The 71,819-nt window shown below is 37.7% G+C and overlaps 6 protein-coding genes and 1 non-coding gene across 8 annotated transcripts; 2 read left to right on the top strand and 5 right to left on the bottom strand.

The window, feature by feature from the left end:
- The first annotated feature begins 20,617 nt into the window (after positions 1-20,617).
- On the top strand, positions 20,618-26,854 carry ATM1 (myosin 1). The gene is made up of 22 exons (XM_078989635.1): positions 20,618-21,666; positions 21,776-21,877; positions 21,956-22,099; positions 22,180-22,330; positions 22,441-22,468; positions 22,563-22,728; positions 22,820-22,883; positions 22,969-23,067; positions 23,150-23,253; positions 23,348-23,486; positions 23,558-23,676; positions 23,762-23,914; positions 23,999-24,088; positions 24,170-24,247; positions 24,340-24,498; positions 24,578-24,784; positions 24,869-25,074; positions 25,159-25,294; positions 25,377-25,506; positions 25,589-25,735; positions 25,820-25,887; positions 25,977-26,854. Exons 1-22 carry the CDS (start codon positions 21,355-21,357, stop codon positions 26,667-26,669), a joined length of 3,495 nt encoding a protein of 1,164 aa, XP_078845761.1. The 5' UTR covers positions 20,618-21,354; the 3' UTR covers positions 26,670-26,854.
- A 968-nt stretch (positions 26,855-27,822) lies between these two features.
- Positions 27,823-29,395, top strand: LOC145041522 (uncharacterized). Its single transcript, XM_078989634.1, has one exon. The coding sequence runs from the start codon at positions 27,824-27,826 to the stop codon at positions 29,186-29,188; it is 1,365 nt and encodes a 454-aa protein (XP_078845760.1). The 5' UTR covers position 27,823; the 3' UTR covers positions 29,189-29,395.
- A 25,633-nt stretch (positions 29,396-55,028) lies between these two features.
- LOC145041521 (craniofacial development-like protein) lies at positions 55,029-57,014 on the bottom strand. Its single transcript, XM_078989633.1, has 3 exons — positions 56,652-57,014; positions 55,911-56,050; positions 55,029-55,830 (listed from the first exon to the last, which is right to left on the bottom strand). The coding sequence occupies exons 1-3, from the start codon at positions 56,773-56,775 to the stop codon at positions 55,279-55,281; spliced, it is 816 nt and encodes a 271-aa protein (XP_078845759.1). The 5' UTR covers positions 56,776-57,014; the 3' UTR covers positions 55,029-55,278.
- Positions 57,015-57,059: 45 nt separating this feature from the next.
- Positions 57,060-57,131, bottom strand: TRNAG-UCC (transfer RNA glycine (anticodon UCC)). Its single transcript has one exon. It is a non-coding gene; the product is annotated as a tRNA-Gly (tRNA).
- Positions 57,132-57,807: 676 nt separating this feature from the next.
- On the bottom strand, positions 57,808-59,780 carry LOC145039450 (cytochrome P450 CYP72A219-like). The gene is made up of 5 exons (XM_078987512.1): positions 59,501-59,780; positions 59,161-59,381; positions 58,806-59,050; positions 58,350-58,713; positions 57,808-58,242 (listed from the first exon to the last, which is right to left on the bottom strand). Exons 1-5 carry the CDS (start codon positions 59,778-59,780, stop codon positions 57,808-57,810), a joined length of 1,545 nt encoding a protein of 514 aa, XP_078843638.1.
- A 1,550-nt stretch (positions 59,781-61,330) lies between these two features.
- On the bottom strand, positions 61,331-61,820 carry LOC145038407 (signaling peptide TAXIMIN 1). The gene is made up of 2 exons (XM_078986779.1): positions 61,639-61,820; positions 61,331-61,519 (listed from the first exon to the last, which is right to left on the bottom strand). Exons 1-2 carry the CDS (start codon positions 61,746-61,748, stop codon positions 61,396-61,398), a joined length of 234 nt encoding a protein of 77 aa, XP_078842905.1. The 5' UTR covers positions 61,749-61,820; the 3' UTR covers positions 61,331-61,395.
- Positions 61,821-64,137: 2,317 nt separating this feature from the next.
- GTE4 (global transcription factor group E4) lies at positions 64,138-66,902 on the bottom strand. 2 transcript variants are annotated; one of them, XM_078989632.1, is made up of 5 exons: positions 66,601-66,900; positions 65,128-66,394; positions 64,895-65,045; positions 64,606-64,680; positions 64,138-64,501 (listed from the first exon to the last, which is right to left on the bottom strand). In XM_078989632.1, the coding sequence occupies exons 2-4, from the start codon at positions 66,286-66,288 to the stop codon at positions 64,619-64,621; spliced, it is 1,374 nt and encodes a 457-aa protein (XP_078845758.1). In that variant the 5' UTR covers positions 66,289-66,394; positions 66,601-66,900; the 3' UTR covers positions 64,138-64,501; positions 64,606-64,618. The 2 variants fall into 2 exon arrangements, with proteins under 2 accessions (XP_078845758.1, XP_078845757.1); XM_078989631.1 differs by having other exon boundaries at positions 65,128-66,902.
- Between the last annotated feature and the right edge of the window lie 4,917 nt (positions 66,903-71,819).

The raw sequence follows: 71,819 nt of genomic DNA, 5'->3' as shown, positions 1-71,819 counted from the left end.
ATAAATGTTATGCTTATATGATAATCATCATGATAGTGGGAGCATAAGTGTTATGCTTGTATGATTGTTATGGCGAGTATTGCAAGTTAGCAATATTAATTATAGAAAAACAAAGATTCCATTTGCAAAGTTGCATGGGTTGAAAAGTTGTTTTGCTATAATTAAGGGAGAGAATATTATACTCCGTTTCAAAATCTAAAGCTTAGATTAAGAAATTTTAATATTTTCAGTCAAAGGATACATTGTGTGTTCTTAAAATTCGATTATGATTACGGCATCCCTCTTCATAGTTCGAATTGTGAGAACATGACACATAAAATATTATGGCAAAAGATTGGTAAAGTATCATATCTTTATGTAAGACATTATGCATCGTGTCCCATACGCTTCGGGTATAGGATCGATTGTAAATGCTATAGTATTATACCATTCTAAAATTTTCCAAATGTCTAGCGCATTAAGAGAGAAAAAGGACTAGAATTGGTTTTGACTGAAAGAATTTAACAACTATCAAAGGACGATCCAAAGTTTGCTGAGGATTGATCGCTTGTAAGTAGTTGGAAGTATGGTATTGGATGGACCATATCGACATTATTATGAATAGATAAGATTCTATTAAGAATGAGTTGTCATATGGAAAATGTGGAAATGTTTCCATATTGGGAGTTGGATATTGAGAGTCTATGCCTAGATTAGAAACTTTTATGCAAGAAGGATGTTCAAAGGAATGTACTTTGAATGTGAGACTTCACATCTATGGAATTGTCTTGTAACAATTTCTAAGAAAGTACTTTGTAATTTCATTAGCTACGTCTTGGTGATTTTTGTGCTATGATTTTGCAAAGGTATCGTTGCATAAAATGTTAGAATCTAGCATATTCTAGTAGTGGCAAGAACCTTGTGTTCTTACACTAATAATTAGGATTAAGGAATTGTGAAATGAGCGTCATTGGAAAAGTTTTCAGGTGATCTATTTCACAAAGCATGGACCATAGGAAACACAGTGTGCATGCTTAGAGCATGGGACAATTGTTGTTGTAATTCAAGCAATGAGTTGATTATCCGAAACATTAAATGATAAATAATGAGTAATCAATATGGTGGATAAATAGAAGGGTTTTATTTACTCTCACAAGTTTGGGGCCATATAGGATTAAGTATTGTTGTCATGTTTCAATTTGCATGTTTTGACTTCCAGAATAACTAGGTTATTCAAACATCCACAGTTGGTCATACGTTGGGAGTAGGTATGAATAAAGACTGTCATGAATCTGTCTGTAGATTGTCTGAAGTGTTTAGACATGGCACAAGTTTGCTGCAGAGTTCGTGAGTGCTTTGATAAGATTAAAGTATTGGATTAAACCCACGCTCACTTGGATCACTTCACGGTTTTATCACGAGTGATTAGTGAGACGATAATATTGTATATTCTTGAAACCGAGACGTGTGAGTTGTTATTTGTTGGTCAGTTACACATTGATAATAAGTAAACGCACCAGTAACTTGGTGTTATAAAACTTATTGTTGTGTGTGATTCGATCAGTAAATGCAAGCGAGATTTGAGTCGAAGTTTATCCATTCCTTTTACCCAAAGTGGGATAAAAGCGATATATGTGGGCCTCTCGATGATTTAGTGATGACACCTAAGCGCTTGGCCAAGCCGGGACTAAGTTGATGTGTTCAATTGTAGTCTATTATCAATCGTCATGAATCGGAAGTCGGGAAATAGTATAGAGAGAATGATTGAAATTCATGTCTTTTGTCTATACGATATCTTGAGAATGGAGGAATATAGAATCCCTTATCTAGAGGACACGCTATCTGATAAGATCAGAGTTGACAGCGGCTTTTGAAAGCTACGATTGCTGATCAGGTTCTGAAGTCATACGGAAAATAGTTATTAGACTTATCCAAGTGGGAGACTGTTGGATTAGTGTCTAAGTCCATAACTGTTTTGGTATGTACTTGACCCGATTATGAGCATGGTCCTTTTGGGTTGCCTTCACCATAGCAATATGTAGGATGATTTAAGAAGAGAAAGGTTTAAATATGATTTATTAATATATTATGAGAATAATATATTAAAGGAGAAATCATATTGTTTAATTAATATTGGTCAAGAATTAATTAAGAATTAATTTTGTGGCTAAAAGAGATTAATTAAACTTAGGGGACTGAAGTTGTAATTATAAGATAATTATAATTGGGCTATGGATCACCTAATAATATATAGGTTGAACGAATTCTATGGGAAGCCCATTAGAAATCGTCCAAGGGATATGTTTAAGGAGTCCATGGGCTGCTTAGGGCCTAAGCAGTCAGATTAGGGTTTCCTAGTTGTAAACCCTAATAGCCTACATGTATAAAAGGGACCCTTAAGCCCCAAAAACGTGGACAACACTTCCATTAGGGTTTCCAGCCGTTTTTGGTGCCTCCTTTTCTTCTCCTCTTCATCCAAGTTGAATATGGTGTTTGTGACTCCATTAGAGGTACTACACTTGTGGTACTTGCTTTCAAGAGTTAAGGAAATTCAAGGAACTAGTTGTTATTGCTATATAACAACAAAAGGTATGTATTCTAGCTTTATATATGAATTTCGAAAATTATAGTAGCATGCCAGGTTTCTTTTTGTGTTCATAAAGTTGTATAACTAATAGTGAAAACATAGATCCAATACTAGGGTTGCATGCACACATAGGATTGTTTGTATAAAACCCATTACCTCCACCATACAAGAAAGCGGTGGGTATGAATGGATACCCAATGACGGTCATTTTACAGGCCGCTTCCTATAACTCCCCTTATAGTATGGCTTTGTGAATGAGGTCTTCTAGCGGTTCGACTGGCTCATCTTTTATATATATATATATATATATATATATATATATATATATATATATATATATATATATATATATATATATATAGTAAACCTTTAATGTTACATATAATATAAGGGTGTATTTTAAAATTTTAAAATTCTATGGTTCTTTAATTTAAGATTTCAAAATTAATTTATTTAATTAAATTTTAAATTATAAAACCAAATGGTGTGTTTTTAAATTTTTTCAAAAAATACTAGGTTAAAATTTTAATAATTAAATTAACCATTAATTTTATCTTTATAAAAAAATAAACCAAATCATTAGATTTGATAAGGATATACAATTACCTTTGATAAAAATTCAATTTTAGGCACAAAAACGAATTAAGGTAATAATCTTAATCAAGCCAAGATTATCAAAATCGAAAAATCAGGGATCCGACGGGCTAACTCATCGAGTTTGTGCAATGCACTTGTCGAGTTGGGCCAACTCGTCGAGTTCCACATAGGAAGTCGTCGAGTTCTAATAATAGTATGATGATTCTGCTCCATTCTCCTTTGAACGATTCACAATTGCATCAAGTTCAACTAAAAAATATCATAGGCTTTGATAGTACTAGTGGGTTATGAGCATAACTACAAATCCTTTGTGTTCATGCAACCCTAATTGCTTTGGATCTAGGTTTTCACTACTTGAACATACAAAATTTAATACAAAGGATAAACCCTAGAAAACTACTATATAATTCAAAATCTATACAAAATAGGGTTTAGATGTGTGCCTTGCATGTTATGTAGTAATAACAAGGAAACCTTGTAGATCATTAACTCTTAAAAGCAGGTGCCTCAAATGTGACACATCTAATGGCTTACAAACTCTCTTTGCAAGAGGATGAGAAGGAAATGAAAGGAGGCACACTATCATTTCGGCTCTACTAGGGTTAGGGTGTAGTAGCCGAAAATCCAAGGAGTTACCATCCTTATATACTTGTGGTTGCTTGGTCCCAAAGTTAGGGTTTGCAGATGGAAACCCTAATTCCCTGCTTAAGGCCTAAGCCGCCGATGGACTCCCCATTAGATGGCCTTAGATAAAAGCTTATAGGGCTACCCTATAATTTTCGTTTGTTCCTATCCAAGGAGTCCAAGTGCCCAATTTCACAACAATCAATGATTTGTAAAACAGACCATGTATTTTTAATTAATTCCTTTAATCCCAAAATTAATTCCAAATTAATTTCTAATTAAATCTTAATTAAACAACATGATTTCCAATTAATATATTATTTTCATAACACATTAATAAATCATTTATATGAATTTATTATTCCAAACAGTTATTTCAACTTCTCTCCAAAAGTCATTCTGTCAAGTTGCAAGAGTGAAGGCAACCCAAAATGACTTGTACTTCTATCAATTCAAGTATATACCATTTATAGTTATGGGCTTAGTGTTGGATTAGATGTCTAAGCTCATAACTATAATTGGTATGTACTTGACCCGATAATAGCATGGTTCTTTTGGGTCGTCTTCACCATAGCAACTTGACTGGATGAATTATGGAGAAAGAGGTTAATTATGATTTATTAATATATTATAGGAATAATATATTAATTGAGAAATCATATTATTTAATTAGTATTGATCAGGAATTAATTTGGTGATCAAAAGAGACTAATTATATTACGGGGACTGATATTGCAGTTATATGATAGTTACAAGTTGGGCTTGTGGATCCCTATGAAGGGATGGATGAAATTCTATGTGTAGCCCACATATAATTCGTCCAAATGGGGGGGGGGTTTCTGGAAGGATCTAATGGTTTGCTTAAGGCCTAAGCAGAGAATTAGAGTTCCAGTCATAAACCCCAGCAGCTCAGCTATATAAGGAACCCTTAGGAATCCCAAAATCGGCCACTTGCTTCCAATAAAATACCCTAGCCGATTTTGAGCCTCATAACCTTTCTTACATTCTTCCAACTTGCCATTTAGTGTTTGTGACTCACCAACAATTGAGGCACTAAGTTCTTGAAGGTCAAGATCTACAAGCTACAAAGGAAAATGTATTCTTCTAACTTTGATTTGGGTTATGATTTCCGAAAATTGTATAATAGTTAAGGTTCATGTTGTGGATAACTTGATTTGCATGTATAACTTGAGAAAAACATAGATTCGAAGCATTAGGGTTGCATATACACCATAAGAATGTTGTAGTGCTTTAAACCCATCACTTAGACACCTAATCGAACAACAAGCACATACAAGTATCACACAAACAACGAGTATACCAACATAATCAACAAGGTTCGGTATTGGTTCCTTAGACCCACTAAACCCGGTGAGGAAAATTCACCTCAAAAAGCTGAATGAAACGAATGATCCCAAACTGCTGGTCCTACAGCTCCCCGAGCTATCAATTACCAAATAAAAGCTAATTAACATTGGGATATACATCATTAACCACAAATCCATACTTGGTGTAAAAATACTATTTTATCCCTAACATAACTTGGTCCAAGAATGAAACCCTAAATCACAATCTAATGGCCCAAAAGAGATACACAATCCAACAAGGTCCAACATATGGCCCAATTTCCAATTGGGCCTAATCCCTTCGCATGTTCCTTAGCCTAAGGCCCAATAATGCTTCCCTAGCCCAAAAGGTTCGATTCCAAGTTGCCCACTAAGGCCCAAGACACAAAGTCCATGAAAGTGGTCCGATCTAAGGTCCAATGATCCAAATCCCAAATCCAATGAGTATGTGGGGCGTGCTTAACTATACACTAAGTGTACACGCTGTATGGCTTGTACGCTACACATACGAGCTTGTACGGCCAACGTACTTACCCATTAAGTGACATTCCCATAAAGTACTTAAATCCTTAAGACCCGGGGCTTTAATCACAGATCCGAGTCATATAAAGTGTCTTAAACCATAAAGTCGACAACTTGATGGCTTGCATGCCCCAAAATGAACCCATACTTGAAATATGACAATCAACTTCCATAAAAATGACCAATACTCATGAATGGATGATCTAAAGCCCCAAATATGGCAACTTTATAACTTCGGGACCTAAATAATACCAAGAGTGGCAACTCTAAGCTTCAGAAATGACATGGGCTCACAAGATCTCATTAATGGGACCAAAAGGTTCCAAAAATCAAGCAAAAGAGATCTAGGCTATGAAGTATCAAGTTCAAGACTTTATACCTTTCACAAGCTTGAAATGAAGCAAACAACTCATATCTATAAGCTTATCCTTGAACCGCCACCTTGCTCCAACCTTCTCTTCTTTGGAAATGGAATAAAAACACCAAAAATGCACTCAAGGGACCTTCCAAGCTCAAGAACACACAACAATGGGGGTTTGGTTTTGTGGAGGCTAATAAGGGACAATAAGAAGGCTAATAAAATAGGTCCTTAAGGCATACTGTTCTTTAAATAATGCTCAAACCCTAAAATATAGGGTTTTGGTTTGGACACGTACATAACACATACTCCTTTATACGCAGTGCGTACGTGCATGACACCTGCGTCCAATCTCCATTAGTACGCCCAACGTACGTAGGGTGGTATGCCCCGTGTACGACACCCTCTTAAGCCCAAAATGAAATATAAAGCCCACATACTTGAAAGCCCAAACGGAAAAAACTTAAGCAACCAAAACTTTGAAATAAATACCTTGGGAATCGAGCGTTACATGTTTTGAGTTTTAAATTCCTTCTATATGCAATTTTTACAGAGTATGTTTCATTATAGATATTCCCACAACTGGCAATGGAAAAGTCTTCAAGTTCAAGACCTGGATGTCAAGTGGTTGTGGAAGAGTATAAATTAATGGCTTGTCATGGTTTAGAAACCTTACAAGTTTATTCTATTCACTAAATGTGAAGGTTATAATCGTAAATTCCATTCATCTTCCTCTAAACTTTTCCATCTATTTTCATAAGTAAGCTATAAGAAATTAAGTATCATAACATTTTATGCCAAAAAGTCACCATTGTGTATTGATTTCATTGCATGACTAACATGATTTAAAGATGCAGTAAAGGAAGTGATCATATTGGTGCTTGAAGTTTAGATACCTTCCTTGCCTCGCACCCACAACCCAAGCTGTTGCCAGTAGTTTTAATTTTATTTTTACATAATATATTAATTTTTTAGGTCATATTTGTGATGAGATTATTGTGGATAAAATATATAAATATTAACATGGGGTTCTGATTTGATGTGATGTGAGGGGTATATTTCTACTTGAATAACCAAAATATAACGACGTGAAAATTTAAAATAATTTTTCATTTTTCAACATAACATTTCTCATATAAATCATCTCAAAACACAAGTGTATCAAATGTTATCACGATGAAACATATCCCAGAATCTCAAATACAAAATCCACTGTCAATGTGTACAAATCATGCCGACATCTTCCCGCGATCCTTGCTGGTACCTGAAACACATATCACATAACACGGTAAGCATAAATGCTTAGTGAGTTCCCCAAAATACTACATACAACACATAAGCCACTCGAGGCTATATCTCTACGACACCTTCCGGTCCCATAATCTGAGTAGACCTTCCGGTCCTACTCTGTTGACCTTCTGGTCCATACCATATTGACCTTCCGGTCCCTCCATTGCTGACCTTACGGTCCATACCCTGTTGACCTTCCAACCCATACCATACTACTCATAACATGCATAACATGTACACATCACATAGAAACATATAACACATATTTGTCATAACACATAAGACCTTCCGATCACACATAATTACCTCCCTAGGTAAGGTATAGTGAGAAGACTCACCTCGTATGATGTCTAGTAACTCACGTGCTCGAATCCCCAAACTCGAAACAATGACCTAACCCCCACCTAACTACATAAAGTAATTATCTTAAATCAATAACGACTCTCATGGCTAGACCAATCCCTCCCTATGTTCTTTCAGAAGGCTAAGAGATCATTTTACCCCTCTAATGGTCCAAAAGTCCACACATTTACCAAACCCTAAAAGTTAACTGCATGGAGTTACGTTGCGCGTACCAGCTCTGTACGCGGGGCGTACTCCGTGGTCATCCAGAATCGGGGTACTCGATCCCCTACGCGGCGCGTATTAGGATTACGCCCAACGTAATGCCCAGTTTCATGCTTTCATGATTTTTGGTCTGAATAAATTAAGACATAAGGTCATATCTTAAATCCAGACACTCTACTGTCTCCTAAGCCATAAAGTCGAAGCCTTTAAGCCTTTGCATGGTTGTAAAGGTCACAAATCACTTCAAACACATATCCTCTTTCTCCATTAAGCCCTAATCTCATGCATGACTTAATCTTAACGTCTAAGATTGGATTTTTATGGATCTATAACACAAAATACACTGAAATGGGGTAGATCCAGGTCCATGGAGTCCCTTTGCCCAAAAAGTCTCCACCTTTAGGACTTAAACCCTAAAAATGCTCATATATGGTGTTCATAACAAAAGAGTGGTAAAGTTTGAAGCTTTTTACCTTTGTAAGAAGCTCCCCACTCATTTAAGCTCAGATCTAAAAGCTTGGACTCCAATCCTTCCTCTTCAAGGCCCTATCTTCTTCTTCATAAGCACACAAATATACTTTCAAGCTCAAACACGCACACACAACTTTAGAATGAAGGTTTAGCTCCTTTAGGGTTTCACTCACTGGAAATGGTGGTTAGGATGGAGGCCATATCATTCCTTGTATAGCACACAAGTCTCATTTAGGGTTTCATGACCGGGCCCAATACGCCCAACGTACACTATGGTACGCCCAACATAAACTATGGTACGCCCAACGTACTGGGTAACACCCGCGTCAAGATCACGCTCACGAGTATGCGCAGCGCACTCTTCAATACACCCATCATACTCTTTTGCTACCATTTCCCTTCATGGAATAGTTTTGACAACTTGGAAAAGAATATGGATTAAATAGTTATACCTGATTTCTGGATGTTACACAAAATAATTATTTCCCCCTTCCAGTAAGAAAGCATGTAACAGTCATTTTCCATATTATATAAATAAAAGGCATAAAGGAATCAAAGACATGGTTTTTGGGAAAAATTACGTGTCACAACGTGACCATAGGGTGGTCACAACGTGAAGAGCCAAAATAAGAACGCGTACCCGGAAGAATGCCACGACGTGGCAAAGGTTGCGTGATCTTTTAGGGTTTTCCTTCATATTTAAACACATAATATCAGATTTAGGGTTTCATTTTTAGCATCCATCACTCTTAAACCTCTGAAACCCTATCCTCTTGGTGTTCTAGTGTGTTGATCTAGCAAGGAAACCTCATCATCATCCTCTCATGTATATTATAGACCTTTGTAAGTGTTAAGGATTCAAGCTTTTTGGTTGCATATTTCTAGATATAAGTTCGTTGTATCTTTTCTTCGTGTGGTGGATGTTTGGATGAATGGATCTCATAAAGTTGGCAACTTTGTGGATCCTCAAGATCCTTTTAGTGTTATATGTCGTAGATATATACTTTGTTGGAGTTTTTGGTCCCATGAATAAGTTTGAGCTCATTTCTTCATTATTTTGACCTAGTTTGGGAAGAGACATGCATTGGCATGCATGTCCATAAAGCAATGATTTTTATGGTAGTTTAGGAGTAGGAAACCCTTCTGGAAATTATGGTCTTGAGATTTTAAGGATTAAGTGCTCAATGGTTGACTATATGCATTAAGTTGCCATTAAGGACCTATGTTTAAAGATCTTAGCTTATTAGATGTATTAGTAGATAAAGTTGGAAACTTTATCCATCAAAACCCTGGGGAGAATCAAATTTGAGCTTTGGAGCTCTTAATGTTGAAGAAAAACAGCTTAACCCATTAAGCTATTTAGGGCCAATTCTCACAACGTGGCCTTTTGGCTACCACGACGTGGCAACTTGGGATCAGCTTGACTATTTTGGCGTTTTTGACTGCGACATGACCACAAGGAGACCACGACGTGGAGGCTTGTTGATAATAATTATTAACCTTGACTTTGACTTTGACTGTCGACTTTTGGCTTGGTTTGACTTTTGGACAAATTTATATTTTTAGAATGTAGACATAAGGTTTACCTTGTGTGGTTTATTAAGAGGTGTTTATCACTCATTCGTTGGTTGTAAGAGTTGTTAGCTATGGACTGCGTCGACGATGCGAGTCTTCTCACTATACTATGTAGGATGCTAGCTGTCTTTTTTACTATTGCATTTGTATGTTGGGCTGGACCCATTTGTATGTTGGGTTGTGGCCATTTGGATGTTAGTTTGGGCCCCTTGATATGCTGGGTTGGACCCATTGGTATATTGAGCTGGGCCCATTGTACGTTGGGTTGGCCCCCTTGCTTTTTCCCTCAAAAAATCATGCTCATTTCATCATTTCACCAAGGAGTTACCATCCTTATATACTTGTGGTTGCTTGGTCCCAAAGTTAGGGTTTGCAGATGGAAACCCTAATTCCCTGCTTAAGGCCTAAGCCGCCGATGGACTCCCCATTAGATGGCCTTAGACAAAAGCTTATAGGGCTACCCTATAATTTCCGTTTGTTCCTATCCAAGGAGTCCAAGAGCCCAATTTCACAACAATCAATGATTTGTAAAACAGACCATGTATTTTTAATTAATTCCTTTAATCCCAAAATTAATTCCAAATTAATTCCAAATTAATTTCTAATTAAATATTAATTAAACAACATGATTTCCAATTAATATATTATTTTCATAACACATTAATAAATCATTTATATGAATTTATTATTCCAAACAGTTATTTCAACTTCTCTCCAAAAGTCATTCTGTCAAGTTGCAAGAGTGAAGGCAACCCAAAATGACTTGTACTTCTATCAATTCAAGTATATACCATTTATAGTTATGGGCTTAGTGTTGGATTAGATGTCTAAGCTCATAACTATAATTGGTATGTACTTGACCCGATAATAGCATGGTTCTTTTGGGTCGTCTTCACCATAGCAACTTGACTGGATGAATTATGGAGAAAGAGGTTAATTATGATTTATTAATATATTATAGGAATAATATATTAATTGAGAAATCATATTATTTAATTAGTATTGATCAGGAATTAATTTGGTGATCAAAAGAGACTAATTATATTACGGGGACTGATATTGCAGTTATATGATAGTTACAAGTTGGGCTTGTGGATCCCTATGAAGGGATGGATGAAATTCTATGTGTAGCCCACATATAATTCGTCCAAATGGGGGGGGGGGGGGGGTTTCTGGAAGGATCTAATGGTTTGCTTAAGGCCTAAGCAGAGAATTAGAGTTCCAGTCATAAACCCCAGCAGCTCAGCTATATAAGGAACCCTTAGGAATCCCAAAATCGGCCACTTGCTTCCAATAAAATACCCTAGCCGATTTTGAGCCTCATAACCTTTCTTACATTCTTCCAACTTTCCATTTAGTGTGTGTGACTCACCAACAATTGAGGCACTAAGTTCTTGAAGGTCAAGATCTACAAGCTACAAAGGAAAATGTATTCTTCTAACTTTGATTTGGGTTATGATTTCCGAAAATTGTATAATAGTTAAGGTTCATGTTGTGGATAACTTGATTTGCATGTATAACTTGAGAAAAACATAGATTCGAAGCATTAGGGTTGCATATACACCATAAGAATGTTGTAGTGCTTTAAACCCATCACTTAGACACCTAATCGAACAACAAGCACATACAAGTATCACACAAACAACGAGTATACCAACATAATCAACAAGGTTCGGTATTGGTTCCTTAGACCCACTAAACCCGGTGAGGAAAATTCACCTCAAAAAGCTGAATGAAACGAATGATCCCAAACTGCTGGTCCTACAGCTCCCCGAGCTATCAATTACCAAATAAAAGCTAATTAACATTGGGATATACATCATTAACCACAAATCCATACTTGGTGTAAAAATACTATTTTATCCCTAACATAACTTGGTCCAAGAATGAAACCCTAAATCACAATCTAATGGCCCAAAAGAGATACACAATCCAACAAGGTCCAACATATGGCCCAATTTCCAATTGGGCCTAATCCCTTCGCATGTTCCTTAGCCTAAGGCCCAATAATGCTTCCCTAGCCCAAAAGGTTCGATTCCAAGTTGCCCACTAAGGCCCAAGACACAAAGTCCATGAAAGTGGTCCGATCTAAGGTCCAATGATCCAAATCCCAAATCCAATGAGTATGTGGGGCGTGCTCAACTATACACTAAGTGTACAGGCTGTATGGCTTGTACGCTACACATACGAGCTTGTACGGCCAACGTACTTACCCATTAAGTGACATTCCCATAAAGTACTTAAATCCTTAAGACCCGGGGCTTTAATCACAGATCCGAGTCATATAAAGTGTCTTAAACCATAAAGTCGACAACTTGATGGCTTGCATGCCCCAAAATGAACCCATACTTGAAATATGACAATCAACTTCCATAAAAATGACCAATACTCATGAATGGATGATCTAAAGCCCCAAATATGGCAACTTTATAACTTCGGGACCTAAATAATACCAAGAGTGGCAACTCTAAGCTTCAGAAATGACATGGGCTCACAAGATCTCATTAATGGGACCAAAAGGTTCCAAAAATCAAGCAAAAGAGATCTAGGCTATGAAGTATCAAGTTCAAGACTTTATACCTTTCACAAGCTTGAAATGAAGCAAACAACTCATATCTATAAGCTTATCCTTGAACCGCCACCTTGCTCCAACCTTCTCTTCTTTGGAAATGGAATAAAAACACCAAAAATGCACTCAAGGGACCTTCCAAGCTCAAGAACACACAACAATGGGGGTTTGGTTTTGTGGAGGCTAATAAGGGACAATAAGAAGGCTAATAAAATAGGTCCTTAAGGCATACTGTTCTTTAAATAATGCTCAAACCCTAAAATATAGGGTTTTGGTTTGGACACGTACATAACACATACTCCTTTATACGCAGTGCGTACGTGCATGACACCTGCGTCCAATCTCCATTAGTACGCCCAACGTACGTAGGGTGGTATGCCCCGTGTACGACACCCTCTTAAGCCCAAAATGAAATATAAAGCCCACATACTTGAAAGCCCAAACGGAAAAAACTTAAGCAACCAAAACTTTGAAATAAATACCTTGGGAATCGAGCGTTACATGTTTTGAGTTTTAAATTCCTTCTATATGCAATTTTTACAGAGTATGTTTCATTATAGATATTCCCACAACTGGCAATGGAAAAGTCTTCAAGTTCAAGACCTGGATGTCAAGTGGTTGTGGAAGAGTATAAATTAATGGCTTGTCATGGTTTAGAAACCTTACAAGTTTATTCTATTCACTAAATGTGAAGGTTATAATCGTAAATTCCATTCATCTTCCTCTAAACTTTTCCATCTATTTTCATAAGTAAGCTATAAGAAATTAAGTATCATAACATTTTATGCCAAAAAGTCACCATTGTGTATTGATTTCATTGCATGACTAACATGATTTAAAGATGCAGTAAAGGAAGTGATCATATTGGTGCTTGAAGTTTAGATACCTTCCTTGCCTCGCACCCACAACCCAAGCTGTTGCCAGTAGTTTTAATTTTATTTTTACATAATATATTAATTTTTTAGGTCATATTTGTGATGAGATTATTGTGGATAAAATATATAAATATTAACATGGGGTTCTGATTTGATGTGATGTGAGGGGTATATTTCTACTTGAATAACCAAAATATAACGACGTGAAAATTTAAAATAATTTTTCATTTTTCAACATAACATTTCTCATATAAATCATCTCAAAACACAAGTGTATCAAATGTTATCACGATGAAACATATCCCAGAATCTCAAATACAAAATCCACTGTCAATGTGTACAAATCATGCCGACATCTTCCCGCGATCCTTGCTGGTACCTGAAACACATATTACATAACACGGTAAGCATAAATGCTTAGTGAGTTCCCCAAAATACTACATACAACACATAAGCCACTCGAGGCTATATCTCTACGACACCTTCCGGTCCCATAATCTGAGTAGACCTTCCGGTCCTACTCTGTTGACCTTCTGGTCCATACCATATTGACCTTCCGGTCCCTCCATTGCTGACCTTACGGTCCATACCCTGTTGACCTTCCAACCCATACCATACTACTCATAACATGCATAACATGTACACATCACATAGAAACATATAACACATATTTGTCATAACACATAAGACCTTCCGATCACACATAATTACCTCCCTAGGTAAGGTATAGTGAGAAGACTCACCTCGTATGATGTCTAGTAACTCACGTGCTCGAATCCCCAAACTCGAAACAATGACCTAACCCCCACCTAACTACATAAAGTAATTATCTTAAATCAATAACGACTCTCATGGCTAGACCAATCCCTCCCTATGTTCTTTCAGAAGGCTAAGAGATCATTTTACCCCTCTAATGGTCCAAAAGTCCACACATTTACCAAACCCTAAAAGTTAACTGCATGGAGTTACGTTGCGCGTACCAGCTCTGTACGCGGGGCGTACTCCGTGGTCATCCAGAATCGGGGTACTCGATCCCCTACGCGGCGCGTATTAGGATTACGCCCAACGTAATGCCCAGTTTCATGCTTTCATGATTTTTGGTCTGAATAAATTAAGACATAAGGTCATATCTTAAATCCAGACACTCTACTGTCTCCTAAGCCATAAAGTCGAAGCCTTTAAGCCTTTGCATGGTTGTAAAGGTCACAAATCACTTCAAACACATATCCTCTTTCTCCATTAAGCCCTAATCTCATGCATGACTTAATCTTAACGTCTAAGATTGGATTTTTATGGATCTATAACACAAAATACACTGAAATGGGGTAGATCCAGGTCCATGGAGTCCCTTTGCCCAAAAAGTCTCCACCTTTAGGACTTAAACCCTAAAAATGCTCATATATGGTGTTCATAACAAAAGAGTGGTAAAGTTTGAAGCTTTTTACCTTTGTAAGAAGCTCCCCACTCATTTAAGCTCAGATCTAAAAGCTTGGACTCCAATCCTTCCTCTTCAAGGCCCTATCTTCTTCTTCATAAGCACACAAATATACTTTCAAGCTCAAACACGCACACACAACTTTAGAATGAAGGTTTAGCTCCTTTAGGGTTTCACTCACTGGAAATGGTGGTTGGGATGGAGGCCATATCATTCCTTGTATAGCACACAAGTCTCATTTAGGGTTTCATGACCGGGCCCAATACGCCCAACGTACACTATGGTACGCCCAACATAAACTATGGTACGCCCAACGTACTGGGTAACACCCGCGTCAAGATCACGCTCACGAGTATGCGCAGCGCACTCTTCAATACACCCATCATACTCTTTTGCTACCATTTCCCTTCATGGAATAGTTTTGACAACTTGGAAAAGAATATGGATTAAATAGTTATACCTGATTTCTGGATGTTACACAAAATAATTATTTCCCCCTTCCAGTAAGAAAGCATGTAACAGTCATTTTCCATATTATATAAATAAAAGGCATAAAGGAATCAAAGACATGGTTTTTGGGAAAAATTACGTGTCACAACGTGACCATAGGGTGGTCACAACGTGAAGAGCCAAAATAAGAACGCGTACCCGGAAGAATGCCACGACGTGGCAAAGGTTGCGTGATCTTTTAGGGTTTTCCTTCATATTTAAACACATAATATCAGATTTAGGGTTTCATTTTTAGCATCCATCACTCTCAAACCTCTGAAACCCTATCCTCTTGGTGTTCTAGTGTGTTGATCTAGCAAGGAAACCTCATCATCATCCTCTCATGTATATTATAGACCTTTGTAAGTGTTAAGGATTCAAGCTTTTTGGTTGCATATTTCTAGATATAAGTTCGTTGTATCTTTTCTTCGTGTGGTGGATGTTTGGATGAATGGATCTCATAAAGTTGGCAACTTTGTGGATCCTCAAGATCCTTTTAGTGTTATATGTCGTAGATATATACTTTGTTGGAGTTTTTGGTCCCATGAATAAGTTTGAGCTCATTTCTTCATTATTTTGACCTAGTTTGGGAAGAGACATGCATTGGCATGCATGTCCATAAAGCAATGATTTTTATGGTAGTTTAGGAGTAGGAAACCCTTCTGGAAATTATGGTCTTGAGATTTTAAGGATTAAGTGCTCAATGGTTGACTATATGCATTAAGTTGCCATTAAGGACCTATGTTTAAAGATCTTAGCTTATTAGATGTATTAGTAGATAAAGTTGGAAACTTTATCCATCAAAACCCTGGGGAGAATCAAATTTGAGCTTTGGAGCTCTTAATGTTGAAGAAAAACAGCTTAACCCATTAAGCTATTTAGGGCCAATTCTCACAACGTGGCCTTTTGGCTACCACGACGTGGCAACTTGGGATCAGCTTGACTATTTTGGCGTTTTTGACTGCGACATGACCACAAGGAGACCACGACGTGGAGGCTTGTTGATAATAATTATTAACCTTGACTTTGACTTTGACTGTCGACTTTTGGCTTGGTTTGACTTTTGGACAAATTTATATTTTTAGAATGTAGACATAAGGTTTACCTTGTGTGGTTTATTAAGAGGTGTTTATCACTCATTCGTTGGTTGTAAGAGTTGTTAGCTATGGACTGCGTCGACGATGCGAGTCTTCTCACTATACTATGTAGGATGCTAGCTGTCTTTTTTACTATTGCATTTGTATGTTGGGCTGGACCCATTTGTATGTTGGGTTGTGGCCATTTGGATGTTAGTTTGGGCCCCTTGATATGCTGGGTTGGACCCATTGGTATATTGAGCTGGGCCCATTGTACGTTGGGTTGGCCCCCTTGCTTTTTCCCTCAAAAAATCATGCTCATTTCATCATTTAATGTGCAAATGTTATAATAGGTTACCAGAATCCACAAGTAAAAACTTTAAAGAAGAATTACCTCAAAATTCTCTAGATTCATCATCCTTACGAAACCAACATCAACCTTTAGAAATGAAATAGAGCTGTGTGAACTATGAAAAAAAAAATACGAACATGCAATTACGGAAGGGAAACTTGAAATGACTTTTTTGACCCCATGATTTTGAGGGTCCCACAATGTAGAAAAAGAACCAAGATCATGAACATCTATAATAATGTTGGTATGTGGGACCCAAAAAAGGCATGTCAGCAAATTGTAAAGGCGATTATGAATTATGATGATGATGAGGGTTAAGGTTTGTTTTGTCCCATGATCTCGATAGCAAACTTGTAAGTATTATGACATGGTTAGTTTTGATTCATCATTTTGTTACTAGGGCAAAGTCTAATCACCTACCTTGACGGTACCGCTGACCCAAGGACCCCAACCAACTTCTACTCCTTCCATCGTTGTAAATTTGTCTTATCAGTACACATACATATACCTAAATAATGCTACCACAAATTATATGTACTTTTTTTTTTCTCTCTCTCTCTCTATATATATATATATATATATATATACATATATATATAGGTGAGTTCAATTGAGAAAATAAAAAATGTTGAGAATGGGGGAATCATTCTCAGCCACTCATTTAATCTAAGAAAAAAAGACACGGTGACAAACTTGTAAATATATTAATAACTTTCAATCACAAATACGTAACTATAGAGAATTCGATAACAATTCATTCATCATCAAAAATTTTCCTCCAACCTTAAATAATCATCCAGATTTCTTCAACTAAACCGGAATTTCTTCATTGTTCATGAAATTGGAATCGGAATTATAGACTCGCAGTTACAGTCGACATTGAAGGACGCATAATCGGTACTCACAGGTTCCCAATCAGATTTTCGGAAATCAAAATCAAAATGTGAAATCGATCAGACATAGGATATCGCATCTGAAGTCGAAATCGGAAGTATATGATGATTTGGAATTGATAACTTGATGTTTTTAACATTTTTATGATAGTTAACTTGTATGCACTCCAACTGTTTGATGAAATGCATAAACTAAATTACCACGTTATATTCACATATGAATATGTTTTCTCATCCGAATCAATATATGATTATTAACAAATATGCAAGTCTGTATGTTATTCATATGTGAATAACATATAAAAATTATATATATTTGTCAAAATAACTTCAAATATTCATAAGTGAATATATTCACAAGTGAATATACCTTGTAATATTCATATGTGAATATACTGTGTAATATTCATAAGTGAATATATCATCTAATATTCACAAATGAATATACTATGTAATATTCACATGTGATATACCATGTAATACTATGTAATATTCACATATGGAATATCATTTAATATTCACAAGTGAATATAATATTTAATATTCACAAGTGAATATACTATGTTAATATTCACAAGTGAATACACCGTTCAATATTAAAATATGAATATACTATGTTTATTATATGCTATATTCATATATGAATGATACTTACATTGTAAAAAAAAAAAAAAAAATCATACTTTGTATTCATAAGTGAATAACGAATGTACTGTAATAAAATCTGATGCATTTTTATTTACTTATGAATAACTATAGCTGAAAATATAAAAAAAAATATATATATTTTTTATTTTATCTTAAAACTATATCAATATGGATGTCTATTTGTAGAGAATAAAGAATCATGAATTTTGGTATATTTAAAATCATTTTTTGATAAAAATAGATTCTAAAAATTTAAAAAAACAAAAAAAACTATGTTTTTGTATATATTAAGGTAATGATTAGCATAGTTTAAGGAAATATGTTTTGTTGGAAAACACATGTGCATTCATTTTCCATTTCCGCCGGTACGTTGGAGACTTTTGAGGCAAAAATAAATGATTGGCTGAGAATGATTCTCCCATTCTCAACATTTTTTTTTATCAATTGAACCATCCTATATATATCTTTACTACTTATAAAAGAAATCTAACTATTTCTATAAATAGATTGAATATAATAATATTATTTTTTAAGACGTCCAAACTATTAAGCTTGAAGTACAACCAATTTATAATATAATAATATTAAAACTTTAACCTTATCCTTTATCCCCTAAAAATCTCATATCAAATTAATAGAAAAATTAATTTGCAAATTGAACCCGTCAATCTCAACACTTCATCCATTTGAAGCGGTCAATGTCAACAATTTATAGAGGATCTTTTTTCTCACATTGGTAACAAGCCATCTCATAATATTTATCTTCGTAATCCCTTCAAAGTAAGAAATATACGCACACTCTCTCGAAGAACCCTAACCAGTAACCAAGACAGTATAACCACCACCACCACAGCCGTTCTGCCTCCTTCCGCCTTCAACCAACCACTATCACGACTACCGCCATTCCTCTCACCCACGACATGAACTTTCTTTTGGAACATAACATTTTTCTTTAAAAAAATATCGTTGAAAGAAGCTATTTGTCCCCGCTGCTGTGCGCGGGTAACGGCTAGTATATATATATATATATATATATATATATATATATATATATATATATATTATTTGAGAATCTAAAAAATTAAAATGTTACGGTTAAAAGTATTCATTAATAAAAAAAAGTTTTGTAAATCAAAATTCAAATGATCATTTTAACGGGTGATTACCCAATGGCAAAAATAGTAATATTTTGAACTTAAAAAAGATAAATGATGTATTTTTAAGACAAACAAAGAAATAAATACATTTTGTACTTTTTAGACGAAAAAATATAAACACAAAATATGGTAAAAAAATTCCCACACACTCTTTTAATTGCAATTAATGTCATTAAAAAATCTTGGTAAACCTTTTTTAAAGAGATTTAAGATTTTTTTAGAGACTAGCCTATTTTAAAACTAAATAAAATTGAATCTGAATCAACTATATTTTATAATGTCTCATACGAAATGATTTTTAGACCACTTTGATGGTGGGACATTCAGGATCACTTAATATAAAACTACATTTTTTTTAAATATTTGAAGTCCCAATAAAAATTGTACTATTAAATTACAAATCATCAGCATTAAGATGCCGGTCGTTAACAGAATTTAATAACATTGTCACACAATTGTTTAATTTTTTTTTTTTTTTTTTTTTTGAACACTTATGCTGAACTGTAGTAATTATCTATCCAATCTATTTTAAGGAGATTTATTCTAAAGTTTTAATAATAGCACATTATAGAAGTGCATCCGTTATTCTTATGTACTAGGATTTCAAGTCACTATCTTTTCCTAAAATAAAATCAAGATTCTCTCAAAAATATATGTGGTATTAAATTACAAAAATTTATGATCATGAAACGGCATCAACGAACGTTACAAAAATCGTACTCCACAATATTATGTTACATTGAATGATGCCACATGCCTCCTTTAAAAGTTTCCTAAAATAAAATCCACAATAAATAACTTAAAAATAATAATAAAAAAAATATAAATCGAATAAAAGACTTCCCACCGCCCGCATACCACAAATATTAAAATTTCAAATTTGGTTGGTGCGCAAAAATGGCGAAAACATTTGGAGGTTGTAAAGTCCCCACCGGTTAGAACCTTTTATTCCACACCATAAATATCCAATCACAGAGTAACTTTTTTGAAACTACTTGTACTTTTCTCATTATAAATTGCACGATTCTCAGGAGTTAGTGAATTTTGCTCTGGAAGAAGAAAAATTAATCCAGAAGAAAAGTTTTATTGTACAGAAGGATGGTTCAGTAAGAGGATGTACGTTGTGTTGAAACAGTTGTACGTTATGTGTAGCTAGTGAGTTTTGGTGTGGTGAAAGGAGAGCTTATATATATAAGTATTTTATGGAGAAAGAATGTGTGTTGGAGAGAGAGATTAAAGAATGAAAAAGTGAAAAAGCAGAGCGGCAACCATCGTCTCTCTCCATGTGCCTTGGACCATTTCCTCTTTCACGTACTAGGGTTTAAGCTCTCCATCTTCTCCCATTCATCTTTGGGGAAATTGGGTTGTTGTTTTCTTGAGTGTTGTTGTTGGATTGAGATCTGTACTGTAGAGATAAGGCAACGGATCTTTTGGGGGTTTCAAGAAGTAATTGTGCAAGTTGAAAGAGGTAATTTCTTGTGTAACATTCAGTTTCACTACTTGGGTGCTCGAAGATCTGTGACTGGTTTAAGTGACGTTGGTGAAAATCGAGTTCAATCTGTGTTTAAAGGGTGAATTTCAGGATTTGTGTTTAGATCGTGACAGGTTAGGTTACTTATACATCTGCAACAAGTTTGGTAAGAGGGTATGTTTTTCTTTTGAAGTGGAGTATTATTGTGCAACTTTTCGTTGTTGATTTCGATTTGATGCTGAAGTTGTCGGGAGATTGATCAAGAAGGAAGAACGAAGAGCACTATAGCAATATTATTTAGGGTCCCCTCCCTCCATTAATAAGTCAGCCAGTAGGACCTTGTGTTAATGATTATTACTTTTCGGGCAGATGGGCTATCACCTTTTTGTGATCCTTTTAGTTATCTAAGAACTGAACTTGTTCTATACTTCCATTTTTAGTTACTTGCATTCAAGGATCGGCTTCTGCTAATAATGTCGACCGATAGAGCTCCTCGTTTCAAGTCAATTAAATCGTTGCCAGTCGATTATAGGTTTATGGGTTCAGCCGAAAAGTCTACAAGCAGTACTAGCAGTATGATCTCTGTTAGTATACCCGAGAATGGTAACGCTGATCAGATTGTTGATGATGATTCACCATATGGTCACAGATCAACTTTCTTCATGAATGATAGACCTTCCATGGACGATGAAGATGTTAATCCGTCGAGTTCTCCTCAAGGATCTGTTATTTCTTCATGGGGTGAAACCAAATGGGGCGATACTGCCTCGTATATTGCTAAGAAGGTAAATTTGGACTCCAAATCACAACTCCCTTACTTGTTTCTTGTCTGAATGCTTGATGAATTCACTCAGATAAATGACCTAATTGGCTAATTTCTTCACTGTGATTCAGAAGCTTCAATCATGGTATCAATCGTCTGATGGGAATTGGGAGCTCGCCAAGATTCTATCTATTTCAGGGAACGAGTCACTCATCTCATTTTCTGAAGGAAAAGTAAGCTACCTCATTGATCCCTTCCTTCTACATGTCGCTTCTACTAATCACAACTTCTGAATTTACTTCTTAATTTAGGTTTTAAAGGTGAATTCTGACAGCCTATTACCTGCAAACCCAGAAATCCTTGATGGTGTAGACGATCTCATGCAACTAAGTTATCTAAACGAACCATCAGTCTTGTATAATCTTCAATACAGATACGATAGAGACATGATCTATGTAAGTATATAGCGATTATTTACAATTATTGAAAGCTTGCATTATTTAATTCATGTTTTGTTTATTTCTTTTAATTATAGTCGAAGGCAGGACCAGTTTTAGTTGCCATCAACCCTTTCAAGAAAATTCCATTGTATGGGAGTGATTACATTGAAGGGTATAAGAGTAAATCCAGAGACAGCCCTCATGTATATGCCATTGCTGACACAGCTATCAGGGAAATGATTAGAGGTTTCTTTAACCTTCTTCCTTTTATACTTAAATTAGTTTTTGTCACTTTTTGTAATTCAATTTCAATCAGTAATTCTTGTTTTTTCTTTTTGGTGTTTTCCGCTTTGTAGATGAAGTAAACCAATCTATTGTAATAAGGTTAGTTAAACTCTCTTGATTGGACATTAGAAAAGTGTTTATACAATTAATATAATATTACATTTATACAATTTTTAAATTTCTTTTTGTGTAGTGGTGAAAGTGGAGCTGGAAAAACTGAAACAGCAAAGATTGCAATGCAATATTTGGCTGCTCTTGGAGGTGGAAGTGGAATAGAATATGAGATACTCAAAACTAATCCAATTTTGGAGGCTTTTGGTAATGCAAAAACATCAAGAAACAACAATTCAAGTCGTTTTGTAAGTTGATTTTTCTTTATATATTTAGGAAAACGAAGTTCTATTTTACTACTTTTTGAATCATTCTAATCATAACCCAAATGAATTTCAGGGAAAATTGATTGAAATTCACTTCAGTGAAACTGGAAAAATATCGGGTGCCAAGATCCAAACATGTAAGATGTCACATTTCTTTTGTATTATAATATTGAATTTTTTTTTTTGTCACATTTGTGTCTTATGAATCCCCAATCTTTGTAGTTCTGCTTGAAAAGTCAAGAGTTGTTCAATGCACAGAGGGAGAAAGATCATATCATTCATTTTATCAGCTTTGTGCTGGAGCTCCACCTTCTCTTAGAGGTATGTATTAATTTTCATGAATTTTACATATACTTTTAAAAAAATATTTATAATCACTTATCTTTTTATTTTTCTGTTACAGAGAAATTAAACTTGAAGAGTGTTCATGAATACAAATACTTACAGCAGAGCACTTGCTATTCAATTCATGGGGTTGATGATGCTGAAGAATTTCGTATTGTAGTGGTACTGTATTTGAATGAAACCTTGTACTTCATTTTTTAAAATCATTTACATTTTAAAATAAACCAGAGATTTTTTTTTAATAAAATATTTTCAGGAAGCCCTGGATGCAGTTCATGTTAGCAAAGAGAATCAAGAAAATGCATTTTCCATGCTTGCAGCAGTGTTGTGGTTAGGAGATGTGACATTTTCAATTGTTGATAATGAAAACCATGTGGAGCCTGTGATTGATGAAGGTAAAGTTAAAAAATAGTTAATTTTTATTTTTATATTTTATGCTTTTCATCTTATAAGTTTTATATTGCAGCTCTGTTGAATGTGGCTAAATTAATTGGTTGTGAGGCTGATGATTTAAAGCTTGCTTTATCTACACGGAAAATGAAAGTTGGTAATGATAATATTGTTCAAAAGCTAACCCTAGCCCAGGTAACAATCTTACTTAACAAAATAAAAAAAAAAAAAAAAACAATATTGTGATTGTGATTTATATATTTTTGTTTCATTATTTCAGGCAATTGACACACGGGATGCTTTGGCAAAATCAATATATTCTTGTTTGTTCGATTGGTTGGTGGAACAAATCAACAAATCACTTGCTGTAGGCAAGCGTCGCACTGGAAGATCTATCAGCATTCTTGATATATATGGATTCGAATCATTCGATGTATAAAAACTTTTTTAGCGTGTGTAATTTTTATATCAAATACTTTATGGTTAACTTAACTCGTGTATTTTTGGGTATTTTCAGGTAAATAGTTTTGAACAGTTTTGCATAAATTATGCAAACGAGCGATTACAACAACATTTCAATCGCCATTTATTCAAGTTGGAACAGGAGGTAGTTGGTGTTTTATTATTATTTTTTTGGTACGATTGAAGTTTTTGTAACGTGAACTAAAATTTGATGTCGACATTTTAGGAATACATTCAAGATGGGATTGATTGGGCAAAAGTGGAATTTGAAGACAATCAGGATTGTCTCAACCTTTTTGAAAAGGTTCCTTGCCTATTATTATTATCTAAAACTTGAATACATTATTTTTTAATGGAATACGTATTTTATAAAATGTTGTTTGTATTTTATTACAGAAACCATTGGGTCTATTGACTTTATTAGATGAAGAGTCAACTTTCCCAAATGGGACAGACATGACATTTGCAGCCAAACTAAAACAACATTTAAAATCCAATTCATGTTTTAGAGGAGAACGAGGCAAAGCATTCACAGTTCATCATTATGCAGGAGAGGTACACAATCCATCTTTATTTTATTTAAACCAAAATGGTAATTGGTGTTAACAAAATTTGTTTTTTTAAATTTCTTCAGGTTGTGTATGATACAACAGGATTTCTAGAAAAAAACCGTGACCTATTACATCTGGATTCCATTCAACTTTTGTCTTCTTGCACATGTGAGCTTCCGCAAGCATTCGCCTCAAATATGCTTTCTTTATCAGAAAAGCCTGTTCTTGGACCTTTACACAAATCAGGTGGAGCAGATTCCCAAAAGCTTAGTGTTGTCACAAAGTTTAAGGTATTGAAGGTTATTTTTGGAATTTAACAAGTTATTATATAGTATAATATATCTACTAATTTAGATGTGTTTGATCTTGTTCAGGGACAACTTTTTCAATTAATGCAACGATTAGAAAGCACAACACCACATTTCATACGTTGCATTAAACCAAACAACTCACAATCCCCTGGGATTTATCATCAAGGACTTGTGTTGCAACAGCTCAGATGTTGTGGTGTCTTGGAAGTTGTTAGGATTTCACGCTCTGGATTCCCAACAAGAATGACACATCAGAAATTTGCAAGAAGGTATATACTATTCTGTAATAGTTTTTCATTATCTAGTTAACTTAAAGTAATATTTACTTACTTTTTTTTTTTTGTTATTATTAGATACGGGTTTCTTTTGCTAGAGCATGTTGCATTGCAAGATCCACTAAGTGTATCTGTTGCCATTCTTCACCAGTTTGATATTCTTCCTGAAATGTATCAAATTGGTTACACAAAGTTGTTCTTTAGAACTGGACAGGTTTGATTATTTGTTAATTTATTAAATCTTATTAATTATACAAAAACTGATGCTATATATTATATATAAATTTATATGTCAGATTGGAAAGCTTGAGGATACAAGGAACCGAACTCTTAATGGCATATTGCGTGTTCAAAGCTGCTTTAGAGGTCACAAAGCTCGTCAATATTTGAAGGAACTTAAACGAGGGATTTTCACTCTTCAGTCGTGTATGCCTTGTATTTATTTATTTATTTTTATGTAGAAGAAATATGGAGATATCATTTAATTAACAAGAATATTTTTATACAGATGTTCGTGGTGAAAAAACCCGAAAGGAGTTTGTGGTGTTGCTGCAAAGACATAGGGCGGCTGTTGTTATACAGAAACAGATTAAATCAAAAATAACCAGAAAAAGATTTGAAGACATTCATGGCGCTACTGTTGTGTTACAAGCTGGTATATTATTCTTTCTATATCATGATATTATAATTATAGTTATGGTGTTGATATATGTTATTAAAACATATATATTTTTTTCAGTTATAAGAGGGTGGTTGGTTAGAAGATGCTCAGGGGACATTGCACTACTTCAATTTGGTTCTGGAAAGGTACACACTTGATGAGATTCTGTTTAATAAAATATAAAAATATAAAATGATGTGACAACTCACCAAGTGAGATGAATTGTTGCAAACAGGGTAATGAGTCAGATGAAGTGGTGGTGAAGTCATCATATCTTGCTGAATTACAGAGAAGAATCCTCAAAGCAGAAGCCGGATTAAGAGAAAAAGAAGAAGAAAACGATATTCTACACCAACGTCTGCAACAATACGAAAGCAGGTGGTCAGAATACGAGCTCAAAATGAAATCAATGGAAGAAGTATGGCAGAAACAAATGCGTTCATTACAATCAAGCCTCTCAATAGCTAAAAAGAGCCTTTCACTTGATGATAATAACACCACTTCTGAAAGGAATTCTGATGCTTCCATCAATATAACAAATGATGACACATGGGATGGAAATGGGAGTGCAAATGGGAATGCTAGAAGAAATAATGGACATGACAATATGAGACCAATGAGTGCTGGTTTGAGTGTGATAAGCAGATTGGCTGAAGAGTTTGAACAAAGGAGTCAAGTGTTTGGTGATGATGCTAAGTTTTTGGTTGAGGTGAAATCAGGTCAAACGGATGCTGCCAATTTGAACCCGGATCATGAACTTAGGAGGCTGAAACAAATGTTTGAAGGATGGAAGAAGGATTATAGTGTGAGGTTGAGGGAGACAAAGGTCATTTTGAATAAGCTTGGACATGAAGATGGGGATGGACATGGTGATAAGGGGAAAAAGAAATGGTGGGGGAGGCTTAATAGTACTTCACGGGTTAACTGAGTTTGTGTGTGTATAGTGAGGTTTTGTGGTTCGATTGTATGATTATTGGTGGGTGGTTTGTTGTTCGCTTTATTCATATATCATATAATTTTGTTGTGTTGTGTTGTGTTTTGGAGTTTGATGATTGCGAACATGCATGCAGACTTTATTGCGGGTGGGAATGACTAATGACCGACTTGAGTGAATGAATTATGTTGATCATTCTTGGTATTGATTCGATATGTAGACTGAGGTTTATCTCAGACATGTTATGCAACAATTTGCAAAAACAAAGATATTATTGAAAAAAAGCAAGTGTTAGTGATCATTCATTAGATCTGTGTTGCTGATAATTTCTCAAAAGGTAGAGCTGCTTCTTTAAACTCTTATACATGCTTTGAAATGATTGATTGAAGGTTCAAAAGTAGCTTGTGTGATATCATTAGGGTAAATATCAGATGAAATATATGCAATGTTGGATATACCTTCAAAGACTGAAGTTGAATATGTAAGTGCACACACTTAGTATTCCTAACTGAAATTGTATCATCATATTTTTACCTACTAAAACCCATCTTTCAGGAAGAATTGCTTATATTTGAGACTTCTGATGCTGTTTTGAAACATAAGAAGAAGGAATTGATGGCCAAACTCCACTTTTTATGTATTGCTTGATAAATTATAGACACATTAACGATGATCCGCCTTATTATCTAAATCTCATTTAAAAAAATACATAATGTGTAATAAGAGGATTAGATTCATTGATTTTTATCATTTTCTTGGTCTACTATTATCATATATGAGATTATGAGTCCTTTAAAAAGAGCGAAAAAAAAAAAGATACAGCGAACGAAAATAACCACTCATAAAACTTTTACGTCATGGTACCATCAATTATTGTCTAGAAACTAGAAAGGGAGTAGACATCGTACCAAAGGCAAAAAGTTTACGTACACCAACAGACCAACTCTTGAGTTTTGATTACAATTTCACTTTGTCGTCTACTCGTCTTTGATATGATTCTACACAAATCAGAAATGAAAACTCCAAATCCGAGTGGGGTGCGATTTGACAACCCAAGTGTCCTACGAACCAAGGCTCCTTGACACGTACCAAATTGTCAAATTGACACAAGCTATGTACTGCATATACATGTATATAAATATGGTCTCATGATCTGCTCTCCATCCATCATCATATGCATATCTTTTCCATTCTTATCTTCTCAAGCAACCGCAAACATGCCCTCTTCAACTCCAGTCTCTCTAGATTACCACGATGATCAGCATCTTCAAGATCTCATTGAGTCAGCTCGTCCTTTCCTCCGTGACAAACCCGAGTCAGTGGACACCAAACTGCCAGCCCTCTTGGCCATCTTACGCTCCGCTGGCGCTGGTGAGTGCTGGCACCGGCTAGGAACCTTTCTTGATCACCTCTACCATGTCTACCGGATCCTCAAGCTCTGGAATGCACCAGATTCCGTTTGTCTTTTTGGCCTTTTTCATTCCGTTTACTCCAACTCCTATCATGACCTTGCAATCTTCGACCCCGTCACCGACCGGGAAACTGTTCGGAACCATGTTGGTCCCGTCGCTGAGCGTTTGATTCACTTGTTTTGCGTTGTACCTCGCCACCCACTCATCCATGATGATCTAGTGTTTCGTTACACTGATTCAGAGCTCCGGGAGCATCTCCATGCTTCTGAACAGTCTTTGAGAGACGTCAAGGAGAACGGTGGTTGGAACAGAGAAGAAGGGTGGAGGAAGAAGCTGCAAACGATCATTCCAGCCACCGGAATCCAGGTGAAGCACATCAGAACAGGGGAGCCAGTGGTTGTTCCACGAAGGGTGGTCGCCGTTTTCCTTCTGATGACCATAGCTGATTTCGGCGACCAATACTACGGTTATCAAGATGCATTGTACGACAACACCGATGGTCGGCTGGAGTTCATTGGTAACAGCAATTTCTACACCTTATGGCCCGGAAATGGGAAGCCAGGACTGTGGATGAACCTGATATCCAAAATGGCAGCTATTTATACTTTGTTGGTAAGAGAAGAAGAGATGTTTGCAGAGGAAAGGAGAAGAGCAGATGGGCATGTTAATGGGAATGTAGCTGATAACAGAGACGAAGATATAGATCTGGTAATACCACCTGTTTTCGAGAGATGCACCAAGATTCTGGATCCAAGTGAGCAGATAGTGGCAAGAGACTTGTATTGGGAGGCTGTTAACGACGAAGGGTCGAAGAAGGAGAAGGGTGAAGAGATGTTGTTGAAGTGTATCGAGAAGAACCCATTTGTAGGTGAGCCTCATGTGTTGCTGAGCCAGTTTTATATGAGCAGAGGGAGGTTCGAGGAAGGGGAGAGAGAGGCTGAAAAGGGTTTGAGTCTATTGCTGGAATGGGGGTGTCCATGGGACAAGAGGATCTCATGGGAAGGGTGGGTTTCTTGGGGTAGGGTTATGTTGAGTAAGGCAAAGGAGAGGTCATGGCCACATACTTCTTGGGGAATCATCAGTTTGGGTCTTGTCAAGTAGTTTTCATTGTGGAGATTTGAATCGTGACGACGAGTTATTATTATTAGAAAAATAAAATCAATTGGAATGTTAATTAGTGCTGTAGTAAAATGTGGCATTAAAATAAAGTTTTAGGATCTTATTCATAAATAAGGATTTAGTCCAGGGTCGTTGTAGTAAATATGGGAGAAATGAGTTTACATTTCATCTTTTATCATTCTTTGTTTATTTTTTTTTATGCTTCCGTAAATTGGCACAAGAGGTGGTATCAAAGCGTTGGAGGAGATTTCTTTTTGACCGATTGGTGGTGTGGAGATTTATTATTATTATTTTTTTTTTTTTGTGGCGATCGATTGAGGAAGGTGGAAAAGGTAAGTGGTTCACATGAAAGTTTCGATCAAGATTAATGAAAAGAAGACAAAAGCACAGATTCCAAATTTCACTACAGTGGGTGCGTTTTTTGTTGTGAAAAAAAATCTGAGTTTCAATTGGGTTACAAAGGCAAGTTCATTTAGGTTTCTTTTATTGATTTGTCTTTGTATGAGTTTGTGCAATCGATTTTTGGGATCCTCTAGCGGATTTTGTCTTACAGATGGAGTTTCAAGTTACCACGCCAAATGTTTGATAAAAGTTGTCAAAGAGATCCAGTGGTAGTTCAAGAATAGGGGATCGCATAAGCGGTTGTCTCAATATGGGATCTCTGGGTTAAGGCGATGTTTGGAAAGGTAGGCAGGTCATTGGTTCGATTCGTGGCTTATGCGTTTAGCCGAATTGTTGGGGTCGATTACAAAGAAAAATTTTCAGCTATAGTCCGAAGTTTCTTCATGGTGGCTACGTTCAGTGGCAAACTGGGGTCCATTTTATAATTTCCAGACAATTCGTAACATCTTTATTTGTAGCCTCTTAAAAAATTTCTCCTTTAACCATGCAAAATCCGAAATTTGATTACACGGTTTAACATCTTTTTTTCATTTCAAAACTAACAGAATTAATAATTTTTTTGGTTGTTTTTCCATTATTTAATATCTAACACATTGACTTTTTCATCAACAACTCATAAAACTAAATAAAAACAACTTAAATCAAAATCAGAAATTAGAAATTAACTGGATGCATATTAAAATACATAAGGTTATTAACTTGAAAAAAAAATTATATATACATATAAATATGGTGGGAATTACAGCCAAGTGGGGTGCATGGACCCCACTCCATGTACATTACATCCGCCACTGGTTATGTTGAAGGATACTCAAGGGCTCAATCCGTGGGTTTTTTTTTTTTGGTTTATCAGATGGTGGATCACATGTGGGTCCGGGTAGCATTTGCCAAAGCACGAGTACATAGGGTCGTATGGGGTGTGTTTGAGTGGCGAGAGGTGTGGTAGAAATCAAGGTGAGGTTGATAAACTTCAAGGTGTTTGGTTTGATGACTCGAAAAGTTTTGGTTGGATACTGTTTGGGTATTTAAGGTGTCTGTTCGAGTTCATTAAAAAAAAATTCATATTATTCATTTTTTGTTTAGTTTTTAATACTTAGTTTGAATGCCAAGGTGGAGATTATAGTAAAATGTGGCATTAAAACAAAGTTTAAGGTCTTATTCATAAATAAGGATTTAGTCAAGGGTCACATAGAATAAATCCTACAATAATTTTTTCTTCTTTTTTATTTGTATCTTCTCTATATCATGCATGTGTAGCACCTGGTTCCTGGTATGTAAATCTTATTTGAGTATTTTCCATTTTTAGCCTTGGACTCGGCGAGTCATAGGTCCGACTCGCTGAGTAGGGACGAGACCCAGGACACGTTTAAGTTGGCGACTCGGCGAGTCCATATCCTGGACTCGGCGAGTCACCGCTGTTGGATGAAACCCTAAGTTTCAGGGGTTTGCACCCTATTTAAACCTCATATCCGCCCCATGCCAGCCCCCATTCACCCCCATAGCTCCCAACCCTCGTTCTAAGCTTGTTCCTTGAGAGTTTGAGGCTATTGTGTGTGTTCTTGAAGGCTTTGAGGCAAGAAGGGGAAATAGATCAAGAGGAAGGAAAGCCATCCAAGCATCATTATGTTCTTTCAGCAGTTTCATTGAGGTATACCCCATTTTCCCCCTGTTTCTATGCTTAAGGTTTCATTTAAGACATTCTTGAGCCATTCCCCAAGCTAGTATGTGCATAATGTTTCGTAATAAGTTGATTGGCCTCTAGATCTAGGCAAGATTGAGCTCCAGGAGCTCAGATCTGTTAGCTTTATGGACCCATGTGGCTTGTTCACCCTAGATCTACCCTTTTGAGGCATTTTGAACCCTAAAATCCATATTGGTGAATATCTACACGTAAAGTTGGAAACTTTACGTGTGATTCGTGTCCTAGAAGCCCAGATCTGTGAATGGCATGGACTGGAATCGAGCAAATCGGTGTAATTAATGGGTGCATGGCAACGACTCGGCGAGTCGTTCATGTGACTCGGCGAGTCTGCTCGCGAGTCACCGAATTTGTCCCCTTTTTCGTAATGTTGAGTGAGCAGTGAGTCACGGGGTGTGACTCAGTGAGTCGGAAGCTGAACTCATCTATGGAGGTACTCGGCGAGTCAATGCCATGACTCGGTGAGTTCAAGGCAATCTCCTTGGATCAAGAACAGACTCGACGAGTTGTTCATACAACTCGGCGAGTCTTAGCATAAGTGTTCTTCGGATGAAGATGAACTCGACGAGTTGTTCATACAACTCGGCGAGTAGGATGAAGTGCTTGAATGTCAGTTTAGAAGAAGAACTCGTCGAGTCATAGCCTAATTCGACGAGTAGAAACAGGGACACAGGACAATCGTCTGGATAGGGACTCGGCGAGTTAGAGAGCTAACTCGGCGAGTCGGGTCAACTGAAAGTTGACTCTGAATTTGACTTAGGGCTAGACCAGGGGTAAAATGGTCATTTTACCCAAAGGACAGTTAGCAATGTTTGATTGAGTATGTTGTGGGAATTGCAGCCGGAGGATTTCCGGAGTAGCAGCAGCAGTCAGTCAGTTCCCGATCAGTTCAGCAGCTACTTTGAGGTGAGTTACCTTCCAGTAGTGGTGGGTCTAAGGCCACAATGCCAGCCCACCAGTAGGAGACATATGATAGATGATTGTCTTTGTGATATCATCTAGGTTTGCTACTACCTGATATGTTATATGCTAGCATGATACGTTATATGTGATAGTAGTAGAGTTCGGTTGTTAGGACCGAAGGGTAGTCAGACACCCCATAAATGTCTGACAGTATGTGATGATAAGTTTGTATGTTGGCCTGTTATATTATGCGATAGAGGTAGTAGGAGGGGACCAGTCCCCGAGGATCGGTTGTTAGGACCGATGGGTAGTCAGCACCCTAGAATGGCTTGACATGGGTAGTCAACACCCCAGAATGGCTTGACACGGGTAGGACGGCACCCCAGAATGGCCGTATGGGTAGGTCGGCACCCCAGAATGGCCATACCGGGTAGTCAGGCACCCCAGAATAGCCTGGCAGTATGTATGTTATGCGTTTGTATGGTATGTAGTACGATGGGGGAACTCACTAAGCTTTGTGCTTACGTTTTATAGTTTTGGTTTTAGGTACCTCTTCTTCGAAGGGGAAGGAGCTGGCGCGGTAGCAGCACATCATGCACACACTTTGGTTTCCGCATTTACGAGATTCACTGGGATTTGTACTCTGATATTTTGATGGGTTGTATGGTTTGGCTTTTTAAACATGGTTTACGTTGTGTTATGGTGTGATCAAACAATGTTTTTAATTATTAATGTTTTCTAAAGTAATGTTTTAAAACGAAATTTTCGGACGTAAAAATTGGGTCGTTACAAGTTGGTATCAGAGCCCTGGTTTGAGGGATTCGGACTCACCTTCGGGGGTGTCTGAACTCAAATCGAGGGATTAAAAGATTTAAAAAAAAAAAAAGAAAATGTTTTCTAAATGGAGAAAAGAGCTTAAGAAAGAACAAAGTGTGTGTGATGTGCGCGACCGGCCGAGCTCAAGTAAGTATTCCCCAAAGTACCCATACAAGTTTATGTTATGTTACCAGCTTTTGTAGAACAACATGCTAGAATAGGACTAAGGATCTGGGAGTGATGCCTTATGTGCCTGCTTTATGTGTTCCACCTATATGAGAATTGCATGCTAGTATAGAGTAGACAACAGTAGGGTAGCCTGTTAGGGTGTGCCTGATAGTATGAGTTAGCACGGTGTGCTAGTTCAGTTTCTCTCTATGAGAGCGGAATTGCTTGAGGTTGTTTCCCTCGTCTGAATGCTGCTTGATTCGTGCCACGTGGGACTCCGAATAATGGGAATTAGCCATTAGGCGAATACGTCACATCACATGTGATCAGAGTTGAATAATCTGAGAGTACCGAATTTGATCCTACTACGCAGCTTTTGTTTGAGTCCAACCGTTGTAGGGGCGAGTCGGGTACTCGAAGGAATATCTAAGTCTCATCGCACGTGATGGTATTCGGGTGATGGCTAATTGGCATTACAAGGAGGCCTGCAGCAGCTGAGAACTGGATCGAGTAGAGCCGGAGATTTCCCTAGGGCGAGCCTGGGATGAGTATAGTAGTAACCAGCCTTAGTCTAAGGGACCTGGTGGAGTCGAGGCAGTCCTTGAAGAAGGTACGGATAGATGTGGAAGGTAGTATGGGCCCGTACTACTGAAAGCAGAGGATCCGTACCCGAACCAAGGAAGGCCAAGACACGACCAGGGAACTTGTAAGTAGCTGTGATCCCTCAGGAAGTATCAGTATATCTAATGATTGTTGTGATGTATTGCAGAATGGTGGTACTTCGATCGAGGCTGGTGGATGGCGGTTCTGGAGAGGGGTCAGGTTCGGGATCAGGTTCCGAGCCGGTAGATGAGGGGCTACGCGAGTTCATCGCGTCAGAGATCACCAGAGGCATTCTTGAGTCGACCCCCATTCTCTTTGGGTCGATCAAGGAAGGGATTATGGAGTTGATGGAGGATCGCCTGCGGGCATTTAGGAGTGATTTGGCATCTAGCCAGTCGGGATCTCGCACACTGTCCTTCAAGGACTTCAGGGGCAGTGGTGCGCCAGACTTCCATGGGGTGAAAGACCCTATTGCTGCCAGGCGATGGATTGCAGACATCGAGTCTGCACAGTTGACTAGCTTCTGCCCCGAGGGGTCAAAGGTGAGATATGCAGCGGGATGTTTACGGGACCGAGACCGAGATTGGTGGGAGTCAGTGGGTGAATTGTTGGGAGTCTCAGCTATCGAGGCTATGACCTGGTCAGACTTTGTGACCAGGTTCAGGGCAGAGTTTGCGCCGGCTGTCGAGCTTCAGCAGCTGGCCAGGGAGTTTCTGGATATGAGACAGACGACGGAGACTGTGGCGGAGATCACCGCCAAGTTCTTGGAGAGGGCTTTGTTGGTGCCCCAGTATGCTGGTGACGAGGATATGAGGAGGACTCGTTATCACGATATGCTTTGAGCTGACATCCGGGAGCATGTTAGCTTTTCGGCTTGCCCTACCTTGGACTCTATGATTGCCAGGGCGAGGGAGAGGGAGATAGATTTGGAGCACATCCGGAAACGGAAATTAGAGGAGGGACAGGCAGGAGGGGCTTCGGGGAAGAAGCCCAAGGGATCAGATGGTAGGCCGAAAGGCCAGTCAGGACCGGGCCGCTGCAGGAAGTGCGGTAGGCCGCACGAGGGGGCGTGCAGGATGGGATCATCAGGCTGCTACAAGTGCGGCAAGTCTGGGCACATCAGCAGGGATTGCACTGCTCCGGCAGCAGTTATTCAGACATCAGAGTTGCTGTGTTTCCACTGCAACCAGAGGGGCCACAAGAAGGCCAATTGCCCCCAGTTGATAGTTTCAGCGCCGGTGAAGGCGCAAGCTCCAGCGACCTTGCGGATCACGGATGGCCGGCAGGGCAAGGCAGAGGCTCCGGTGGTGAGGAGCCGAGCATTCTAGCTGACTACCGAGGAGGCACGCACCGCGCCCGATGTGGTGACGGGTATGATTCTTTCCCTCTATCTTTTGTTTTATGATGTTATGATATTGATATGTGCTCCGTGTGTATATATATATATATATATATATATATATATATATATATATATATATATATATATATATGCATTAGGATCGTTCCATGTGAACGACATCCCAGTTCAGGTATTGTTCGACTCGGGTGCATCCTGATCGTTCGTTTCTCTTGCGCTTAGCAAGAGGTTTCATAAGACTTCAGGCGAGTTAGATTGCCCTTTAGAGGTAGAGATTGCTGATGATCGATCGGTGCGAGCATCGATGGTGTTTCGAGATTGCGTTCTGCGACTGTTTGAGGAGCGTTACCTGGTAGACTTGGTTCCCATTCCATTGCGTGGGAACAAGGTGATTATTGGCATGGATTGGTTGAGCCCTAATGGGGCGGTGATAGACTGCGCGCAGTAGCTAGTGCGCGGGTCAGGACCCCAAGCGGGGGAGAGTTAGTGATTCATGGCGAAAGGCCGCAGTGTGGACCCACTGTATGTTCAGCAGCGAGGGCTAGGCGCTACCTTCAGCAGGGATGCGCAGGATATGTCGCGTATGTGATGGATACCCGGGAGGCGGGTAAGGCGACAGTGAGTGAGGTTCCGGTGGTTCGAGATTTTGAAGATGTTTTCCCGGAGGAGCTACCTGGGATACCTCCGGAGCGACATGTGGAGTTCAGGATTGACCTTATCCCCGGTGCGGCTCCGATAACCAAAGCACCGTATCGGTTGGCTCCTCCCGAGATGTAGGAGTTGTCTACGCAGCTGCAGGAGCTGCTAGATAAGGGATTCATTCGTCCGAGCAGTTCACCCTGGGGAGCCCCGATTCTATTTGTGAAGAAGAAGGATGGGTCGCATCGGATGTGTATAGATTACCGGGAGTTGAACAAGGTAACGGTGAAGAACCGTTACCCACTCCCGAGGATTGATGACCTCTTTGACCAGCTTCATGGAGCATCTTGGTTCTCCAAGATTGACTGGCGTTCGGGTTATCATCAGATGAGGGTCAGGGAGGAGGATACGCAGAAGACCGTGTTTCGGACGCGCTGTGGCCACTATGAGTTTGTGGTGATGCCGTTTGGGCTCACCAATGCTCCTGCCGCGTTCATGGACCTCATGAACCGCGTTTGCAGACCGATGCTGGATCGGTCTGTGATAGTCTTTATCGATGACATCTTGGTTTATTCCAAGACTCAGGAGGAGCATGAGGAACATCTGAGAGAGGTGCTGGAGGCCCTGAGGAGAGAGCTTGTATGCCAAGTTCTCCAAGTGTGAGTTCTGGCTGCACGAGGTGCAATTTCTTGGGCACCTCGTCAACCAGAACGGGATTCTGGTCGATCCGGCCAAGGTCGAGGCCGTGATGAGATGGGAGGTTCCGAAGTCTCCATCTGAGATTCGGAGTTTCCTGGGATTAGCGGGCTACTATCGGAGATTTATCCAGGATTTCTCCAAGATAGCCGTACCCCTGACGCGGCTGACGAAGAAAGCCGTGGTCTTTCGGTAGGGACCCGAGCAGCAGGCTGCATTCGAGACATTGAGACAGTGATTGTGCGAGGCGCCGATCTTAGCGCTGCCAGAGGGCGTAGAGGATTTTGTGGTTTACTGTGATGCATCCATTTCAGGGTTGGGCGCAGTTCTGATGCAGAGGGGGCATGTCATTGCCTACGCTTCGAGGCAGCTCAAGCCTCACGAGGCGAACTACCCGACGCATGATTTGGAGTTGGGGGCTGTGGTTTTTGCCCTCAAGATTTGGCGACATTACCTCTACGGGGTTCGATGTACCATTTACACGGACCACAAGAGTCTGATATACCTCATGGATCAGCCGAATCTAAACATGAGGCAGCATCGGTGGTTGGATGTGGTGAAGGATTATGATTGCGAGATCCTTTACCACCCGGGGAAGGCCAACGTGGTGGCCGATGCGCTTAGCCGCAAGGCGGCGCCGATCAGGGACGTATGCATGGGGATGACCGTAGTGACTCCCCTATTAGAGCGAATTCGGGAGGCTCAACAGGAGGCTATGAAGGAGGAGCATCGGAAGAGCGAGCGCGTGGTGGGTCAGGTGTCCTCCTTGATTATGATAGCCGGGGACTATTGACACTACACCGTAGGGTGTGGGTGCCGTATCACGGGGGCGTGCGCCAAATTTTGATGGAGGAGGCGCACAAGTCCCGATTCTCTATTCATCCCGGGGCGACGAAGATGTATAGGGATCTTCGTTTGGATTATTGGTGGCCCTGCATGAAGCGGGATGTGGCATGGTACGTTGAGCGGTGCTTGACCTGCAGGAAGGTCAAGGCCGAACATCAGAGACCGCATGGTAAGATGCAGCCGTTGGACATTCCACTGTGGAAATGGGAAGATATCACAATGGATTTTATTACAAAGCTTCCCAGGACCGCGCGTGGCGTGGATTCGATTTGGGTCATCGTGGATCGACTGACCAAGAGTGCCCACTTTATTCCGATTCAGGAGAGCATATCGGCCGAGAAATTGGCCGACATCTATATCAGGGAGATTGTGGCGCGGCATGGGGTGCCGGTATCGGTGATCTCGGACAAGGATGTGCGTTTTACTTCCAGGTTTTGGAAGAGATTTCATGACGAGTTGGGCACTCGTTTGCATTTTCGCACCGCCTTTCACCCGCAGACGGATGGCTAGAGTGAGTGGACCATCTAAACTTTGGAGGATATGTTGCGGGCGTGCGTGCTAGACTTCGGTGGTAGCTGGGATACCTATCTTCCCCTGGCCGAGTTCTCATACAACAACAACTATCACGCGAGTATTGACCGTCCTCCTTTTGAGCTGTTGTACGGACGAAGGTGCAGGACCCCGATATGCTGGGGTGAAGTTGGCTAGAGGGTCATGGGGAGCACCGAAGTGGTGCTCAAGACGACCGAGAGGATCCAGCAGGTCCGGATCAGGCTTCAGACCGCTCAGAGTTGGCAGAAAAGTTACGCCGACAAGCGTCGATCCGACTTGGAGTTCCAAGTCGGGGATATGGTTCTCCTGAAGGTGTCGCCTTGGAAAGGCGTCATTCGATTCAGGAAGCGGGGCAAGTTGGGCCCGAGATTCATCGGACCGTTCAGGGTTGTAGCCCGGGTGGGCAAGGTGGCGTATAGGCTGGATCTGCCAGCCGAGCTTAACCAGATCCACAACACTTTCCATGTTTCTCAGCTGCAGAAGTGCCTAGTGGACGATTCAGCAGTAGTGCCGTTAGAGGATATTCAGGTTGATGACAGCCTGAATTACATTGAGCGCCCAGTCGCAATCCTCGACAGGAAGTCGAAGGATTTGAGGAACAAGAGGGTGGAGCTAGTGAAGGTGCAATGGCAGCACCGCAGGGGTTCGAAACTTGGGAGCCGATGGACGAGATGATGGAGCATTACCCCGACCTGTTTCAGGATCGAGCAGCAGACTTCGAGGACGAAGTCTAAAATAAGTGGGGGAGATTTGTAGCACCTGGTTCCTGATATGTAAATCTTATTTGAGTATTTTCCATTTTTATCCTTGGACTCGGCGAGTCATAGGTCCGACTCGCTGAGTAGGGACGAGATCCAGGACACGTTTAAGTTGGCGACTCGGCGAGTCACCGCTGTTGGATGAAACCCTAAGTTTCAGGGGTTTTCACCCTATTTAAACCTCATATCCGCCCCATGCCAGCCCCCATTCACCCCCAGAGCTCCCAACCCTCGTTCTAAGCTTGTTCCTTGAGAGTTTGAGGCTATTGTGTGTGTTCTTGAAGGCTTTGAGGCAAGAAGGGGAAATAGATCAAGAGGAAGGAAAGCCATCCAAGCATCATTGTGTTCTTTCAGCAGTTTCATTGAGGTATACCCCATTTTCCCCCTGTTTCTATGCTTAAGGTTTCATTTAAGACATTCTTGAGCCATTCCCCAAGCTAGTATGTGCATAATGTTTCGTAATAAGTTGATTGGCCTCTAGATCTAGGCAAGATTGAGCTCCAGGAGCTCAGATCTGTTAGCTTTATGGACCCATGTGGATTGTTCACCCTAGATCTACCCTTTTGAGGCATTTTGAACCCTAAAATCCATATTGGTGAATATCTACACGTAAAGTTGGAAACTTTACGTGTGATTCGTGTCCTAGAAGCCCAGATCTGTGAATGGCATGGACTGGAATCGAGCAAATCGGTGTAATTAATGGGTGCATGGCAACGACTCGACGATTCGTTCATGTGACTCGGCGATTCTGCTCGCGAGTCACCGAATTTGTCCCCTTTTTCGTAGTGTCGAGTGAGCAGTGAGTCACGAGGTGTGACTCAGTGAGTCGGAAGCTGAACTCATCTATGGAGGCACTCAGCGAGTCAATGCCCTGACTCGGTGAGTTCAAGGCAATCTCCTTGGATCAAGAACAGACTCGATGCGTTGTTCATACAACTCGGCGAGTCTTAGCATAAGTGTTCTTCGGATGAAGATGAACTCGACGAGTTGTTCATACAACTCGGCGAGTAGGATGAAGGGCTTGAATGTCAGTTTAGAAGAAGAACTCGTCGAGTCATAGCCTAACTCGACGAGTAGAAACAGGGACTCAGGACAATCGTCTGGATAGGGACTCGGCGAGTTGGAGAGCCAACTCGGCGAGTCGGGTCAACTGAAAGTTGACTCTGACTTTGACTTAGGGCTAGACCAGGGGTAAAATGGTCATTTTACCCAAAGGACAGTTAGCAGTGTTTGATTGAGTATGTTGTGGGAATTGCAGCCGGAGGATTTCCGGAGCAGCAGCAGCAGTCAGTCAGTTCCCGATCAGTTCAGCAGCTACTTTGAGGTGAGTTACCTTCCAGTAGTGGTGGGTCTAAGGCCACAATGCCAGCCCACCAGTAGGAGACGTATGATAGATGATTGTCTTTGTGATATCATCTAGGTTTGCTACTACCTGATATGTTATATGCTAGCATGATACGTTATATGTGATAGTAGTAGAGTTCGGTTGTTAGGACCGAAGGGTAGTCAGACACCCCATAAATGTCTGACAGTATGTGATGATAAGTTTGTATGTTGGCCTGTTATATTATGCGATAGAGGTAGTAGGAGGGGACCAGTCCCCGAGGATCGGTTGTTAGGACCGATGGGTAGTCAGCACCCCAGAATGGCTTGACATGGGTAGTCAACACCCCAGAATGGCTTGACACGGGTAGGACGGCACCCCAGAATGGCCGTATGGGTAGGTCGGCACCCCAGAATGGCCGTACCGGGTACTCAGGCACCCCAGAATAGCCTGGCAGTATGTATGTTATGCGTTTGTATGGTATGTGGTACGATGGGGGAACTCACTAAGCTTTGTGCTTACGTTTTACAGTTTTGGTTTCAGGTACCTCTTCTTCGAAGGGGAAGGAGCTGGCGCGGTAGCGGCACATCATGCACACACTTTGGTTTCCGCATTTACGAGATTCACTGGGATTTGTACTCTGATATTTTGATAGGTTGTATGGTTTGGCTTTTTTAAACATGGTTTACGTTGTGTTATGGTGTGATCAAACAATGTTTTTAATTATTAATGTTTTCTAAAGTAATGTTTTAAAACGAAATTTTCGGACGTAAAAATTGGGTCGTTACAGCATGAGTACACATACATTTCAAGCTTTTCTTCTTTGTATCTTCTCTATATCATGCATGAGTACACATACATTTCAAGCACGGAAAAATGACTTATAATAAAAAACGTTAAAAAAAACACCATCGAAGTTTTACCCATTTAAAAAAATACCATCCAACCTCAGCTTTTGTATAAAAAAACACCAATTACAAAAAAACACCAATGAAGTATGCATTTTGTTCACATCCTACCTAATTGTAACTGGTTATTGTGAGTATGATTAAAAAATTGGTGAGGCATTTATGTTTCTTTCTTTAAATCGAATTAGGGCTTTGCTTATATAAGGAACGACTTTTTCTCTTGGGTTTCTTCTCCTGCATCGTCTTCTTCTTCATGTCCTGTTATGGCTTCATCTTATTCTACCACCCATAATCTCATCCATACTATATATAGGTCAGATTCGACCGAAGGAAAAACAATCATGGAGGGTTTGAAAATTTGACACATCAAAACCAAATCAGGAGGTAAAATCAAGGAAAGCTTCGATTCGAAGGAACCCTTGTATTGAAGTTGAATCCAGTTAGGCTTCACTATGTTCAATCTCGGTTCGAATCGTCGGCAGAGCTTGAGAGGCTCCTTGCTGGAGCTCCTGTTGATTACCTCTGTGCCTATGCCTCTGTCTATGTCTTTGACATTTGTGATCACCGGGTGCTTGAACACACTTAGTTGTCCTAACTCATTGGTGTTCTTTATACAAAAACTTTAGTTGGATGATATTTTTTGAGCAGACAAAACTTTGATGATGTTTTTTGAACGTTTTTCAACCATTCTTACCCTTACAAGTCATTTTCCCTTTCAAGAACATTTAATCTTTGATCATTCTTTGTTTATTTCTTCTACATTTATACATTTATTCTTAATTATAGTTTTATGCTTCTGCAAATTGGCACAACAAGTGCATTCAAATTGCATTGATCTAAGTTCATCCAACGTTCTTTTATTTTGTGTAATATATTATTAATCCGAAATTCAACATTTTAACAACAAAATACAGTAGTAAATATATCTTATTTCTTTTTTCAAATAAAAGATATATGAATCACGATCAAAGCAATTAATTAATTAATAATTAACTTGGGATAATGTAATTAAGGAGATTGAGCAAATTAAAAATGATTTAAATGATTTTGAGCAAGGTTGTCAATATTGAGATCCTACATTGTTTTCGGGTTTGTAATATTGGAATTGAGATCCTAAGATTCCACAAAATAAATCATAATATTAGTTTATATTTTTAAAACATGAAAAATATTTCAGACATTCAATTTTTCATTCAAAAGTTATAAAAACTTCAAAATATTAGTTATAACTCACAACACAAAATGATAACCGGTAAATTGGTAAATGGCAAATGACATAAAATAGTAAAAAAAAAAAGGAAATGCAGGATTGGATCGATCCTACGATCTTACCTGCGATCCTACCTCAAATACGGTCAGACTCGTTTTTCATACCTAGGATCGTACGATCCTATGATCAGGATTGCGATTTTGACAACCAAGATTTTGAGCTCTAAACAATTCATTTTTTATTGAAAAGCTAGGACTTAAGGGTTCTTATGGATCTAATTCATTGAAATTTCATCCAATAAAATGGTATTAGACAAGAATATATATATATATATATATATATATATATATATATATATATATATATATATATTCTGTAGGGTTTAAAGTGTAACAATGTGTATGTATATATATTTCATGTAATCGTGACTTTCATAATACAAGCAAATACAATTACCAATTCTATTTTGGTATCAGAGCCAACCCTAAAAACAAATTACGACAACCACATCTTAGTCGATCCTCCTTCTTGTCGATCTACAAACAATTCGACAAGCTTCTCTCAACCTTCTGTCGCTTTCATTGTCAGACATGGCACCTATTACTGTTTTCTCTTCAACTGAGTAATCATCTCACAACTCACACAAGTTTGGCTTCACTCTATCGCCTACAAACTACGGGTATTGGAAAACAATGATACAACCGTTCTTGATTACAAACGATCTATTCGGCTATGTTGATGGCATAACCCTATTTCCTCAGGCCACCATCGTTTCAACCACTTCATCCGACAAAAACGGATCAGAAGTATCCGTTACTTCTCAAACCAATCCAGAATATGTGGCTTGGGTCAACAATGATGCCCTGTCCGAATGTTGATATTGTCTACAATCTCCAAAGCATCGTTCCAACGTGTTCAGGGAACCATTTCACGTGATCTTTGGTTGTCTCTTGAGCGTGCTTATACCCCTCATACCTCCTCACGAGAATACACACTAAAGACATAACTTTTAAAAATTACAATGAAAGGTGATGAATCTTCCTCAGCCTATTTAACTCGTGCTCAAGAATATTCTTAGTGCTTTAGCCAACATTGGTGAACCTATCAAAGAAAAAAACCTTGTTATGCTTGTTATTTCTGGTCTAAGGAACGAATATAATGGCCTGAAATCCATGCTTATCGCACGAAAATCTCCTACTGCCTTCTCTGAACTTCATGGTCTTTTGGCTGATCATGATTTTATGATCAAAAAGTTACCCACTGAAGTCTCATGGGCTCAAGCTTTCTTGGCTACTACAACCTCTCGTACATCTACCCAATCAGGAACAACTCTTCCCACTGATACCCTTCATGCAGTCCAACAGCTTGCACAATAGTTAGAATTCCAAATTCAACCACTCGCCAATACACACCCTGCACAGGCTAATTACATACAATGATCAGGAAACACTCGCCAATTCAACAATAGGTCTGGTCGTGGGAGAGGTTTCTCTAACAATCGACAACATGGAGGAAGCACCAGATCTCAATTTACTTGGGCGTCAAATCAAAATACTGTGACATCCCTATTTTCACGGCCAGAAAAGACCGATTTTGTTTATGCTTTATAAATATCAGAGTACTTCTTTTCATAAAAATGTTGCGGAATTTGTTCCCAGAAAAATACGATAAATACGTGATCAAAACATTTTCAAAGAAATGTATTTTATTTATGTTAAAACGTTTGGGATGTCATCGTCAATACAGAAAAATAAGCATAAACGGAACTTACATTTATTTACACTAGTGATCTACATCTCTTTAATCTATCAGTGTAATGTGACTTCATATCAATACCTGTGATGTAGATAAACTGAGTGGGTCAGGTTGGGAAACCTGGTGAGTACATAGGAATTTCAACCCACAATAATATAATTATTATGTTTAAACAATCAAACAATCAACCCAATTACCCATCCCCATTATCTTCTTTAATCTTAAGGATCTACCCTAAGAATTTGCTATTTCTCGTTCATTCATTCCTAAGGATCATCCTAAGGAATCGGCACAAAGTCCATCATTGCCACGGTTTACACAACAGGCACTAAGTCTGCATAGTCGCCAGGGTTTAGGCATCAAGTCTGCATGATCACTAAGGTTTAGGCATCAAGTCTTCATAATCACCAGGGTTTAGGCACTAAGTCTGCATGATCACCAGGGTTTAGGCATCAAGTTTGCATGATCACCGAGGTTTAGAGTACACCGGGTGAACACGTCGTTCACAACACCTACAGGTTGCGAGCCTGCTAGTGTTCCACTGGACTGTCTAGAATAGTTCGTGGTTGTCATCTATACTCTACTGAATGACAGGGCCATCATTTGGGAAAAAGGCTTCTCACATCGTCCACCTCTCATCCTCACCTCACAGTCTATTTCACCTCTCAACTCATCATCCAACTCATACTCCATCTATTACATCTACCCATGTTTTACCCCAACATTATCGTAGATATAAAATACATATACAATTTAAATAATGTAAAACATGTATAAAATCGTTCATTCAACATAGACAACAAGTATTCAGATAATATGCACACATAGCACGTAATTTATATAAAATACTTCATATCTATATGTAAGATGAAAGTAACTATGCACTCACTTGAAAGGTGGTGACTCAACACTCGGACATCGCTTCGATACTCTCAAAAAGATTTTCCCTCGATAAAATAGCGAATTTTATCAAGAACCGGAACTTATTTGGAGCAGCGTTTCGAAACCGAAAGACACTTTTTCTCGGGACTCCGGAAGCCTCGGGGCTTCCCTCGGGAGCTAGGGGTTTTATTTAGGGCTTAGGGGTAGTTTGGGGTCTTAGAGAGAGAATGGAATTTGGAGTGAAAAATGAGTGCGAAGTTTGGACCCTTCGCATGCCTTTTATAGGCGCCTGATTTCGGAGTTACGCTGGGCGTACCGAGGGTACGCTGGGTGTACTCCTCGGTTAAGGCTTCCAGCTGGCTCGCACGTGGACCGACCTCAGAGTGGATAAGAACCGGAGGTACGCGGGGCGTACAGACTTCAGACGCTGGGCGTAATACGAGGCGACGTGTCATCATCCGAAGCGAGGACCGTGGGCCGCAAGCGACGGCTGTGATCTTGCCACATCATCGATCCATGCATCAACTTCGCAAATTCACTTCCCAACTTCTAAAAATCAAAAATTTCACAGACGAGCTCTGTTTTTGACATTCTTTATATCCACGCGAAGGCGGGAACATACTCTACAACTTTTGTTTAGACTTCATCGGCTAATTTTGATTCGATTTTAAATTTTTTATTATTAACAGGGCGGGACAGGATTGGTCCGTTAAATTCTCATAACTTCTTCATCTGATGTCCGTTTTCGCCCATCTTTTTCTCGTTACGCTACTCTTAACGAGATCTTCAATTCTCGTTTAAGTCGTGTCGGCTAAAAATCAGCCGATCTAACATTCGAATTTCGGGCTGTACACTGCTAATTCGAAACTTCGAAAAATCATAACTTCTTCATACGAAGTTAGATTTGGGCGTTCTTTTTATCGATGTTCTTAGTCTAACATATTCTACGACTTTCATTTAGATCGCTAAGGCAAAATCTCGCTCTATCGTAAATTCACTATTTACGTTTCCCGGTATCGTGCTGGTTCCATCGCGAAACTTCAACGGGTCATAACTTCTTCGTTATAACTCGGATTTAGGCGTTCTTTATATGTACGGAAACCTTGTAACATATTCTAAAACTTGGTTAAGATTATTTATTCTAAATAATCTTTTGTCGGAAAGTCTTTTTCGACCCCTATTGCCTCTAAATTGACTTGCCCGGATCTACGGGCGTTACAATTATCTCCCCCTTAGGATGATTACGTCACAGAATCATCAACGAAACAAGGCTCACATGATGACTCCATTTCTTATCTATTCATCCTAAGTCATAACTTCGATGTTTCTACGAATGAGTATTTAACTCTTAGACTCCTTGACTGCTGGCGGTGGTCGATCTTGCAGACGCTCTCTATCTTACGTTAGACTCCAAATTATGACCTTCAAGTCACAATGTCAATGCTCAGTTGATACGAACTTAAGATAAGTTCTTTATTTCTACTATGGCACGATGCATCATATTCTAATGACCTATCATCGTGTGATGCATTGCTTGGACTCAGGTCGTTTAGAGTAAAATTCCGGAACAGACTATACCTTCCTTCATGTTGTAATCACATCTTAAAAGGTAGCATTTCTAGCAACCGTCGCGATACTTCTACTGATCGCTTTGATTAATTCTTCTGGCTTAAGTCGGTGCTACATCGAACTTGGTTCTCTGAACCACATAACATACTTATCGTAGTCAGACTCAATTCGATATGACCACTCGGGTCGGAATATCAACAATCTTCTTGGTCATTACCGAAACGGTGGTAACGACATGCTTGAATAAAACGAAATCATTTACTAGCTTCTTGGTAACCTTGTGACTTTCCTTGATCCAAGCGCGAGTCCTGTGCTTCCAGTAGTATATGCATCTACTACCTTTCACACCTACTCATACTCGTCCCAAGTATTGTCTCGCAGTTTTCCAAGTCACCATTCAAGAAAATCACATAACAGTTTAACACACTAGATAACAAAACGAAGATCTTATTATTTCTTGAAACTATTACATAGGTGTTCAAGTTCACCCTGGACTATGCCTCTAATGGGCTACATCATACGATACTATAGCTACTGCATATCTTGATCTTCGAGTATGAAGTCCTCATCCTTGATTCCTCGCATGGTTTTCTGCTTCCTCGAGGATCATGTGGAATTCCCTTGGCCTCGGTGGCGTTTCTGGTCTTGCTGCTTTATTTTTCCTTGGGCAGTCTCTAGAAATATGCCCTTCTTTGTTACATCCATAACACACCTTCTTGTTGGATGCACACTTGCTGGCGTAATGCCCTGTCTTTCCACATTTGTAGCAAGTCACCTCCTCGCTACATTTCCCGAAGTGCTTCTTTTTACACTTCTCGCACCACTTGGTTTCACCTCCTCCTCCTTCTTCAGTCTTTGAGAATTTCTTTTCCTATTTGGATTTTGAAGATCCTTCATGCTTCCTTTTCTCGCCAACTTCAGCTCTCTCCAGACCTTTTTCCCTAATCTGGGTCTCAACATTCCTGGCTGCCCAGATGGCTCCTTTCAAAGTGGTTGCTTGCTTAACCATTGGTCCAAAGTCTGCTGGTAATCCATGGGAAAACTTATTGACCTTGGAGAGCTCAGTTGGAACTAGATAAGGAACAAGCTTCATTTTCTCCGTAAAACTTGCAGCATACTCGATGACACTCATCTTTCCCTTCTTTAGATTCTGAAACTCGTTGTTGATCTCCAGAAGATCCTGCTCAGAGCAGTACTGCGTTTTTAACTGCACTAGAAAATCCTCCCATGACATCTTTCTCGCTTCTCATTTGGGCATCGAATCGGTTAGTAGCTTCCACCAGCTTAGTACTCCAGATTTCAACAAAGGAATCGCGAGAGCGGTCTTTTTCCTGTTGCTACACTCACAACTCTCAAACATCGTCTCCATCTCAGAGATCCAGTTCATGACTTCCACCGGCGTCGGGCTTCCAGATAGACTCGGTGGTTTGGACGCCATGAAATCCTTGTATTTGCATCCACGTCCATCATTTCCTCCATCCCGGTGGTTTTGCTTAACTATCGGTGGGTTGGCTTGACCAACAGTCCCACTGTAGTTTCCCTCCTCAGTATGCCCTTCGTTCAACTCGGGCTGTTCGATCTGTATGGTCGCTTCCTCTCGATTTTGCTGGAGCAAACGTCTGGTTTCCTCCATTTGACGATCCAACATTGCCTGGATCATCGCTTGCACTCCGACCAATGTTATTGGCTCAGCAGCGGCTACCACAACAGGTATTTGCTCAATCACCAGGGGTTGGTTTCGGTTCCAATTTGCATTCACGTTTCCGCTACGGGTCCTTTCCATCTTGATCTATACACCGAATAAGGTGAATCTAGATCTTTATTTAGGATTGACGTTTAAATCATCCTTATCACTCCGAAACGTTTATATGCTAGTTCTAATATCATAGTTAAACGCTTAGAATCCTAAACACATAAGGTTTCCAGATCCGGTCGACAATAGACCATAGATCCGAACAAATAACAGCATATCAGTCACAAGTATTTAGCACATAAAAGCATTTTAGGCATAATCCCTAAAATAATCTAGTGGTCACACCTCACAATCATCGCTTATCATTCTAAGTTTAAGTCTAGAAACAAATCCATATCCCTAGTTCGCTTAAACTAATTCTCTGATACCAACTGTGATTTCCCCATTTTCACCGCTAGAAAAAACTGATTTTGTTTATGCTTTATAAAAATCAGAGTACTTCTTTTCATAAAAATGTTGCAGAATTTGTTCCCAGAAAAATACGATAAATACGTGATCAAAACATTTTCGAAGAAACGTATTTTATTTATGTTAAAACGTTTGGGATGTCATCGTCAATACAGAAACATAAGCATAAACGGAACTTACATTTATTTACACTAGTGATGTATATCTCTTTAATCTCTCAATGTAATGTGACTTCATATCAATACCTGTGATGTAGATAAACCGAATGGGTAAGGTTGGGAAACCTGGTGAGTACATAGGAATTTCAACCCACAATAATATAATTATTATGTTTAAACAATCAACCCAATTACCCATCCCCATTATCTTCTTTAATCTTAAGGATCTACCCTAAGAATTTGCTATTCCTCGTTCATTCATTCCTAAGGATCATCCTAAGGAATCGGCACAAAGTCCATCATTGCCACAGTTTACACAACGGGCACTAAGTCTGCATAGTCGCCAGGGTTTAGGCATCAAGTCTGCATGATCACCAAGGTTTAGGCATCAAGTCTGCATGATCACCAGGGTTTAGGCACCAAGTCTGCATGATCACCAGGGTTTAGGCATCAAGTTTGCATGATCACCAAGGTTTAGAGTACACCGGGTGAACACGTCGTTCACAACACCTATAGGTTGCGAGCCTGCTAGTGTTCCACTGTACTGTCTAGAATAGTTCGTGGTTGTCATCCATACTCTGCTGAATGACAGGGCCATCATTTGGGAAAAAGGCTTCTCACATCGTCCACCTCTCATCCTCACCTCACGGTCTATTTCACCTCTCAACTCATCATCCAACTCATACTCCATCTATTACATCTACCTATGTTTTACCCCAACATTATCGTAGATATAAAATACATATACAGTTTAAATCATTTAAAACATGTATAAAATCGTTCATTCAACATAGACAACAAGTATTCAGATAATATGCACACATAGCACGTAATTTATATAAAATACTTCATATCTATGTGTAAGATGAAAGTAACTATGCACTCACTTGAAAGGTGGTGCCTCAGCACTCGGACAACGCTTCGATACTCTCAAAACGATTTTCCCTCGATAAAACAACGAATTTTATCGAAAATTGGAACTTATTTGGAGCAGCGTTTCGAAACCGAAAGACATTTTTTCTCGGGACTCCGGAAGCCTCGGGGCTTCCCTCGGGAGCTAGGGGTTTTATTTAGGGCTTAGGGGTAGTTTGGGGTCTTAGAGAGAGAAAGAAACTAGAGAGAGAATGGAATTTGGAGTGAAAAATGAGTGCGAAGTTTGGACCTTTCGCATGCCTTTTATATGCGCCTGATTTCGGAATTACGCTGGGCGTACTCCTCGGATAAGGCTTCCAGCTGGCTCGCACGTGGACCGACCTCAGAGTGGATAAGAACCGGAGGTACGCGGGGCGTACAGACTTCGGACGCTGGGCGTAATACGAGGCGATGTGTCATCATCCGAAGTGAGGAATGTGGGCCACAAGCGACGGCTGTGATCTTGCCACATCATCGATCCATGCATCAGCTTCGCAAATTCACTTCCCAACTTCTAAAAATCATAACTTTCACATACGAGCTCCGTTTTTGACGTTCTTTATATCCACACGAAGGCGGGAACATACTCTACAACTTTTGTTTAGACTTCGTCGGCTAATTTTGACTCGATTTTAAATTTTTTATTATTAACAGGGCGGGACATGATTGGTCCGTTAAAGTCTCATAACTTCTTCATCCGATGTCTGTTTTTGCCCATCTTTTTCTCGTTACGCTACTCTTAACGAGATCTTCGATTCTCGTTTAAGTCGTGTCGGCTAAAAATCACCCGATCTAACATTCAAATTTCGGGCTGTACACTGCTAATCCGAAACTTCGAAAAATCATAACTTCTTCATACGAAGTTAGATTTGAGCGTTCTTTTTATCGATGTTCTTAGTCTAACATATTCTACGACTTTCGTTTAGATCTCTAAGGCTAAATCTCGCTCTATCGTAAATTCACTATTTACGTTTCCCGGTATCGTGTCGGTTGCGTCGCGAAACTTCAACGGGTCATAACTTCTTCGTTATAACTCGGATTTCGGCGTTCTTTATATGTACGGAAACCTTGTAACATATTCTAAAACTTGGTTAAGATTATTTATTCTAAATAATATTTTATCGAAAAGTCGTTTTCGACCCCTATTGCCTCTAAATTGACTAGCCCGGATCTACGGGCGTTACAAATACAGTGTACGAAAGTTGAAACAGGTACGATATTGGACACGTTCCATCCTAATGTCCAAATCGTGACCCGGCTACCATACGCCCCAGATCACAACCTTCTGCAAATTTTGCAGCTTTTCGATCACAAACATCTGGTTCTAGTCATCATGTCACTCCAGACCTTTCTAGCTTTGATTAATATGAAGCTTATCATGGTGACGATCACATCCATGTTGGCAACGGTAATGGCTTACCCATTCTCCATATTGTTTCTTTAAAACATCACTCTCCTAATAATTCTTTCTCTCTTACAAACTTACTCCATGTTCCTAAAATTTAACAAAATCTTCTTTATGTTCAAAATTTTTGTCAAAACAACAATGTCTATTTTGAATTTCACTCTTCCTATTTTACTGTGAAGGACGATAAAACTCACACCATCCTCCTCACGGGTCCAAGTAATGATGGTCTTTACTTCCTTCGACTTCCAAGGCTACAACGAGTTTCCAAAGTTGCTTTCTTAAGTACCTGTACCACTTCAACCACTTGGCATCAATGCTTGGGTCATCCTCATTCTCATTTGTTGAAATTAATGCTTTCCAAATATCGTTTACCCTTACTAGATACTTTTAATTCTTCTAGTTGTGATTCTTGTTCCATAGGAAAGCCATCAAAACTTCACTTGTTACCTTCTACTTATAAAAGTTTGAATGTTTTGGATTTATTATTTTGTGATGTTTGGGGTCCTGCCCCTGTTACCTCATTCGATGGCCACCGTTATTTCTTATTATGTGTTGATCATTTCTCTAAATTTATGTGAATTTTTCCCTTGGAGTCTAAAGCTAATGTTTATGATACTTTTAAAGCTTTTATGGTCAGTGTTGAACAACAGTTTCAAACCCAAATCAAGTCCGTTCAGACCGACTGGGGCTGAGTTTCGTAATCTTTCGCAGTTCTTCTCAAAACTTGGCATAACTCATCGACTCTCATGCACTCACACCAGTGAACAAAACGGTCTTGTCGAGCGACGTCCCCATCACGTTATCGTAATCGGCCTCACTTTGCTCGCTCAGTCACGTGTTCCATAACATTTTTGGCATTTTGCCTTTGATACAGCTGTCTATCTCATTAACCGTATGCCACCTGGGACAAACTCTAACACTTCACCTTTCGCACATATCTTAAAACACACCCCTGACTTCTCTTTCCTACGAGTTTTTGGTTGTCGTTGTTACCTACATCTTCGTCCATATAACAAACATAAAATGGATTTTAGATCAATTGCTTGTGTTTTTCTAAGCTATAGCACATCCCACCATGGGTATCGATGTTATGATCCTAATTCTGAATGGATCTACATTGCTCGACATGTGCGCTTCCATGAACAATCCTTCCTGTATCATGTCGTCTCTTCTCCAACTACAACCACACCATCATCTAACCTGTATGTCTCATCCTACCCCAAACCACCTCCTACATTACCACATCAGTCGGCTTCACCAACACCAACACCGGCTTCACCGATACCAATGTCGACTTCCCCAACTCTGGCCACGCAACCATCTACTCCACCATCCTATGTTGCCTCATCACCATCACCGCCACCACAACTTCCACCTCTCCTTTACACCTATCATCGGCAACCTACACCATCTATGTAACCTCAACCAGAAACATCTATACCCGTTCCACCTCCTTAGCGTCCTCGCCCACCAAACCTGAGACCTAATCCTAAACAGGTATCTAAATTTTCTGCAACTTCATTTCGCACCTGTTCCACTTCACTCAACATCGAACCAACTACCTTCAAAGTTGCTAACGCTGACCCAAAATGGCGAACTGCCATGAACGAAGAATACTCTGCTATTGTTCGTAATGACACCTAAACATTGGTGCCACGTGTTCCGAATTCAATGTCATTGATTCCAAATGGGTTTACAAGATCAAATGAAATCAAACAGGGGAAGTGACACGATATAAAGCACACTTAGTTGCAAAGGGATTTTGACAACAACATGGGATTAATTACTAATAAACTTTTAGTCCGGTAGTCAAATCTACTACCATCCGGGTCATCTTATCCTTGGCTGTTACACAAAAATAGCCTTTACGCCAACTTGATATCCAAAATGCCTTCTTGCATGGGGATATCCATGAAACCGTTGATCTTCGACAATCCGAGGGATTCGTTGATCCTGCTAAACCTGACCATGTGTGTCTTCTTCACAAATCTCTGTATGGTTTAAAACAAGCACCACGTGCGTGGTTTCTCCGATTGTCTATGGTCCTACATGTTGTTGGTTTTCAACCCTCTAATACCGATCCATCATTGTTCATATATTCCTTATAGGGTGTTCTACTATACATGCTCGTCTATGTAAACGACATCATTCTGACAGGACACAATCCCAACCACATCGAGAGTGCTGTTAAAACTCTTAATCAAACCTTTGCACTTTAGGATATGGGACCTTTATCATACTTTCTGGGGATTGAAATTGTCAAACAAGGACTAGATCTTCTTATATCTCAGAAAAAGTATATCCTTGAATTATTGGAACGAGCTGGCTTATCCAATGCTAAACCTGTTCCGACGCCCCTCACCACCTCAACAAACCCGTCTCTTGGTGATAGTCCCCAGTTCGATGATCTGGTTAAATATCGTCAAATGGTTGGAGCACTTTAGTATGTCACCTTATCACGTCCTGATCTTACCTTTGCACTCAATAAAGTCTGCCAGTTCATGCATTCCCCAACTCAAAATCATTGGTCTGCAGTTAAACGGATTCTTAGCTATTTGCAAGGTACTGTCTCATATGGTTTACTGATTAAACATGGCTCTACTCCCACTCTACATGCATACACTGATTCCACCTTTACTCCCTTGTGTGCCTATTTTGATGCGGATTGGGCTGGTTGCCCGGATGACCGCCGATCCACCGGGGGATATGCCATTTATCTTGGTTCTAATCTTGTTTCGTGGTGTGCTCGAAAACAAAAGATTGTCTCGCGGTCATCTACAAACTCTGAATACAAAGCTATGGCTGATACAGTTGTAGAACTCACTTGGCTTTAAACATTATTGCGTGAACTCGTGTTACTACTAGTTCAGCTCCAATTTTGTGGTGTGACAATTTAGGAGCCACATATTTATCAGCAAACCATGTCTTCCATGCACGTACAAAACATGTTGAAGTTGACTTTCACTTTGTTCGAGAAAAGGTTGCACGACGACAGCTGACGGTTCAATATATCTCCACAGACGACCAGATTGCAGATGTGTTTACAAAACCCCTGCCCTCAAATCGATATCTTTTCTTACGTGACAAGCTACAGGTCGCTACACGGCCTTAGCTTGAGGGGGGATATTAGACAAGAATATATATATATATATATATATATATATATGGTTTAAAGTGTAACAATATGTATGTATATATATTTCATGTAATCGTGACTTTCATAATATACAAGCAAATACAATTCCGAATTCTATTTAATGGAAGAATTATAAATCTCCAAAATAATAGATAGAAATATCGCAAAGTTATTAAAAAGGGACAATGATTTAACTGGGTAACATTGTTTTCTTTATATATACTAGGTACGTCAAAAGTGCTGTGCTAAGCACGACCCGTGAATGATAAATTGTGTATTTTCTTAACCTGAATCTTTGAAGAAATGTATGGAATGCTAAATATGTCTGGATCTCTAAAGAAATGTAAGGAATTATAAATGTTTTTCTATTATTAATAAACAAAAAGCCACGTATGTTGCTATTATTAGTAAGAAAATTAAATTACATTGCTATTATGAGTAGAGAAATGAAATTACATTGCTATTATATGTAAGAAACTAAAGTACATTTCCTATATTAGTAAAGAGAGTGAAATCCATTGTTATTTCCTGTAATTCCGACATTGTAATACTTATAAAGATAATCAAGTTCAAGAGGAATAAAAGATAGCAAAATTCAATGATTTTGACAAATAAATCACTGTACGTATCTGGAAGGGTTTGGGGAAAATTGATAAACATGCCATGCCCTCCTTCATTCATTATAATATTGAATAAATTTGAACGGAAAATTGATCCAAACCTAGTTTGTCGAATTCATATTTTTTTCTCTTTAAAATTACAGATTCAGTGGTCATTTTTCAAATTATTAAACTAGTTGGTTTGTTATAATAGTAAACAAAGAATTGGTCAATTTAGTCAATATCCCATATAATTAAGTTTAAAAACATACATAAGTTGTACTAGATTATGCATGAGATGCAGATGCTTGCACATGAAATACACTAGCTTATGCATAACTAATAAATAACATACACATGATTCTAGATGAGATGCACAAACTTTTGCATAACATGAACCAAAGTATATATGAGATGCACTCAATTATGTATACAACATTACATATCAAATGCACACAAGTTAAATACCAAATGCACTAGTTTGTGCACATCTTATGCATATATATCTCATGCATAGATGAAAATTATCAAACAATATCCGCTCATGTTACAAAATCTCTAAAAACAAAGATGAAACAATAAAACATTTTATAAAATATTGGTATTTATTAGTCATCTTCTCGCATATCAGTCTTCCTTTTAGCCTGCACAGCTAATCTTGCATCTCTTTCCCTCTCAAACTCACGATAATCTGCACGTTGCAAGAAAGAGACTTTATCCAAATACTTATTTCCACTCTTTTTATAAGTTTCAAGTTCTTCATCCAACCGGTTTTCTTCCTTAAATTCACCCCAATCTTTTTTGGTCTTATCAAGAACACTTAGTTTTGGTTTCTTTCTAATTTGCTCAAGAATCGAATCCACTGCAGAAGGTGCACCACTCCCTTTTTCTTTTTCTGATGCTTCTTTTGTGTTTGCATCAACAAACTTCTTTACTTCAATGGCTTCCCCTGCAAAGTCTCTCATTTCTCTCACCTCGATTTTTCCTCTTCCCGAAACAGCAGCCATGTTGGCGGCATCCCTGGCGGCAGAAAGGGCGGCAGCTGCAAGTTTCATGGTGTCTTGACTAACACCGTCTTGTTTATCATCTGGCTTTGACTTTGGTGTGGGCTGGAGAGGTGAAGTCTTTTTTGGACCAAGTCCAAGAACTGTCATCCAACTCTAATGAAAAACGAATGATTGAATTTGTAATATGTTGAGTTGAAAATGTTTTGTTATGTAAAATGTATGAGAAGACTTACGGAAGAAGATGTTTTTGAAGAAGGTTTAGATGAAGTTCCTTTTGAATTTGAGGGAGACTTCTTTATAATGGAATTCAGCTTCTCTTTAGAAATTCCTTTGTTCATCTGCTGCCACACAGCATCAACTCTGGTGTTTTTCTCTGGGATTTTGGAATAAACTTTAACCAAATGAATGGATTTGAATAGAAGTAGAAGTGTGTGAAGAAAAGCCATCATGCAGAACAGATGGATTAAATTTTAAAAGTAATATAGAAGGGAAAACATTTTCGATAATTTGATGATATGGCTTAAGATAAAATCCTTCGTTCTGAAAAGATTGAGTTACAATTACTCTGATTTATTGTCTCCAGGCGAACTGTAGATAATCAAGAATCTAACTAGTGAACTTGAAAGTCAGTTTGTTTTCATTCCCTTTATCATATGTTAACTAACATTTACCATGTACAAGCTTGTAGCATTTCCAAGAAGTGCAAACTTGCATATTAGAAGAAAAGTGGGAGGAAAACAAGCATCATATCTAAAACCTACTTAGTAAAACCATTCACATATTGTAAACCTATCGGATTGCGAACAATTCAAAGAATCTTCCATAAGTGACTCATTACTCTATTGCATATGATAACCTAAGACTGAGAGCTGTTGAAGGCCCTAAGTTGGTTTATATTATAAAGATGATCAATTTCAAGAGGAATAAAAGATAGCCAAAGTCGATGACTCTGACAAATACATCACTGTACATACCTGAAAGGGTTTGGGGGTTGGCTTGCATCACTAGAGGAAGCGTGGATTGAGGAACATCAGTGGTCGGCTGCGGCTGTTGATCTCCAGAAAAATCGACAGACTTGCCCTCCCCTCCTTCATTCATTGTATTGAAGAAATTTGAAAGGAAAATTGATCGAGAAGTAGGTGGGATTCTTCAGGTTCAGGCTCTTGAATATGTTCGCTTCCCCGACCAAAACCCCAATCGGAATCCTTGGGCAGAGATGTTTGAAAATATGCCTGCGCTAACAATAAAAAATCCAATCGTGGATGCAGAGAATTGGGGGGTTTGAGAGTAGCGAGCAGTGACGACGATCGGTTGAGCGGTAAAATACACAAGAATGACGACAAGACCCTTTTAACCTAAAATCCAAAAAGAAAATGAAAAAATGCGTTTGCCGGGAGTCGAACCCGGGTCTATTGCTTGGAAGGCAATTATCCTAACCGTTGGACTACAAACGCAACTTGTGTTAAACAATTTTGAAATAATATAAGTCTTTTGATGTATATATATTTTTTACTTTATCCCAAGTCTATAGTGTCATGGTCCACAATACTTAATTTGACGCCATTGACTATTTATAACCTTTTTATGGTTTTCAAGTTTGTCCTTGACTTGCTGCGTTTAACTATTGACTATTAGTCATAATTTTGGACTAAAGTAAACTTTAACCGGCTATCTCTTAAGAGTATTAAATTGTTTAATATGAGATTGACTAAATCTTTAACCTATGTCTCAGGAGTATTCATAATCCATTATATTTTATAAAGTTTAATGAATTGTTACATTATACATTAAATACCCACTCAAATTTAATTTTATTATCGACAACCCATTAAACATGTATTCAATAATGATCTTTATTATTATTTTTTTTTTTTATTGAATCTTATAGAAGAGTTGAATGATTATTCAATTGTTTCATTCAACTTCACCCTATATCATCACCCACTTTCTATTAAACATTCATTCAATCCTAATCACCATCTTATTAAACTTCTAGTTGTATATGTGCCCTAAACATATACTCCCCACCATCTTATTAAACCCTATATGTTCACTTTTATAACATCCAATATATATCATTGATCAAACCAATATATAGAAAATCATATTACAAAGAAAATTCATATTCGCTTAATAATGATCAACCCTGTTTATAATCAAGTGAGCTCCAAATTGGGGTTGTACAGTAAGGACTGAATGAGGAGCATGTGAATAAGACGGTGAAAGCACAAAAGTGAAACGTTGCAGAATCATCGCTAACGCTATTTTGGCTTCCATCAGAGCAAAGTTTTGGCCGATGCATATACGAGGTCCCCAACCAAATGGGAAATACGACATTCGTCCCTTAGTTGCCTTTGAGACACCTTCAGAGAACCTCTCAGGCATGAACTCCTTTGCATCGTCACCCCATATCTCATGGTCATGGTGCAACATAGCCACGGGTATTGTGATTGCAGTTCCAGCCGGTAAACTCATCTCTCCTAGCTTAGTTTCTTCATTAGCCAATCGGTATAATGCCGATACTGCAGGATATAGCCTTAAAACTTCATGCAAAATCATAGTAACCTACGATCAAACAACAATAAAACCATTAATTTAAACCGGAACACACGATTACGAGCTACAAAAACAAGAAATTGTGAATGAAATGATGAAATTAACTAATTCCATACGATCTTCAGGTGACTTAATCCATCAATATCTGGTTTTTCACGTCCAAAGACACGAAAAACTTCGTCTCTTGCTTGTTCTTGCCATGATGGATGTTGGCTTAGTAAGATCATGGACCATACGAGCAAATTGGAGGTGGTTTCTTGGCCTGCAAAGTAAAAGAGCTTGCATTCTTCTATTACATCTTCGATGCTCATTCCTCGAATCTCATTTTGATTGGACTCCAACAATATGCCTAGTAAGTCATCATGGCTAACTTCACCATCTTCCATTGCCATTAGTCTTTTCTCAATAATACCTCTTATTGAAGCCTTCACATGACGATCAATCTCTTTCACTCTTTTGTTCTTTTTAGTGGGCAAAAACCTACGGGAATTAAGAAGATTATGACATATCAATGATCGTGTGATATTTCATACGTCTCAAGGATTTAAGATGTATATGTATGTATGCTTTACCTAGATCCAGGGATGTATACAGAATGTATGATTTCCAATAGTAAAGTAATAAGTTCTTTCTGAAGTTCAAATATCCTTCTTCCTTCTTCATAACTACTACCAAATGCCGTGCGTGAGATTATGTCGCTCGTTAGTGTCTGAAGATATGGAAACACATCGAGCTCGCATGAATGCTCACATGCTAACAACTTCTGCCACTTCTCCATCATCTCGCTACAACTCAAATGAATAGCCGGAGCCATGTACTACATAACAAATAAACATAATCTCGAAAAACTACATCCATCGTTTCATGTAAGAGATGAGGAGTTGAATGATTTGAATGCTATATGTATGTAAAAGAGGATTAATAAACCTTTAATTTGTGCGCATGGAATGCGGGATTGATGATTTTTCGATGTTTGATCCATTTATCTCCATCGTAATCAATTAATCCTTGAGATAATAACTTAATATAGGGATTTTTTTTCCTAAGCTTTTGGAAATCGTTGATTCTAGAGAGTATATCTTTGGCTAGACCGGGATCAAGGACATACACTATTGGGTTTGGCCCCAACCACGCAAAGAAAATATTACCTGTGAAATAAATTAGATTTGTATTTCAATAACGATTATATAAGTTTAATTACCCTGTTATCCAACTTTTTGCTTATTTTGTGATTGGAAATTAATTTTAGGAAGCAACCAATTGATACCATATGTTTTGGTTGACCTAGAAACAAAGGGTAAGAGTCTTGGAATGATATCATCATGGATACTGATGGGGTTTTGGTTGGCTTCTTTGACCAGTTGTTTCATATCTTTTGTATCCCCATAAAAGAACTTGTAGGAGGTTCCCTTGATCCCTTGAAGCCTTAGGTGCCTCTCAAGCCTCCTTGGTTGCACCCACACCCACTTCAACAACCTCCATGCCACAACAACCACCATGGCCACTCCAAAAGAGCTTGTAAGCCACAAGTGCATACTTGTCTCCATTAAGGACTAATGAGAGAGAGAGAGAGAGGGAGAGATTGGAAGTGTTCATAAGATATGGAGTGGTAGGGAGCAATATTTATAAATACTGTTTTCGTGGAGCTGAAATCTCATTGTTGTGAATTAAACTTTCTTATAATAACAAACCAACCTTGTAAACCATGTTAAATTGATAATGGACTTTAAAATTTGCGATGAAGTGCGATTTCACTTCCTTGGGAACATAAATGTTGGTCAACGGTGTTTGTTTCGTTTTGGATGTCTTTAAAAACGTAGACAATCATATAGCAAACAAAAATCTTGCCGAATGTATTGTATCATTCAATATTTACATGTGAAAGAAAACAAGAGTAGATGACACCATTGTTCTGTACGTACTAGATAATGGACATTCTTGGCATCGCTTCTAGAAGATATATGAGGCAGAGATATCCCCACAACGTCATTAATTCGCAACCTTCATCTTATTCAAAACATTTCAACTCAAGTTACATGTATACACACTAATTGACATACAAATATACAATAGATTAAAATATACAATATTTTAAGCTCAATTATAATCGCTGTCAAGTTGGTATAAAATAGATTTGGGTTCAATACCCATTTAAATGTTGAATGAAAAATGATTATTGATTATCAAAAAGGATTATATATGTTTTTCTAAATATGTTCAATTGAATTTTATAGATTCTATGTATCTTAGTAATTAAATAGAAAAGTTGTATTAAAAATAGAATTTGATGTCAATCGATTAAACTACATGGAGTTGAAATACATTGTGAATGTCTTAAGTCTATTGTTTAATTGCTTAAAAGTTAAAACTAGTAATTATGATTTTTGTTCAAGATTCTTTTGTTAATTCATTATTAAACAGCATTTAAGATTCGCTATTCATCCTTCTTATTTGATTTTCAATTGTCATTTCAAACACTGTTTTTTATTTTATATTTGATATTTGATATAGATAGATTTCTTATTAAATAATTATGTTAAAACATAAAATAAGTATTATCAATACAAAATATGTAAATATATGTGGTAATATGGATAATTACTTTCAAATTTTATATGATATGGACAATTTTAAGAAATATATACAGTTTTGAATTTTTTTGCCATATTAGCAGTGCATCGTATTGTACGTGAACAATAACATTGCATAAGAACAAATTAACTTGTGCCAAATTATCTCGTTTTAAATCTCTTTGCTATAATATTTTTAAACTCTTTAAAGTAGAAAGCTCTAATGAAGAATAATTTAAAGTAAAGAAAAATGTTATAATAAAGACAAAAAGAGTACAATGTTATAAAAACAAAGAAAAATTAAAAACTGCTTTGTTATTTCTTACATTTTGCCATATTCAACACTTAGATCAAATGTTTTAAATGTTTTAATCAAATGTTTTAAAAGCATATAACATACAGGATCATAAATCAATTGATGTAACACTAGATAAACAAGCAAATGATTCTACAGAGTAAAGTAATAAAGAAATAGACCCCTAATCAAATCACCATATCATAAATATTCAAAAGAACCATTGAGAAGATGCTAAAAAGTATAATTCATTATGCACGAATAATCACACACAAAGTTAGGTTTCACAACTACAACTCAACAAGGAATCTTCGAAGTAAACCATTCCATGACATGAATCGGAGCCTTAATCAGCTCGATTGCTATTTCAACTAACACCGTAAGGCACAAACAGCAGGGGCATATGCATGTCAACGACAATCTGTTTCAGTTCATCAGTATAATCAGAAATTGAGATTCAATTCGAATTAAAATTTTTTAAGTAGCGGATCAAACGATTAGACAAGTGATTTCGAGAATGAGTAAGTAATTATAACGTACCCGACGATCCAGACGACGACGCCGATGATTGATAGAAGAAGGGAAAGGAAAGCAAAGGGGAGACCGAGTAGGAAACCCAAAGGTCTGCAGTCGCCATCACCGCAACACATTTTTGCTTGCTCTGTCTCTGTCTCTGTATCTGGTCTCTGCTGGTGAAGGGATAAGCGAAAGGGTGTTTATATTTGCTACGCTACGCAATCTATTGTATTGTAGTTTTGCTTCTCTTTTAGTAAATTACAATATTAGTCCCTCACTCAAATATCTCTTCGCAATTTTTTTAATAAGTTAATTCCGTCTTATAGTATTCAAGAAATAATAAAAAATTTAATCAAATGAAAAAATCTACAAAATTAGTAAACGTGTCGAGAAAAAGTCATTTTTGGCTGCCAAAAACCTTAATTAAATTGTGCACTGGTAATCATATATAAGACATATTTTTATCATGTTTCTTCACTTTTATATCATTTTTAAGGTTAAAAAATCTTTTTAAAAAAAACCTTCAATTTTTTAGACTATTTAAACCTTTTTTCTTAAGATTTTTAATACAAGAAAAGTTCAAAAAATGTACTTTTATTTTAATTTTCCCAGATCATATCTAAGAAATTAAGAATGTCATATATTACATCTGTAAAATTCTTTGATATTGTTTTTTTTTTTAGAATTTTTGAAGATTAAACTTACAATATAAAGCTATTTCTTGTAAAAATGACCTTTGAAGATTTTACTACAAAAAAGTTCAAAAAAATGATTTTTCTTTCAGAATGTAAAACATATATTTTCGCTGATGAGGCCCATGGTTTTTTTTTTCTTCTTAAAAACAACTTCTAGTGGTGCTCTCGTATATGGCTTGTCATTTCATAGATTGCGAGTAGGTTTCAATTTAATTCTTTTGGTGTTTTCCAAAAAATTCACATATTTCATCTATAACAATGATAGATTATCTTGATAATTAAGTTAATTTTTTACTATTTCTAAAAAGATAGTAAATGAGATAAGATATGTTTTTCTCCACAAAGAGGCAAACACGTCATTTGCATTTTTATCATACTATGTATTATTTATTTATTTATTTAGACAGTCAATAAATATTTGAGGCTAGAATCTAGTCATGTTACAGAATTTTTGCTATCAGTTGAATCTTTATAGTTGCGACCTAAGTTTATGAAGGTCGTATTCATGCTCTTATAGATATACGACTCAAATTATTCATGTTTTAATTAATTTAGTGAACAATAAATTTGGAAATAGAACATGACATGACCAATAATATATTGAAGGAGATATTTAGGATTTGTTTTTTTGAAGTCAAAATATCTGCAGTCTGCAGTCTGTGGACCACGTCTGCAAGCCTCTGCAGCAGAATGACACGACCAATAATATATTAATGTCTGCAGTCTGCAATAAGAAGACTGATTATTTTTAACGTCTGCGACTGTTGAAATAAATTGAAATTTCAAACTTAATTTCATGTCATAAACATTAAAAATGCATTTTCAGCAAAAAAAATAATAAAATAAAAATAAAAATAAAAGAAATTGTACGGTGGCCCATGTTTTTTTTTTGTTTAGGTTAAAATAAAGTCTGAAAACCTTTGAAGACGGTAGCTCATGTCTGCATCAGGAAGATTTCGCGTAGATGTTTTTTGATCTACGCACTTCCAAAAAACAAACACTCTGCGATGATATATGTATGCGCGTTGTCTGCGCGACGCAGACAAAAATGGTTGCACAGATCTTCACATAAAAAAACAAACAACCACTTATTTAAAACAGTTTATGAGGTGTTAAAATAGAAATTTTTTTTAAATATTTGGACACCAAACCATAATAAACTAATAAGTTATTTTTTGTAATGTTTGAAAATTTGAATTTATACATGTAAAATGATTGAAAAAAGACATTTTTATATTTCATTGACTTATCCTTTTACACAATGAATTATTTTTATTTTTTAATATAATATTTTTGGACAAAAAACTATACTAAGATGATTACTTATATAACGTATCATAAAATACACAACCTGAAAATATATGGGTTTAAAAGGATAAACATAAGCAAGCAATAGAAAAATTATTTGGATGTACAGCAAACAAACACCATTGTAGTTAGAAGAATATTAATCACACAAAAATAAATAAATAAAATAAAATAAAATAAATAAAAAAAACCACACAAGCACATGGTATCCATTCTTCCTTATTCGTGTTCTCTTTGGTATTCATATTCCCACAATAACAACAGCTAGAGGAATAATGCTTTACACCACGCTCTTACCTTTTTTGTAGCTTATTTTACAAAGTATTTCATGCGTCTTTTCTCTTTTGGAAATTATCACTTTTGTAGCTTTACACATTTGCACGTTAATAATTGTTATAAAATATTAGTCCCTTACAAGTTTTCTAAGAATTGGGTTTTAAGTACTTAACATGTTCAGTCATTAATTGAAGACTTTTATCAAACTAATTAACAACACTCTACACTAGTCTAAAGCTGCTCATTGTAACAAAAACTAGATGTTATTTTGACATTTTAACAAAGTTTGCAATAAAACTAAATAACTTTACAAGCTTCAGAGGGGAAGTTGAGTGAGCTTTTTATGCAATACACAGAAGCTCTTAAAACAGACAGTTAAATAACCAACCTGAAACAAACTGTCACTAATTCTAAGACACTACAAACTTACTTCAGTGTTTGATTACATACTTCACGTGCTAAAATAAGTTTACAACTTAACAGTTACAGATACAACAACAAACACCTAAATTCGAATTGCACGTCGTGCATCAAGAGTTGTACATTTGCTCCATATGTTACATCTTCATCTTCTACAAATAAGTACTACTTGGTGCAGTTTCAGAAATCTGCAAAAGAAAAGGGTTTAAATATATTAGCAGAATGAACATTTTAAAACATGAGTGAGATGAAAATAATCACAATATACACGATTAAGATGATTAAATAATACCTTCTTGTTGCAATCATGCCTTTGAAGAATGACCTGCATCAGATCCTGCTCCAGATGAACTATCACTATCAGAATCTGTAATCAATTAAAAAAAATAAGACAAATCATCAGAAAAAAAAAACAATTTTGAATATATTAATCAATTTTAACATGCGGAGATGAGAGGAAAAAGAAGGAGGGATAGGTAAAGGGTTAGTGGCTTGATACATTAAGCCAGGTTTTTTGGCTTCATATTAAGTCAAAAAGAAAGAAAACCATTAATTCTCATATGCTAATAGTTAATTAATACCACTAGAAGAGGATCCAGATACACTGCTGGAGCTGCTAGAGCTACTTGACTTGTTGTCTCCATGAGCAACTTCCTCCTCCACTTTCTTCTCCATCTGAACATCTGTCTCATCAGCTTCTTTAGGGGCATCAACAACAATTGGTTGTGGGATCTGAAATTAGGAAGAAAAATCATGTTTTTTTTTTTGGCATATTTCATTACATAAAGGAAAAAAGATGGTATGAAAGACTCACGTTTTCCTGTACATTTGGTTCAACTTCCATTGTTTCTTGATTGGGAAAATCAGCTTTCCTTTTGTTCTTGCTTAAACCTTTCTTGTAGTTTGTAACAAACCGATCAAGCTCCCATAGAGTTTCAGTATCAAAAGTATCAATATCCACTTCAATTTCATCATCTTTTTGAGACAATGATGGGTTTCGTTTCTTGATAATCTGAACAACATTATCTAGCTTTTCAGAAGGCAGATTCTGAAGGTCCATACTAAGCTTTTGCTTCTCATCATATGTCATTTCCCTTTTGTTGAGTTCTTTAGCCTTTGGTTTCTTGGAAGAAGGAGTTCTACCCATGGTAGAAGGATTCATAGGCTTTGGTTTAGGATCAATGGTTGGAGCAGGTGGAGGTGGAGGTGGCAAAACAATTTCATTATTTACTGCAAGCTTAGACTCACGGATATAATCTGCTTCAATGAGTTTCCATTTTTCTTGAAAAAAATTTAACAGAAGCTCTGCCATGGCATGAACATCTTGCCCTTTTGGGTTGTATGTCATAGCATTGTGAAATGTGAGTCTTACATCTTCTGCAAACTCCATTGGAGAATTATACCAGTTTTTATCCAGACGTGATTTTACAGTTTCCAAATCCATTGGATGCTTAATGATGTCAAAGTAATCATGTAAACCAAGGGCAAGTGGATCAACAGGCTTATTAAACACCCAGCCATGTTTGTGCTTCATTAATTTCTCAAGCAAAGTACTACAGCTCTTGAACAATTTGTTTGAAAACTTAGCATCAACTCCTCCTTGTTTCTTGCCACTAGGTTTTAATTTCTTGTGGCTCTCAGTTGCAGGGATTCTATCTTTGGCAAGAAGAAAATCTGATTTCCTGTAGAACTGGTTTGCTTTTGGAGTTCTTTTCTCCTTCTCTACATTCTCGCTTGTAGTTGTACCCTGAGTGTTCTCCAAAACAGAGATACTTAACTGATTCAATGGCCTCGACCCTACCTCCTCAATCTTCTTCACCAATCGCTTAACCAGTTCAAGCTCACTAACAAGCTTCCTCTTAATTTCTCTCATCTCTTGCTTCGATTTAGATGTCAGCTGGATAGTGACTCGATTCTCCTGCCTTCGAAATCCAAATTTACTTCCTCCGTTTCCAGGAGGAACCCGAGAACCCATAACTACCACCTGGCTAGGGTTTGCGTCTTCTGAAGCTAGGTTTGAACTGTGAGACGGTGTTGAATTCTTCTTCTTCTTCTTGTTTAAACCTTTGAAGGACTTTCTACTGAAAATTTTCTCCGAATTCATACATGAAATCCAAAAACCCTAACTCAATCTGCTTCGATTGTACAAACATGTACAAAATACTAGATTTTCATACAATTTTGAAGATTAAAACCAATATTCACACAGCTTCTATAACTTTACACAAACAAAACATAATTAAGTCTGATAGAGTGATAGTAACACACTAGGGTTCCGAGAAAGTACCTTTTCAAATAGATCGAACCCTTATTAACTCATTGGATTCTTCGCTTATTCTTTCTCTCTCTACTCTCTCTCTCTCTCTGGCTTAGATTTCGACCATAGACAGGTCCTGAAGGATGATATCGCCACCGATAATGGAGTGAAGGCGTCGAGGGTGGCCCGTCGGAGTGGTGCGGATCGTAGGGCCGAGGTTTGTGAAGATGACGTGGACTGGATAAACGAACGGATGATCATGCGAGATTATGAAAGCTGACCGCCATTGTGCGTAATGTCACAAGAATTTAACCACGCGCGATGGTGGCGCGTGTCAATTTCTGAGTATCGGAGTTCCTACTACGCTCCCATTTGAAGTACTAGACAAATCCAACAGTACCCCCTCAGCTTTAATAGATGGGCGATTTGGACCCTCTTGAATGATGTGTTGCCCAAAATACTCCCCGAACATTCAATTTGTGAATCAACGAGCCTAATTTTCTCCATATACATCTAGTCATCTACCATTAAATTTTTAAAAAATTAGAGTACTCATCATATAATTGTTTTAACTTTTAAGACTGAAATTACACAAATACTCAACGCAGTTTACAAATATGTTTTTTGTGGGATCTTATATTTCTGATAGTTAACTTTCTTAAAGTTAACAGTTAAAAGTTAGTATCATCTAGTTAGATTATCATTTAATTAGTAAAATTGTCTAGTATCATTTAATAGTAAATTTGTCAATGTTCATATTAGAACTCATCACCTTCAATTTAAAAGACACTCTCTATCAAATGAATTAGTTTATAAAGGATAAAATATTATTTTTATTTTGAAAAAATTATTGAATGTAAATTAAAAGAATAATTTACCCATTTGTCTTCTTTTCTTTATTTTTTGAAATTTGCTTGTTTATTATTATTTCTTTTTACCTTAAGCTTAAACTTCTTTCATTCTTTGAAAAAAATAGTTTTATAAAGGCACTTAAAGATGATAGACAATGTAACGTCCATGTTTTTAGGTTAAGCATTAGTATAATAGTGTAATAGTTAGAGTCAACAATTATAACATACTTTGAAGTAATAAAGATGAATTATCAGAATATTATGTGAATTATGTGATTTTATGTGCATTATACTTATTTATAAGATATAATAAGTTAAGAATAAAAATAAGCGTAAAAAAAAAAGGTAGACCCAATATCTATGAAGAAAGTTGAAGTGGTCGGGACAATGATTCTGGAGATATAAAAAACGCCGAAATCCGAGTTATAACGAAAAAGTTAAGACCTATCGAAGTTTCCGGATAAAACCGGCACGACACTGGAAATCGTAAAAAGTGAGTTTATGATAAAAATACTTTTTAGCCTTAGTGATTCAAATGAAAGTTGTAGAGAACGTCTTCACCTACGTGTGGATATAAAGAACGTAAAAAATAGAGTTCGTATGCAAAAGTTATGACCTTCCGAAGATGTAGCAGTCTAAAGGCATGACATATGGTAGAAACCCTAATCAACCTCAAGTCCACGACGTGAACATTAAGCCCATGAAGTAAAACTAGTCAAATACACTAATCGAGGCTAGAAAACACGTGCTAAGTCTACGGGAGTGATATGTTAAGACTCCACGACGTGGACATAAGATTCACAAGGTGGAAATATCATATGGACACCTTTCGAAGCTAGAACGCAGATGGCAAGCCTACCAAGTGATTCAGCCATGCGCCATGATGTGGACATAAGACTCCACGATGTGGACATGTTTTGGGCAGCCTATAAATAGCAAGTTCGACCCTTTCTCTCCTTACACCAAATTCTTTCTCTCTCTCTCTCTCTCTTGTTTGTTGAAAGCATTATGTGTCCCGAGCATGACAATCATGAATCGCTGACCGTTTCTAGTTAGATTCAATCCAATCACTCTACTAAAGTGATTGCATAGTTACTTTCATCTTACACATAGATATGAAATATTTATATGAATTATTGTTGAATTCGTGTCTAAGTCCATAACTATTTTGCTATGTGCTTGACCCGATGGTGCATGGTCCTTTTGGGTTGCCTTCACCAAAGCAACTTGATAGGATGAATTATGGAGAGAAAGGATTAAATATGATTTATTAATATATTATGGGAATAATATATTAAAGGAGAAATCATATTGTTTAATTAATATTAGTCAAGAATTAATTGATAATTAATTTTGTGGCTAAAAGAGATTAATTAAACTTAAGGGACTGGAACTGTAATTATAAGATAATTGCAATTGGGCTATGGATTACCTTATTATATAAGGTTGGACGAATTCTATGGGGAAACCCATAAGAAATCGTCCAAGGCCTTTAAGAAAGGATTCCATGGGCTGCTTAGGGCTTAAGCAGTCAGATAGTTTAAATCCCTAATAGCCTACATGTATATATAGGACCCTTAAGCCCCAAAAATGTGGACAAGCCTCCTTCTAGGGTTTTGGACGGTTTTGGGCAGCCTCCTTCTCTTCTCCTCTTCATCTTCTTGCTCTTGGTGTTTGTGAACCATTAGAGGAGTGACACTTGTGACTCTAAGCTTTCTAAAGTCATTACAAGAATTAGGGTTTATAGTCTTGGATAAATTGCATGTACAATAGAGAAACCTAGATCCAAGCATTAGGGTTTGTATGAGCACATAGGATGTTCTTATGAATAAAACCCGTCAGTGGTAGCAGAGCCTAGATTGGTTTCTATTGTATTGATGCATTATGTAGTTGAAAATCGTTTTCTGGCCTTCTGTTCAACCTGACTCGGCAAGTCACTACCTGAACTCGGCGAGTCAGCCCTACTCGGCGAGTTCCAGAGTGTGACTCGGCGAGTCGGAGCGTCAGACAGAGGGATTTTCGGATTTTATTGCTGTTTTGCTTAAAGATAAATACCATATTCGTTTTAAACCTATAAAATACGAATTTTATTGTTTCTTAATGAATATCCTTGCCAAAACACAAGATAATTACCAATTAATTAGATAATAACTTCCTTATATGATTAAAGTTGATTATATGTATTAATTGGGTAACTTATTTTGCAAGAAATTGAAATTAGGTCAAATATAGATAATGATAAAATTAATTGTTTAATTTATATTATTTGTTATTTGATCCTTGTGTTATGAAAAGTTTCAATTTTCCCCTTTAGGTTTTATCATTTAAATTTGAACTTAAAAGTTTTGTTTTTGAAATTTAAATAGTTAAAACCCAAATGTTTTGAATAGTTTCAAAACTTGCCCTCAAGTTTGGAATTTAAATTTTTGATTAAATGTTTAATTTTGATGTATATTTAAATTCTAAACCCTAATGTTTTGAAATGTTTCAAAACTTGTCCTCAAGTTTTTGAATTTAAATGTTGATTAAAAGTTAATTTAGAAATGTTAAATTTTTAAACCCTAGTATTGTTTTGAAAAGTTCAAATCACACCCTTATGGTTTTATTAATTAATTAAGGCGTATAATTAAAAGAGGTTTAATAAATCCATAAAAGTTTTGGTTTACAATTTAATTGAATTAAAAGTATAATTGTTAAATTTGACCACATAGTATTTTAAAAGTGTATAATACACCCTATACTATATATAACATTAAAAGTCTAACATTATATATATATATATATATATATATATATATATATATATATATATATATATATATATATATATATATATATATATATGTATGAGTAAAAGTCAGTCTTACCGTTAGTAGGCCTCATTCACGAAGCTGGTCTATAAGGGGTGTTTAAGGAAATTACCTATAAAATGACGATTGAATGGGTATCCACTCTTACCCACCGCACTCTTGACTAGTGGAGGGTCGTTAGCCGAACGGGTAGGATAGGACAAAACCTTCCATTATAAGTATAATGAAGTACAAAAGTAACTAAATGTTTTACAAATTCCCAATCTTAGTTACTTAGGCAAAAGTGAATTGATGCAATTCCATGAAATTACACTTTGTGCCCTTGCGACGACATTAGTGGAGCGTGTGTCGTTTACCGGCACACTAAATGGTTCTAAGCAAAGGTAGCAAAGGGTGACTCAATGTTTGTCATCGTTCGGTGGAGCGTGTGTGGTTTACCGACACATCGAATAGATGACCGTGACATGTGAGGGCCCGCTTTGTGATCCTCGGCATCCCAGTCACAAACTAGAGGGGCATATCGAGATTTAAACATGCCATTGAAAAGTTCAATGAATCTCAAAGGATCTAGGAGTTTTCATAGATTTAAAACTTAAATTTATTTTTCGTTTTTCATGGTGGAAATTAGTGAATCGTCATTCACTTACCTTCAAATATTCTGCAACTAGATTACGACATCCCTTTTCTAGGTTGTAGCATATTGTGTTGGGTCCTAGCCTTAATATCTCATTTGGGTGATTTATTAAGGACTCAATCTATCAACTATCTTGAATTTGTTTTCTCCCATTTTGTAGATGTCAAAGTTCGACAACGATGGTCTTCCCAAATCCCATGGAACAAGCTTTCCACATGAAGATGATATTCCACGATTCGATCGAGGAACAAGAAATCATGCTTCACTTCCTCCACCTCCTCCTATTATTCTCCCTAACCCACAAGTTCGAAGGCTTGAAAAGTTCAAGCTCACTCAAGCCCTTTTGGCAAGTAAACATGAAGAGGGAAAGTCGGTGTGTGCACACGTCCTAGGGATGAAGTCACACATTGACAGGTTAAGAATGTTGGGATCCGTTGTCTATGAGGAGATGGCTGTTGATTGGGTTCTTCAGTCACTTCCTAACTCGTATAGTGAGTTCGTAAGAGAGTACTATATGATGTATTACGATGTGACCCTTATAGATCTCACCTATATGCTTATTGCTGCTGAATCAACAATGGTTTGGCGCAATAGAAAAGCAAAGTTGATTGGTGAATATACCTTCAAGACCTCTATGGATATAGACAATGGCAACGAAAGACATCCTATGATCGAAAAGTTTGATCATAAGAGAAAGGCAATGTCTGAAGTAGTTCCATGTCATGTTCCAAAAGAGTCAATTTGCTTTTATTGCCAAAAGAAGAGGAATTGGAGATGAAGCTGCCCTATTTACCTAAGAGATCTAAGAGATGGGAGAGTCAAAATGTATGGCTCTGCTTTAGGTAAAATCCATTGACTAACTCTTTTAAGCTCCTATTCTAGATTTTTAATACATAATGTGATAAGATTACAATTGATGGATCGAAGAAAGGAAAGGAAGCTTAAGGGAAGAAG

The sequence above is a fragment of the Lactuca saligna genome, chromosome 4, assembly GCF_052625555.1.
Source record: "Lactuca saligna cultivar CGN05327 chromosome 4, ASM5262555v1, whole genome shotgun sequence".
NCBI classification, from domain to species: Eukaryota; Viridiplantae; Streptophyta; class Magnoliopsida; order Asterales; family Asteraceae; genus Lactuca; species Lactuca saligna.
The sequence above is the reverse complement of the archived record's forward strand: the minus strand, read 5'-3'. Positions and strand labels throughout refer to the sequence as shown.

Bases quoted from the DNA above. Each gene is read 5' to 3' on its own strand.
- ATM1 (XM_078989635.1), top strand. From the start codon at position 21,355: ATGTCGACCGATAGAGCTCCTCGTTTCAAGTCAATTAAATCGTTGCCA. The intron at 23,068-23,149 runs GTATGTATTAAT...TTTCTGTTACAG, and splicing joins AGCTCCACCTTCTCTTAGAG to AGAAATTAAACTTGAAGAGT. The intron at 23,254-23,347 runs GTACTGTATTTG...AAATATTTTCAG, and splicing joins AAGAATTTCGTATTGTAGTG to GAAGCCCTGGATGCAGTTCA.
- LOC145038407 (XM_078986779.1), bottom strand. From the start codon at position 61,748: ATGTGTTGCGGTGATGGCGACTGCAGACCTTTGGGTTTCCTACTCGGT. The intron at 61,520-61,638 runs GTACGTTATAAT...GAACTGAAACAG, and splicing joins GTCGTCGTCTGGATCGTCGG to ATTGTCGTTGACATGCATAT.
- LOC145041521 (XM_078989633.1), bottom strand. From the start codon at position 56,775: ATGAATGAAGGAGGGGAGGGCAAGTCTGTCGATTTTTCTGGAGATCAA. The intron at 56,051-56,651 runs GTATGTACAGTG...CCAAAATCCCAG, and splicing joins CAACCCCCAAACCCTTTCAG to AGAAAAACACCAGAGTTGAT. The intron at 55,831-55,910 runs GTAAGTCTTCTC...GTTTTTCATTAG, and splicing joins CTTCAAAAACATCTTCTTCC to AGTTGGATGACAGTTCTTGG.
- LOC145039450 (XM_078987512.1), bottom strand. From the start codon at position 59,780: ATGGAGACAAGTATGCACTTGTGGCTTACAAGCTCTTTTGGAGTGGCC. The intron at 58,714-58,805 runs GTAAAGCATACA...TAATTCCCGTAG, and splicing joins GTATACATCCCTGGATCTAG to GTTTTTGCCCACTAAAAAGA. The intron at 58,243-58,349 runs GTATGGAATTAG...GTTTGATCGTAG, and splicing joins GATTAAGTCACCTGAAGATC to GTTACTATGATTTTGCATGA.
- GTE4 (XM_078989631.1), bottom strand. From the start codon at position 66,417: ATGAATTCGGAGAAAATTTTCAGTAGAAAGTCCTTCAAAGGTTTAAAC. The intron at 65,046-65,127 runs GTGAGTCTTTCA...TCCTAATTTCAG, and splicing joins AACCAAATGTACAGGAAAAC to ATCCCACAACCAATTGTTGT. The intron at 64,681-64,894 runs GTATTAATTAAC...AATTGATTACAG, and splicing joins ATCTGGATCCTCTTCTAGTG to ATTCTGATAGTGATAGTTCA.
- LOC145041522 (XM_078989634.1), top strand. From the start codon at position 27,824: ATGATCTGCTCTCCATCCATCATCATATGCATATCTTTTCCATTCTTA.